Source organism: Cervus elaphus, chromosome 20 (genome assembly GCF_910594005.1).
Source record: "Cervus elaphus chromosome 20, mCerEla1.1, whole genome shotgun sequence".
In the NCBI taxonomy this organism is placed as follows: domain Eukaryota; kingdom Metazoa; phylum Chordata; class Mammalia; order Artiodactyla; family Cervidae; genus Cervus; species Cervus elaphus.
In genome coordinates this window covers 111900854-111971247 of record NC_057834.1, presented here as the reverse complement: position 1 = coordinate 111971247, position 70394 = coordinate 111900854, and the positions used below count along the sequence as shown (strand labels likewise).

Here is a 70394-nt window from a genome sequence, read left to right as displayed (position 1 = left end):
TGCTGGTTTTAATATACCAATCAGTATGTGCGTGGACAGTTTGTCTCTACTTGGGGTCAGAGCTCCTCTGAGGACATACTGAGTTGTCTCTACACAGAGCTCACAGCCTGGCACAGAGAGGGGTTCCTAGTGTGTGCTGAATGAACAAGGAAGGGCAAATTCATGGTGAACTCCCTGACCTCAATTTGCTCCTAACCTCCTGGAGAGGGTACCTCACAGTGGAGGTCACAGCAGACTATGGTAAGAAGTTGTGAAGAAGGGAGAGCAAGATGCTGGGAGGGGAGCACTGCAAGGAGGGGTGGAATCCAGGAGGGCTTCTCGGAGGAGAGGACGTGAAATTAGACTTAAACTATAACTAGGCGTTTTTCAGGTTAAAAAGTAGCAGAGGGTAAATAGGAAGACAGTTCTATTCAGAGGGGCAGCAGATCACTCTGCTGTAAGGGAAAAGGCCTCAAGATAGTTCTGACTGGAGTATAGAGCACTCCCAGGTGTCAGGGAAGCACAACCGGAAAGGCAGTGGGCCCCACTGTGTCAGGGCTTGCTGGAACAGACTGTGAGTTTCTTACCTCTGAGGCTGGTGAAATTGTTTCGTGAAGAATGCCCCCACCAATGTATACACATCTGTTTTGAGGCTTCACCCAAAAAAGCTCCTCCTCTGAGAAAAATACCTGGACATTTTGCATTCCACTTGACAGCATGTATTTGATATAACTTGAAAACAAGAGTAATCATCACTTCAGAAAGATGGCCGCCTCCTCTGCTGAGAGCACTGACCAGTGTGAGAGACAGGCTTGTGGGTAACGGAAGGTTATTATACCACAGAAGAACATGGTCAGTTGTGTTTCTTTGCCTGAGTGAGGTGTGAACCGATATGGGAGGAGAGGGATGGAGAAATAGGCCAGATGGGAGACTCCTGTAATGGCCCAGGCTGATGGGCGGAGAGGAGGAGACAGACTCCAGACAGCCACTGGGCCAGGCCACTTGTTGGACTCCTGAACCCACCCCCTAACCTGTTAGCCCAGCCTGGCCCAGACAGGCTAGACTGGAGGTGGGAAGGTGGCCTTGCCTGGGAATCCTGCCCAGCCAATTCCCAGCTTTGAGATCTTGGGCCCGTTGCTTCCTGGTTTCTTCATCAGTAAAACAGAACACCATGTGAGGCTGTCATGACAGGCCCGTGAGAGATGTAATTGAAAGTATCTGGCTCGTCCTTCAATCATTCCGACTCTCAGGACACTACAGCTGCCCTTGTCACTGTAAGGAGACAGCCATCGTTCTTCTGCCCCCTCTGTTCCCTTCATGCCCCCTCTGACCACTGTGTGGAACACCAATGCCCTTCTGTCTCTAGGCACCTCTTCCTCCTGGGCTCAGAGTGCCCACTTGTTCATTTGCTCAGTGTCCAATCTAGGATGATTAGACACTAGAAGGGAGCTAAAAAAGTGGACCTCTTTTTTTAAACAGAGATTCCTCAGAAATGGAAGTGTGGCACCAATTGCCATCATCATCATCATCGTTGTTCATCATCATCATCATCGTTCAAGGACAGTATTAGACACTTTACACCCGTATGTGATTAAACCCTTACAATAAAACCCCCAGTGGTATGATTATCACTGTTATTTCCATTTTGCAGATGAGACAACGAAGGCTTAGAAAGGTTGGTTGGCTTGTGCATGATCAACACAGCTAGTAACAGGGAGAGAAAGGATTCATCTCCAGGTCTGTCTGATGCACAGCCCGATCTCACCACTCAGAGCCTCCAATGGCAACTTGTTTGTAACAAACATACAGTTAAAGTTGTGGAGCAGTTACCCCAATAGACCTTTTCTGTCTGACTGGATACCCTCTGCTGGAGGCTCACTCTTTGGGGACCATCTCAAATGGTATCCTCTTGAGGAAGCCGCCCTTGAAGCCTCCTCTGGCAGGGCCTCCCCACGTCTCTTTTTTTAAAAAAAATTTTTTTTATTTATTTGACTGCACTGGGTCTTTGTTGTGGCACACAGGATCTTTAGTTGCAGCATTGTGGAATTTAGTTCCCTAAGGATCAAACCCAGCCCCCCTGCACTGGGAGTGCAGAGTCTTAGCCACTGGACCACCATGGAAGTCCCACCTCCCCCTCTCTTGAGATCATTCAGATTTTTTCCTGACTCTCTCCTCTCACCTACTCTCTCTCAGGTGTGTCAGAGCTGAATGTGTATATGTGGTGGGGCAAATAGAGCTGAATGCAAATCCCCGCTTTGTCACCCACTTACAATGTGCCTGGGGGTGAGTTACTAAATGTCCCTGAGGTTCAGATGCCTTCATCCTGAAGACAGTGATGATATCTCCTCCATGGAGTTGTGATAAAGACACAAGGAGTTAGCCCAGGTACAGGGCTTAGCACAGTGCCTGGTGTGTATCAGGGTTCAATAACATTTGCTATTATTACAATTATTCTTTAAAATTTGTATTTATTTATTTATAGCTGTGCTAGGCCTTTGTTGCTGTGCACGGACTACTCTCTAGTTGTGTTACACAGGCTTCTCATTGGAGTGGCTTTTCTTGTTGTGGAGCATGGACTCTAGGGACGCAGGCTTCAGTAGTTACGGCGTGTGGGCTCAGTAGTTTTGATGCATGGGCTTAGTTGCCCCTTGGTATATGGAATCCTCCCAGACCAGGCATCAAACTTGCATCCCCTGCATTGGCAGGTGGATTTTTAACCACTGGGCCAACTCGGAGGTCCTATTATTAGGATTATTTTTAATGATGAAAGTGCCCTGACTGGCACAAGGCCTGGCACACAGTTGGTCATATAGCACATACAAAACACTTGTCTTCTCACCCCCATAGGCTACGAGCTCCCAGAGAGGAGGACCTATTTCTTGTTCATCTATTAGCCCCTCATAGTAAATCTGATTACTATGTAGAAAGGCTTTGTACACAGTAAAACTCAATTTTTCTGCACATTGTAATTCTCAGTACATATTTGTTGAACTAATATCTTTCTGAATGATTCCTTCAGTTCATAAGAAAGTCTTGCTAAAAGTGCAATGAAACAGAATCTCAGCAATAGTTAATCTGTCAGTCAACAAGTCCCTTTTGAGCCCTTGCTTTGCGGTTTACACTACAGAGCATTGGCATAGCCAGAAGGCTGGGACACAGTGTGGATGCCCCAAGACAGAGAGAATGATCACATTTGTGAATTCCGAGGATGACTCCAGCAGTTTACCTGGTCACTTTCATCCAGAAGGATGATGGTAACTGAGTTCCTTCCAACAAGCCTTTGCCAACTCCTAACAAGGAGCTGTTAGGTGTGAATGGACCAGGTGGAGTTTACATGCTCCAAGACTGGTGGCTTAGAGAGAGAGCAAGGCAGTGCCTGGAGGCAGATAGAGCTGGGCTTGCTTTCCAGGGCCAGCATTTACTGGTTGTGTGACCTGGGACAAAGGACTTGACCTTCCTGGGTTTTGGCTGCCTAAAATGGGGTCAGTAACCTCTTCGAAATGCTATGAAGAGCAAACTAACAGCACTGTAAAACAACTATGTAAACAGAAAGCTCTGTCTTAATATTAATAATAGAAATATCTTCAGATCATTCTTTTTTAAGATTAAATGTGTAATGAGATGATAACTTTTAAGTAATTAAATGAGATTATGTATGTAAAGCCCTTGAAGGGTGCATGGTAACTAACGCTCAGTATAGGATGAACTATTGTTAATACTCCGTGTGGCCCTCTGTCTGCTGCTCTACTACCCAGAGGCTCCTCCCCACCACGTCCACATGGCTCACTCCTTCATCTGCTTCAGGTCTTTGCTTAAATGTCACGTTCACAGCCAGGACCTCCTGACACCCTAATTTTCACCACAATTCCCGCCCCTGCTGGCGAGCACTCCTGATACTCTCCCTCTCCCTTTGTTTTTTCTCCATAGCATTTATCATCATTTAACATACTAAATATCTAGTTTTGGGTTCATTGTGTTAGATTTACCCCCCTGCCCTCTGACTCCACCCCAACAGAGTGGAGGAGGCAGTGATTTTTGTTTGTTTTGTTCACTGCAGCAGCCCCAGTGCCTATTCCAAGGGGCACCAAACTTTTTCTGCAAAGGGCCAGACGGTACATACTGCTTACTGTTACTGTTTACTATGTTTTACAGGCCATATGGTCTCTGTCACAACTACTCAACTCTGCTGTTATAACAAGACAGCAGCCATAAACATACGTAAATAAATGAGCACAGCTGTGTTTCGATAAAACTTTATTTACAAAAACAGGCAGTAGGCCTAATTTGGCCTATGGACCATAGTTTACCAACCCCTGGCTTAGATCACTATCTGGCACATTATAAATGCTCAATAAAGATTTTATGAAATAATGAATGATCACTAATTAATGTTGATAAATGAATATTTAAAAATGAATTAAGTTAATGAATGAATGAACACAAGACACCTGGTATAAGGCATAGTACTCAAGAAACACTTATTTCTTCCTATTTTATTTATTTTTAAAAATTTTATTTATTTTTAACTGAAGGATAATTGCTTTACAGAATTTTTTTGGCTTCTGCCAAATATCAACATGAATCAGCCATAGGTATACATATGTCCCTTCCTTCTTGAACCACCTTCCCATCTCCCTCCTCCTTCCTATTTTATACTTAATAAATACTACAAGGTAGGCCATGGTGTATTTAATAGAGGTACAAACAAGGTGCCATGTGAGTACTTGGAGGTGGCAGAGTCTTCCTCTTGGGATGAGGGAGGACTTCAAGGGTATCTAAAGCTTGTCCCCCCTAGAAGCAGATCCTGAGTCAAAGATCTGAGGGCACGCAGGGCTTCCCTGGTAGCTCAGCTGGTAAAGAATCCACCTGCAATGCAGGAGACCCCAGTTTGATTCCTGGGTCGGGAAGCTCCACTGGAGAAGGGATAAGCTACCCACTCCAGTATTCTTGGGCTTCCCTGGTGGCTCAGCTGGTAAAGAATCTGCCTGCAATGTGGGAGACCTGGGTTCAATCCCCGGGTTGGGAAGATCCCCTGGAGGAGGGAAAGGCTACCCACTCCAGTATTCTGGCCTGGAGAATTCCATGAACTGTATGGTCCATGGGGTCGCAAAGAGTTGGACATGACTGAGCGACTTTCACTTGTACTTACTAGTTTATTTGGGAGATGATCTCAGGAAACACTGAGAGAAGAGTAGGGAAGTGAGAAGAAAGAGCTTGAAATGAATACAGGGTGTGATAAAAAATGAACATCTTACTTCTATGGGCCACTGGGCCTTAATCTCACATTCCTCCAAATTATCCTATCCCCCCACCCACCCCGGCTTAGGAGGCTTGAGTATTTATGCAATTTCCACGTCCCATTGTTTGAAAGCTACTCCCAGGGCTGTCAGCTACCCAGTGCTTCCAGACAGGTGGAGAGTGTCAGGAGCTTGCAGTAGGATGACCTTACCGGGTACCTGGTGGGTGAGCAGAGAAGGGACAGTGAGGTGATACATGAGCTAGCCTCACAAGATAAACACACAGTCTTGTTTAAGATATTGTTTTCAGATCTTTGATGCCCACAGTTCAGTTCAGTCCAGTTGCTCAGTCATGTCCTACTCTTTCTGACCCCATGAATTGCAGCACGCCAGGCCTCCCCTGTCCATCACCAACTCCGGAGTTTACTCAAACTCATGTCCATTGAGTCAGTGATGACATCCAACCATCTCATCCTGTCGTTCCCTTCTCCTCCTGCCTTCAATCTCCCAGCATCAGGGTCTTTTCAAATGAGTAATCCTATGGGGGACAGTTGCTAATAGCTGTTCCAGCAGACAGACTGAGAGCATCTTCTGTCCCTTGCACCCAGATGGAAAACTCTCTGGGAAGGACTGTAATTGGCCCAACCTTGGTCACATGTTAACATTTGCAGTCAGGGGTGGGGTATTATGATTGACAGCCCTCTGCCACCACTCCGAGTGGGGAAGGAGTGGTTTAGTAGCCCAGGAAGGAGAGACGCTATTCTCAGCAGGGAGGTGCGCTGGGCAGATGATACAGGCAATCGCTCTCCATCACAGTAGGGGTTCTTCTATTTGTTTCTTTGACTTTGTGGATTACAAATAAAGTTCAGAGAAGAGCTGCAATTTAATGAAACAATTTACATGCTAAAATAGAACAAGTCCCAGCACAGAGCTATTGACTAGTTTGGAAACAAACATGAAAAGTGCATTCAGATTTTTTAAGTGTGCAGTTAATAGAGCAACATATGTGATAGAAGAGAAAAAGTAATCTAAACTCAAAACAGTTAAAAAGCCATTCATTAGTACTCTTTAGCCTCCTGCCTTGAGGGACCTCAGGAAAGTTATTGAACCTCTCTGAACCTCAGTTTCTTCATCTGTAAAATGCAGACAGCGCCAATACATAGCTCCTGGGCTTGGGAAGGTTAAAGTGAGGTGAGGTGTGTGAAACATGAGCCGTGGGGACTGGCCAATGGAGAGTTCTCAGTAAATAATAGTTTTGATGATGACAAGGACAACTTTTAAAAAAATTTTTAAATTAATTTATTTATTATAATTGGAGGCTAATTACTTTACAACAATGTGGTGGTTTTTTGCCATACATTGACATGAATCAGCCACAGGTGACAACTCTTTTTTTAACCTCCCTGTGGGAACCTTCTGTGCTCAAATTGTTCTTCTGTGGCCACCTAGAGGCCAGCCGGAGCTTTTCCACAGCTCCGCAACAGTTTTTACTCAACCACTGGTGGCTCAGATGGTAAAGAATCCTCGGGCAACATAGGAGATGCAGGTTTGATCCCTGAGTCAGGAAGATCCCCTGGAGGAGGGCATGGCTGCCCACCCCAGTGTTCTTGCCTGGAGAATTCTGTGGAGAGAGGAACCTGGTGGACTTCAGTCCATGGGGTCACAGTCGGTCACAACTGAAGCGACTGAGCAAGCTCTCTAAGAACCCGTCCCTCCTACCTCTGCTCCTCCTCATCTCTAAACTAGAGAGGTCACACCCCGGACAGACCTGGTGTATAGGAACAGTGCTCCAGTAGGTGGAACACAGTGACCAGAGACAAGAAGCAGGCATTGGGGGCCAGCACTACCAACAACGTGCAAAGTGCAAGCAGGCATTGGGGGCCAGCACTACCAACAACGTGCAACCTGGAGGAGTTGCCTGTGGGAGGAGCTGGGGCGGGGGGGGGGGGGGAGCAGGCAGTGTCCTTCACCCCACCAGCAAACCTTGCCAGTAACTTCGGCCCCATGGAGCCAGAGCTAGAGCCAGGGAGGGTTTCTTGCTGGAAGCATGCCCACGATGCTGGGGATCTGTTTCCATCTGCTCATTTTACTGCTGAGTTGTAAAGTGCTAAATGTCATTATCCTCCCCTTCCTTAAACAAGAAAAAAAGTTAACAGCCTGAGAAAAGGAGATATTTCACTTCATTTGGCATCCAGCCACCATCATCCACATAGGGTGTTCCCTCGGGGCTTGATTAGGGTTGGGAGAAGCCCTGTTCTATTCTGCTTTCAACTGTTGGCACCGCCGTGTGTCGGCTCCAGGCTGGGCACCGGCGGCTGGAGGACGGTCGGAGCTGTGCCTGGCTGCCGGTAGAGTAGGCAGCCACCCACCCCCTGAACACCTCACACACCTTACAGAGAGAATGGGGGCAAGAGCAAAGTGACTTGTTCAAGGTCACAGACTGCTTTTTAGCGTCTGCTCCCAGTTCGATTCCTGGGTCGGGAAGATCCACTGGAGAAGGGATAGGCTACCCACTCCAGTATTCTTGGGCTTCCCTGTGGCTCAGTTGGTAAAGAATCTGCCTGCAATGCAGGAGACCTGGGTTCGATCCTGGATTGGGAAGATCCCCTGGAGAAGGGATAGGCTACCCACTCCAGTATTCTGGCCTAGAGAATTCCATGGACTGTATAGTCCACGGGGTTGCAAAGAGTTGGACACAGCTGAGCGACTTTCACTTTCACTGTGTGGTGAAGGTGGACTTGAATCAAGACATACAAATTACATAAAAGAAGGTTTCAATGCAATAGAAAGACAAACTCAGAAGACTTAAAAAAATGGACTGAAAAAAAAAATGGACTGATGCCCTCAAGAGGTAGTGATCTGCCTGTCTACCAGAGGCATGCAAGTGGTTTAGATACTCTCTCAGAACACTCACTATTGAGAGGAGTTTTGATTTAGATGGAGAGGCTGGAAGAGGTGATGGCTGAGATGATTTTTAATATTGAGCTTCTAGAAACCTGTAACTGAAAAGTCTCACCTGTTTTCAAGATCTTAAACATGCCTTGCTCATACTGACTAAACAGGAGTTTCTGGCATCTGATGTTGGCTGCTAGACACAGAGGAAGGAATGGGCAGGCGGCACAAGGTGCGATTCATCTTCATTACTCTGATTATGGGGTCATTAAGGCTTTTACTCTGCAGTGCTCCCCTAAGGAGTGCCTGCTGCTTCAGCTATGTGACAGACAGTTGTCCTCCCAGCCGCCCAGTAGGCAGGGGTGTTTCACAGGACTCGAAGCTGTAATTGAATAAAGATCACCCACCCACTAGCCTCCCACTACAAGCCAGAGCCGTGATCCCGGGTGCCTGCCAGGCCTGGCCTCTGCAGTGGCTTGCTGAAGAGGGGTGGCCAAGGCCAGGTCCTGGGCCCCAGGGATAGCCACCCTCTCCTCCCCACTGGGCTGGGGGAAGGTCAGTAACACAGAACGAGCATGACCAGTGTGGAGGGTGGGATAGCCAGCTTGCCACTTTACATCTCCGAGAGTATCACATTGGGTCTTCCACAGTCCCCACTGAGGCCCACGAGGCCCTGTATGACCCACTCTATATGCTCCAGACTGTGAGCTTCCTGAAGGCGTGGGCAGGAGCTAGTCTGCTCTCCACTTAGCCCCAGAGCCTGGAGCTATGCTTGGCGCTTGACAAGTGCTTGATAAATGTTAAGTGAGTGACTCGAAGGCCTATAGTCTTCCTGAACTTGACAGAAGTAAACTTGACTAGGAGGCAGCCCAAAGGGCAGAGATCACTGGCCCGAGAGTCTGGAGGGGGGGTTCAAGTTAGTATCTGTCACTGATTCATTGTTTGACCTTGGGCAACTCCCTGCTCTCTTGCCTCAGTTTCCTTATCTGGGCCTCGGCTTCTTGGCCACAAATTGGGGGATTTCCCCTAAGGCTGGAGAGGAGGTGGAAAGAAAGCCCATGCTTTCTCATGAGCTCTAGCCTGCAAAGGTCCCTAGGGGGCAGTCTTGGTCCCACCCTCAGCCCTTGTGGACCCGGTGATGGAGTCACCTGTTTGGGACTGAGGTAGCCACGTCCCTGCTGTGAGTTTACTCAGTACAACAACCCAAACTGAGCCTATCTTATGTGCCAAGTTCAGTGCAGGGCCATGGGGCTGAATCAGACGTGGTCCTTATTGAAAAGAACCAGCGTAGAATGGGGACAGCAGACATGGTGAGATCATTATGGTGCAAGGATAAAGGAATGTAAGCAATGTAGTGAGACACAATGCCCTGAGGGTGTACACAAAACGGAGTGAGGGATGACAGCTGGAGGATTTGGCAAGAATTCCTGGAAGAGGCAGGTTTGAACTGAGCACTAGGGATAAAAATGATAGGAAGAAAAGTCAGTGGAGGAATAGGATGTACAGAGACGCAGAAGTAAGGCAGTCTGTGAGCAGGGAGACTAGTGCACTGTGGGGAGGGAGCAGGGTAGTGACAGGTTGTGTTGGTGATCACAGGCCCAACTCAAGACCACTCGTGACACATCTCCCAGGAAGGGCTGTGTCCCAGGAGGGAGCATACAATGGGGTAAGTCTGGTTCAAAGCCTGGCTCTTCCCATGCTCATCTGGGGCCTTGTTCAGTGTCTCTGTGTTCTTATCTGTAAAATGATGATTGCAATGCCTACTCTTCAGGACTGGTGAGAGAACTGAATGAGTTTATGTGTATGAAGTGCCTTGCACATAGGAGGCAGTCCTGGAAGTGGGGTTTCTTTTCTCTTTTCGACTTTTGGCTAGTATGCAGATACTCCTGACAAAAACTCTAGTGGGTATTTGTTAGTCATTTATATGATTAATGTGAATGAGATTATCAGAAAGAAAGTTTATTGAAAAGTTTTGGCAGGAGGAGGAGGCAATGGAGGGAGAAATGCATAACCTTGGGGACAGGAAAAGCAAGGAAGAAGACAAACTGGGAAGCCTGGTGGAGGCAACAAACCTCACCAGCTTCCCAGCTTTACCAGCAAACCACCTTGAATTCAGTTTGTTTGTCTGGGAAGTAGGAGAAGAAAGAGATGGGTTCCTGTCTTCCCTGGTGGCTCAGTTGGTAAAGAATATGCCTGCAATGCAGGAGACCCAGGTTTGATCCCTGGGTTGGGAAGATCTCCTGGAGAAGGAAACGGCAATCCACTCCAGTATTCTTGCCTGGAAAATCCCATGGACAGAGGAGCCTGGTGGACTACAATCCATGGGGTTGCAAGAGTCAAACACAACTGAGCGACTAAACCACCACCATCTGTCCTAGGGAAGGTCACAGGTCACAGTCACCGGCAGAAAAGTGATGTGGGAGAAGTGGACAGGCTGTGTGTGCTGCCTGCTGTCCAGTCACCTCCTGGACTCTGCTGCAATGGAGAGGAAGGAAGGAGGGAAAGAAGTCTTCATGAGCCCTGGGATGGAACTCAGAGGCCTCGGGAGGCCTTACTTTCAAGATTTCACAGGCACCTGGAATGACAGCATTATGCCAATGGATATCAGAGTGCCCTGGGTGACAGGTGACACATAAACACTTAATACTTTAGTGTTATCAGTTTATTAGTAGTTTTCCAAACCTGAAAAGTGCTGTAAGTAAGTTGGAGGGAAAGGATGGGGAGGCTAGGGAGTGTGACTCTGAGCAAGCCACTTCCCTCCCAGGGCTTCCAGTCTTCCCAGAATGAGAGATCTCTAGGGACCACACTTCTCGGTCTGTTCTCCACCTATCACTGGGGACAGGAGAAGTAAGGCAGGGGGGCTGGCCTATCCCTGCTACCGTCTGAGTGTCAGAAAAATGAGTAAAGCAGTGAGCATAACTTTTTTTTTTTTTTTAAGAAGGGGAAGGAAATGCAAAATACATCACAAACCATTATGGGCCGGGGAGTTGGGGCAGGGGGTGGGGGGCTCTTGCCATTGCGATTACATACAACCAACACTCTTGCAGTCTGGAAAGAACTCGGTTTTTTTTAGAGTTTTAGGTTAAATTAGCTCTTGTTAGTAGGACCATAAGAATCTAGCTTGGTGATTCCCAGATTTGCTAATAATCAAAGCCGAAGTCTTTGACAATGAAATTCTACATCTATGATTCTATGACTTCGATTTCAAGAGTGTAAAATTCCAAGATTTTCTTCAGTGTCTGGTAGAAGGTTTGAGATTGAGCACAGGCAGCACTTCCTTGGGTGGGGCTCTTACATTCCCTCAAGAATAGAGAAGTCAAGGGAAGGTTCTACCAATGGGCCCTATTTCAGGGAGTTTGAGGGTCTTTCAGACCAAGTTGGCCAAGAATGTGGCCTGCTGGAAGACTGTGAAGAGGGCAGGAAAGAGCGCTGAGCAGCGAGGTGTAGACTGCGTTCCCGCCCTTATCCGTGCGCTGGCAGCTGTGCCCTCTGCTCTAGCCACGACTTCTCCCACTGCCAGACCTGAGACCTACTCCAGTCAACCCAAGTAGAGGGGGCCTTATTATAAGGTTAGAGCCTGGCTCACGAGAATCCAATAACAGGCTCCTGGGTACTAGAGCACCTGCCAAAATGGAGGCAATTATCTTCCGTAGCTCTTGGGAGACACCATGCTATTTTTCTGCGTATTTGCACAATTTGGGCCTTCCCATTGGCAGTTTCCCACTGGCCCCTCGCGTCTGCCGCCAGCCTCCCTTGTGCTCCTGGATCAGGCCCTGTTGCCTCCGTGGACACGTCCAACTGTCCTTGTGTCTCAGGTCCCCATTCCAACTCCCGGAAGAGTCTGATGGGCTCCGCTTACCCGCCAGCCTATGGCACAGCGAGCCGGTTTCCAGCGCCTGGACCAGGTCCAACCATCTCCGAGCGGTGGGGAGGGAAGGGGAGCCGGAGGGACCCTCAGAAGGAGAACGCGCGGCGGTCCCGCAGGGAGCTCGCACCGTCGCCCTTGCGCTCCATGGTCTCGAAGAGCAGCCGCACCAGCGCCGGCCGTCCCTGGGCCACCAAGGCCCGGGCCAGCCCCAGCACCTCGTCCGTGTGCGCGCGCCACACGCGCTGCAGCTCCTGCCGCAGGCGCGCCGCCGGGTACTTGCTCTGGGCGCGCCGCAGCCACACGTCCACCTCGCGGCCCACCTCGCCGTCGCCGAGCTGCGCCTGGCTCCACTGCGCCAGCAGCGCCTCGAGCAGGCAGCCGAAGCCCTCGGCGTGGCTGCAGCCCGCGTCGTCCAGCTCCACGGCGCGCTTGAAGCAAGCCGCCGCGTTGGCCTCCTCGCCCTTGATGCGCAGGCACTTGCCGCGCAGCAGCTGCAGCTCCGGCAGCGTGGCGCCCAGCTCCGACTCGCCGGCCTTGGCCAGGAACACCAGCGCCTGGTTCAGCGCCGCCTCGTCCACCGCCAGCAGCTCCTGCACGGCGTCCACGCCCATGTAGTAGTAGACCTGGGGCGGGGGCGGCGGCATGAGCCTTCCTCCCCGGCTCTCTCACTGCTCCCCCTTCATTCCATTCCCACAACTTGCTGTTTTAAAAATTCCATGCGGTCATTCCCACCCTTCCCTCCTTCGACAATTATTCATCGCAAAGTTTGGTCTCCCTCTCCTGGAGAAGGAGACAGTGCTCTGATTCCAGCTCCAGCCCCACCAATCTTGGCCATATAACCTTGAGCGGGACCCTCTCAGGGCCGCAGTTTTCTCTCACAAAAGATATTGTAACCTCTCGGTAATAATTCCCTCTGCACAGAAGTCACAGAAGGATACAGAATAATGGCCCATGCTCTCTGAGCACTGAGAAAGAACTGGGCCCTGTTCTGAACCCTGTTGGTGCATCACTGTCTATAACCCTCCCTGTAGCTGTAGGAGGCAGGTACCCGTTATCAGGCACAAGGATGCCTCCACATGCCTCCCTGTGTCCTCACTGCCCAGGCCTGGCCTGACACAGAGTTCACAGGTTTTTTTAGTAAGCCATTGACTACCCAAGCCAAGAGGCTGCCTTACCTGGCCGATGTCCAGGTAGGTCTTGAGGCCTGGGCACACCTTGACCACTTCCTCGAGGTCGGCCTTGGCGCAGGCCAGGTGGTTCCTGTCAGGCATGCCCCCAAGCCCCAGCTTGCCTCGCTCCAGGTCGTGCAGGTAGGCTCTGATGTGGATCTGCCCACAAAGAGTCAGCTGAGGGAAGATGCTCCAAGCCAGGACCCCTGCCTTCCTTACTGTCCTCAATAAAGCCTGTATTTTTTTCCTCAACAGCAACTCAGGGAGTATCTGTGGTACAGTTGAAAGCCCCTGAGACTGGGACTCAGAAGTGTTAAGTCTTGGTCCTGTGCCAGCTTGCACCAGCCTCTTTCTGGGTGTTAGTTCCCCTCTCTGTGCAATGAAGGGGGTTGGATGAAGTAAGAGCCATTCATTCATTCTCTCACTCATTCATTCAACAAATATGTCCTGAGTGCCCACCATATGCCAGGCCTGTGCTAGGTACTGGAGTGAGTGCAGTGGTGATAAGATAGATGAGGTCCCTGCCCTGGCAGAACTTAACATTCTAGTAGGGATGATGATCATAAACAAGTAAACGGTACCACTTCAAGTGGTGATGAGTGCAATGAAAAAATAAACAGGTGATGGGATACAGCTGACTAGGGGAGGGAGTTATTTGAGACAGGATGGCAGCACCGATTTTGTGAGGGTCTGTGTAAGCAAGTAGTGTGGGAAGAATGGCAGGTGGCCCCAGCTTACAAGCATCAAATTACAAATGATTTCGGACCCTTGCTTTCATCACCACTTCCTCCCTTTTCCCCCACATCTGTTTGGAGCATTTAGAAAATCTAGAGGTTCAGGAGAGGTAGGGAAGAGGTGGAGAAAGAGGAAGTAAGAAAAAGGGGTTGTTGTCATTGAAGGTATTAATACTTTATAGCTATCAGTAGGCTCTGGTTCTAAGATAGCTTCATAAGGTGGGGGTGGGAATCTTTGGCTTTGGAGCCAGTTGAACTTGGCTGAATTCCAGCCCTTCCTCCTCTTTACTTGCATAACCTCTGTGAGCCTCATTTTCCACATCTGAAAAATCAGTACACTTAAGATCTTCCTTGGAGAGTTACCATGACAATGGAGAGAACATGTTCTAGCCGGGACCTAGCAACTGGTGGGTGCTCAGTTTATTCATTCATTCAACAGATCATCAGGAGCCTGCTATGTGCCAGGTACTGTTCTAGGATATATAGTAGAGAGCAAAATGACAAAATTCCCTGCCCTCGTGGAGCATGTATTTTAGCTGGTGGGGGGAGAGAAATAAACATAAATCATCATATGTTAGGAATAAACATATCATCATAGTATGTTAGGGAATGATAAATGCTAAGAAGAAAAAATAAACCAACACAGGAGGACACAATGTGTTGGTGAGAGGCTGACATTTTCAGGAAGACAGCTGCTAGCAGCTGCCTTTTCAAGCCCACCATAAAGTGAGGGAGGAAGCCAATTGGACATTTGAGAGAAGAGCCTTATAGGCAGAGACCCTAACTAGTAACAGCTGGCAAAATGGTTATGTCAATGGGACCAAGACCCAGGAAGGAGATTCGCCCTCATGTCCCATGAAAGGTAATAGATAAGGCTGTCTAGCCTGGAGCAAAGTAAAGTCAGAGGTCCAGGTCTCTGCCCCCAAGCAGTGCGTTCTGTGGGGACTCCTGAGGGCAGATCTGAGACCAGCGTGGGGAAGCCAGAGGCAGGCAGCTCTTGGTTAAATTAGTAATCTGTGGAGCTGAATGACCATAGTGGACTGCCTTAAGAGCCAGTGAGCCAGTTAAAAATAAACCTAATAGTAGTAATCAACCACTTATGAACTCTTACTATGTGCTCAGTACTGAGTTTTACACACAGAATCTAATTTAAGCCTCATAACAACTTTGTGAGGCAGGTACAATTACCTTCAGCCTGTTTATAGATGAAGAAAGTGGGGCTCTGAATTTAGGCAAGAGTGTAAGTGATGATGTGGGATTTGAACCAAGGCTAGCTGTCTTGAGAGCCAGAGCCCTGCTTTACGACATCAGATTTCCTCCAGTATACCCTCTGCCTTCTACAAGCACCTCCCATGCTCCTGGCACCTGCTTTAGATGTTACCTCACTTAGTCTTCTGACAGCCTGTTAACACAGATGTTATGATCCGTATCTTCCAGATTTGGGAATGGAGGTCTGGAGGGGTAAGTGGCTTGCTTGTCCCAGGTCCCACAGTGATAAATGGAGAGGCCAGAATTCTACCCAGGTCAGTCTGACTGCCTGAGGGGCTAATCAGAGAGGGGGCTGGCAGGTAGCTAGCCAGGTCACTGTAGAAGGGATGAGCAGTGGGTGGTAAGCTCCTTCATTCCCTCACTTGATAATCTTAGAGAACACAAACTGTGAGCCTTGATGTCACCGAAGCTCCCTTCTACCGTGAGGGCTCCCTGACCTCCAGCTCTGGCCACAGGGCCTTGGCCCTTGTTCTCTGATTCCCAACGGCGGGATGAGGCAGAGCTGCAGGCTGACTCACCTTGGCCCTTGTGCAGTATGCCTGCCAGTTGAGCTCTGGATCTCGTAGGACGTCCAGGGCCATGTTGCAGGTGCCAATGGCCATATCCTGCTTTCCGAGGAAGTGGAAGATTTTGGCTAGGCGATTAAGGATGGGAAGTTGGTCCTTGGCAATCTCGATGGCCTGGGTAAGGGACAAGGGTAAGAGCAAACCATCTGTCTGGCTGTTTGCTAGAACTGGGATGTCATCTCTAAGTAGGGCCATATCACCCCAAAGTTTTCATCCCCCACATCCACCTTCCAGCTCTAAGTTCAGTCATATCATGGTGCCCAACACTTTGGGGTACAACTCATTGGCACTCAACTCCCAAGAGCCTGACTCACTGCTATGTTCTCTGCCATTTTCATAGACATGTCCAGTGAATCCCTCCAGACCCCAGGTCAACCCCTCTTGCTCAGACATATCAGTGTGTGCTCCCTCATTTTTCCAGGGCAGGTGGGAAGAGGGGCCAGAATCAGCCTCTACCTCCCCCAAACTCACACAGTGTTTCTACCTGGGCCAAAGCACTCGCCCATTCCCAGTACTGTTACTGACAGCTTCTGCCTTGTGTATGTTGCTGCCTCTGAGACAGTGAACTCCTGCAGGGCAGGGGCCCCATCTTTCCACCTTTGTGCTCGACAAAAGAGTAGGTTCTCAAGGAGGGGCAAAGGCAGTGTGTTAAATCAGACACAACTCTTGAAGCGCACATGAACCAGACTTTATGCTCCACTCTGTTCTGAGATCTCTCACCAAGAAACTGCTCATCACCCACCAGCCAACACTAGGGACCTGCCCAAGGGCATCATGCTGACTGCACAGGGGGATGAGAATCACAGGGTCCCTGTCCTCCAGGAAAATCTTAAAAACCTGAGCTCAGTGTGAAAACCGCCACCGAAACGAGGTGTCAAGAATAAGGCTGGAACAACACTTTAAAATTTACAGTAGACAGTTTCATCCACTACCTTCTTTGAGTCTCTCAATATCCTAGAAGGTGGACAGATCACATAATCAACATATAAGGAGGTTCATGGATGGAAGTGACTTGTTTTAGGGTCACAGGGCCTGTGAGCAGAGCTGGCATCCACACCGTGCCAAGCTCATTTTCTTTCCACTGTGCCATGGGGCTGTGAAGGGGAAAAGCCTGAGGGTTCTGTTCAGTTCAGTCACTCAGTTGTGTCTGACTCTTTGTGACCCCATGGACGACAGCACGCCAGGCTTCCCTGTCCATCACCAACTCCCGAAGCTTGCTCAAACTCATGTCCATCAAGTCGGTGATGCCATCCAACCATCTCATCCTCTGTCATCCCCTTTTCCTCCTGCCTTCAATCTTTCCCAGTATCAGGGTCTTTTCCAATGAGTCAGTTCTTTGCATCAGGAGACCAAAGCATTGGAAAATTGCAACTAGCTTAGAAGACAGGCCTGGAAAATGGGGTAAGCCAGACCAGGCATTGGGAGGGTCTGACTCATTTTGCTTTTGTTTGGGATGGAGAGAAAGGTCTGGAGTAAGGGCACTTCCTGAGTAGGGCGTGGAGGTGGGGAGAAACTCAGAGAAGCAGCGGGTTCCAGGAAGAGGAGGCTGGGGTGTTAGGCTTCGTCCAGGTTTGGAGGGTGAGTGTAACCAGGGGCACATACCTTGCCAAAGCAGTCCAGGGGGTCAGTTCCCGAAAACCCGCAGTCATGGATACCCATGGGCGTGGTGGAGAAGGTGTCCTTCCTCTCCAGCAGCATCCCCAGGTAGCACCAGGCCAGAGCTGGGGGGCGGGGGGAGAGGTATCTCAGGGAGGAGAAGGGGAGGGGAGTGTCAGCCCTGGGAGGACAAGGTGGGGGGCAGGGGCGGAAATCACTGCGGGCCACTCAGGGAGAAGGAGAAGCAAAGGAGGGGACTTGTGAGTGAAGGGAGGAAGATTTCAGGGCTTGTTTTGCATTTTCTACATCCCTTAGGGGCCCTCACGGAAGGTGCCTTCTGCTGTCTGACCCCAGCTCTCCCCCAGCTCTGTAGCTCTGGTCCTGGTGTGACAGGGACCCCACCCGTCTCCAGAAGGGCCTTCATTCCCCCGCCACAAAATGGGGACAAGAGGCTGAAATGGGAAGCTCTCTGTCTCACACTCTGGGTTACAGACAGGCCTGGACACGTGCCCTTGGAGTGATGTGCAGGCGCACGCTCACTGGGTGATGGGTGTGAGCGCCTTGAGGGGGAAGAGGGAGTGGAGGGGACAGGGTGAGGGAGAGAGAAACAGAACTAGAGGTGGGGACCGCGACAAGACTGGCAGGGCTGGCCATGGGTGCAGTGAGAGCACCCTTCCCATTCCCCCCCACCCAACCCCATGAGCCCGACCTCGGGGGTGGGGGTCTGAGGACTTGAGGACCTGCTGCAGCAGGGCCAGCGTGCGGTTGAAGGCCGGCAGCCTCTTCTGCTCCTCGCTGCCCAGCTCCAGGAATATGCCATCTAACCTGTGCCAGAGAAGGGGATGTGGCTGATCAGGACCCTCCCAGTGGTCCCCAGGTTGCCCCGAGTCCTCCCCAGGCTAGTGGCAGGGAGGGGAGCTAGGAGCGCCCTTGCCATGGAGCTGGGCTCAGCCATTTCTGCCCTGGGTTCCAGGCCCCACCTCCCCCCCAACCCCCGTCCCTCCCCACCATCCCATCCCCACCCCCAGCCTGACCTGATGAAGAGCGTTGCCATGGTGAAGTACCAGCACCTTTTCTCCTCCATCGGGATCTAGGGAAGCAGAGAATGGCTTGTGCCGCTGCTATTGAGGCACTGGGGACATTGTTCATAGAGTCCTATGCTTTCCCTGAACCCCAAGAAGCAGCAAGCACACTCTTGATCATAATCCTGCCTGGCTCTGCCATTGGCTGGCTGGGTGACCCTGGGCAAGTCACTTCACTTCTCTGACCACAGAGGATTTGACAAGATGAACTGAGTGAATGCCCCAAGCAAGGGGTCCATCATACAGCAGGTGCGGGATCCATTTCCTCCCCTCCCCTCCCTTGGGCTCCCAGTTCCCCGACCACAAGGCCCACTCTCCACTGGTCACCTTCTCTCTTCCCCGCCATCTACCTGCATCTCCCCTTTGGCCCCATCTCTCGCCTTCCACCTTCCTGAGAAGCCCCTCTGGGCATGTGAGTGAGTTTAGCTGAAGCCCAGGGTCCCCCCCATCAAACTTGTTTCCCATTGTTATTCTTGCCAACTTTGCTGTGCATTTAGACTGACTTGGGCACCAGATAAAATATTTATGCTGTTATTTATGGGAGTAGCTGCTCCAGCCTCTGGAAGGAATTTTAATGAAAACCAATAAAACCCCCAGTGCATATCAGCAGCTCTGCCTCAGGCTCCGGCCCCTCCCTCCACATTCATCTCCCGTGGTTGATTTCCAGGCTGCATTCTGCACTCACCACCCCCTACCCACCGTGGTCTTCTCAGCTTAGGGTCCTGTTATGCCTCCACCCCCAACCCTCAGTAGGAACGAAGTGTTCAGTCAAGCCAGCATTTCTGGGCATCTCTGGTGTGAGGCCCTGTGTTGGGTGCTTATGGGGCTGTGGCACTGAATGGGACCCGCACCCTGGATGGACTCACAACCTGCCTGGAAGACAGACTCAGGCATAAATAACAGGGCTTGAAGGGGCACCTGCCACGTGCCAGGATCTGACACCCATCATCTCAATCTCACAACCTAAGAGGTAGGTGTCATTCCCATTTTACAGAGGGATAGACTGAGGTTCAGAGAGGTAGAATGACTCGCCCAAGGTCACACAGCATGCAAGTATCAGAGCTGGGATTTGAACCCCATTTGTTAGTCTCCAAAGCCCTTGCTCCTCTCATCACACTGGCTCACCCATAGCTATAATATGGAGCAGACTTTGATCAAGACCAAGAGGTGGATGCAGACAAGTGGAGCAGGAAGGGGAGGCCGGTTCCAGCCAGAAGACTAGGAAGGTCTCACAGAGGGTGGACGAAGAATCTGCCCACAATGCAGGAGACCCGGGTTCAATCCCTGGGTTGGGAAGATCCCCTGGAGAAGGGAATGGCAACCCACTCCAGTGTTCTTGCCTGGAGAATTCCACGGACAGAGGAGCCTGGTGGGCTATCGTCCATGGAGTTGCAAAGAGTCAGACACGGCTGAGTGGCTAACACACACACACACTGGGTGGGCCATAAGGTGGGTCTTGAATTGGAGTGGTATTTCAGAGGGTGGGGCACAAGGGCATTCCAGATGGAGGCTCAGCCTGGACATGTGTGGGCAGTTGAGAAGCCTGGAGCATGGTGAGTTAGAATGGAGGCATGGGGGGAGCTAACACTGACAAGTTAGGTGGTGGCTGTTCTGGGGCGACCTGTTCAGAGAAAGAGAGGAAAGGGGACCTGTGATTAGATGCCAGTGAGTGGTGTGATTGCCCATAGGAGAGAGGTGTGAGCCCAGGCCCAAGCCAGGTCTGGCGGGAAAGCCAGACCAAGACACAATGAGCAGAAGAAATACCAGGGACTGTGGGAGGAGGTTTCCTACATGATCCAGGGGGACCCCCAAAGCTTCCAGAGGAGGGCGTGCTGGAGCAGAGTTCTCAGGGACAAGTAGGAACCGCCAAGGTGGATACAGTGAGAGGACATCAGATGGAGAGCACATTTGTGCAAAAACTCAGAGATGAGTGAGCAGGTGTGTCAGGGGCTGCATGCAGCCTGGGGTGACCAGCACCCCAGTTATAAGGGACGAAGGGAGGAGCCAGCAGGGGCACGTCAGGAGGGGCCCCTAAATGCCAGGCTCAGAACCAGGAAGTCATCTGCAAGGCAATGGGGAGCCATAGCAAGGGTTTGAGCTGGGGAGTGCCAGGACCCTGTGTGTTTTTACGTCCACATCACCTTGGAAAGTTACCCTGTTAACTTAGGTGGGAATATGTGTATGGGGGCTTTGGCTGGGAACAGGGCTGTCTAGAAGGGAGACTGGCAGGTCTAAGGATTAAGGGGCATCCATGAGAGCTCAGTGGAGAATACTGACCAAAGCAAAAAGCTGGGATGGGCTGCCGGATAACCTTAACCTGCTGTACCTACACAAGACCTGGGACATGGGAAGGGGACTCAGGTTCATGGCCAAGCTGGCCAAGGACCTTGACACCAGGTCAGCACCTGTCCACACGAAGGACCAAAGCACGTGTGCTTCAGGCCCCCGGGCTGCCTGTGGGTATGATCCCACAGCCTCTGGTTTCATGCCCATTTTGAGGTGGGCCAGGCTGAGTCATGGTGGGGAGACAGAACCCGCCCCCCTTTTCAGGCTCCTGACAAGGAATCACGACCACAGCGAGAGCATTTGTACTAGACAAGGAGAGGCCTGCAGTGCCCAGAGCAGGGGCTCGGTGCCTAACGGGCCTGGCCACAAGAGCAGGGTGGCCCTGGCTGGATGTGTTACCCCTTAGAGGCTATATCCTTATCTGCGAAAGGGCACTGTGAGGCAGTGCCCAGCCTTCCACAAATATCCATAAATATCTGCCCCCTTTCTCCTGGTTTGGGTCAGAGATGTGCAGGGTTAGGAGTGTCTGGGAGGCTGCTTTACCCTATTTCAGTTCTAGATGGGGTGTTGAGGTCTCAGGCTCTGGCATCGAGAGCCATCCTGCCTTACCCCACTTTCTAACAGCCCCCCCACCACTGTGCTTCTAGGGCCTCGGATGCCCCGTAGGGTCCACAGGTCCCCAAGGTTGAAGAGCAATGTGCTATTCTCAGGCTCTCCCTGGGTCATAGCTACCCTCTTGTTTGGTATTCAAGATGCAAGGAATTAAGCCATGTGTCCAAATCACACAGTTAGTACATGACAGAGTTGGGACATAAACTCATGCCCTCATAGTCCTAGCCCCAACCCTTGTCAACAGCATTCGGTTGTTTTGATCAATCCCATTATTATATCCCTGAGAACATTGAGACCACAGGTGAAGCAGCTTGCTCAGGGTGACACGCTGGTTACTATCCAGACTTGAAACCCAGTGGTTTTACCACTGTTCGGATAGTCTTGAATAAGTTAAGCCTGGTAATCGTTTGCACTAAGTAAGCAATACTACCATCTAGTGGCAAAGTGCCTGAATTGCTGGGGCAACTCCTGAATGTTAACTCTCTTCCCTTCTACTTGAAGACTAAAACTGTGATTTTCAGAGAAGTAGCTAGCTGAGTGACATCTCTCTGATAAATTCCAAATGGAGCCCCTCCTCGGATTCCACAGGTACCATTTGCAGGACAGCTTATAGGGTTGCAAATTAGAAGTGGAGTTTATGGTATAAACAGGCCTGGCTTGAGACCTCCTTGTGCTTGGGTTCCAAACCTCCATCCCTAGTAGAGAGACCATTCACTCTGCAGTGCAATTCTGGTCCTAAAATGAGCTGTCTCTTTAAAAATCCTTCTGGTTGTAACTGAAGCAGTAGCTGAAGCTGTTACCAGGGGCAACCTGGCAAGCCATGGTGCGTTAAATTAAATTAAACAGGCCTCTGACTGCCCCCTCCCCTCCTGGAGAAGGGAGGGGCTATTCCTCCTCTCTCCTGGAGAATGAAGTTGCTGTGAAACCTCTGATGGCTGCAAGGAATTCACTTCCAGAGTTGATGGCTCCCAGAGGCAATATATTTGGAGGCAGCCTGGGAGGGGGCTGACAGGGCCTCTGCCGGGAGAAGATGTTGACTGAGGGCCGCCCCGGGTGAGCTGGGGCAGGACACCCCACCCTTTCTGTTGTTCATCCTCATCAGGACCCCTTGAGCTGGGGGCTCCAGGGTCTACGAGGGGGTGCTGGCCAGTGGGAGAATCCGCCCAGGCTTCAAGCTGGACGGGCTCAAGTTCGGTGGCTGCTCCGTGGCAGACCTGTGGGAGGGGACGAGGCAGGGCCCAGGCTCCAGCGCTGCCCTTCAGTAGCTTGGTAGATCCTGGTACTAGCTGAGGGTGAGAGCGAGGCACAGGCAAGGGTTCTCAGGACATTTCGCAGCTCCTCTGAGGCCCTCACCAATATTTCCCTCATTTTAGAGATGGGCTCACAGAGGCAGATTCTTCTGACATTTCATGCTAGGTCCCCTTCTTCAAGTTCATGTTGTTACCCCCAACACCTCGCTGCAACTCTTTGTGCGGTGCTTACCATTTACAAAGTGCACTCATTGCAGATACCACGTGATCCTCAGAAAGCCCTGTGTGGAATGTAAAGTGGGTCATCATCACCCTGTTAGTACAGATGGGAACACTGAGGTGAGATGATGTCCTCAAAGACACACGACCAGTGTGACAGCCTGGACTGAAACCTGGAAATGCTGGGTTTTTTGCTATATGAATAAAAGTGCATTTTATTGAGCACTTACTATAAACGAGGCACAAAATTTACATGGGTTATCAAGAAGGTAAGGACTACAATTATCCCAATTTTACAGAAGAGGCACCTGTGGCCCTAAGTGGCCCTGCTAGATGGTAGCAGAGCTGGGAACCCAGCAGCTTAGCCCCAGAGTCCCTGCATCTAACTACCCCAGATGAGTGGTTCTCAAAGCGGGGTCTCGTGACAGTAGCATCAGCATTACCTGAGAACTTGATAGAAACACTACACTAGACTCTCACACCGTGGAGAGCCGAGTGAAAATGGCTGGCCAGTGTATCTCTTTTTAACAGAGCAAAAGGATCAGCGGTTGTGATCTGCAGGGAAGCCTGAAGATCCACGCTGCCACAGCTGGGTGGGTAATCGACAAAGGTGGGTGATCTGGCAGAACCTGTAGTGAATATCAGGGTTAGGATGAGACCCTACAGAGCAGGTGTGTGCTAACTTGGCAGATATAAGGATGGGTCTCAGATGGCTAGTCCATTTACTTCAAAAGGTGACCCCCAAAGAAGGAAATGTAGGGCTCAGCTGGTAAAGAATCCGCCTGCAATGTGGAAGACCTGGGTTCGATCCCTGGGTTGGGAAAATCTCCTGGAGAAGGGAAAGGCTACCCACTTCAGTATTCTGGCCTGGAGAATTCTGTGGACTGTATAGTCCATGGGGTTGCAAAGAGTCAGACAGGACTGCGTGACTTTCACTTTAGCTATTTTAGGGGATTTCAATAGAAGCTGTCTTAATGTACCAATGGCTTATTAATCTATATGTGCTTGCACAGGCTGTGTGTGTGTGTGTGTGTGTGTGTGCTCAGTTGTGCTCAGTTCTTTGTGACCCCATTGATTCTGAAGGAAAATGTCTGCCTTGCAGTTCAAACTTTGCCCCTGAGGACTTTGTAATCTGTGTTTCAGAGTCAGTTCCTGAGAGCTGACTAATTCTCTTTCAGGGGAGGGGCAATGGGAAGGAGGAAAGAGAATGAACATTTCTCGACCATCGACTGTCCCCTGGGCACATCCGTGCACCGTGGCTCTGAACCTGTGCAGCAGACTGAGAAGGGGGAACACATCCTCCTCCTTTTACTGGTGAGGAGAAGAGCTGCCCAGCCAGCCCCACAGGTCGGGGGGGAAAGTACCAGGATTCAAGCTCAGACCTGCCTCCCTCCAGGGCCCCTGTTCTTTCCACCTCATCACACCGCCCCTGTGGAGGCTGATGCTGCAGAAATAAAAGCCATCAGGTGGCAGGCCTCAGAAATAAGCTCTTCCTGCTCAACTGGAATGTCCTCGGTGGCGACACAGAGCAAGCCTCTGGGCTCTGCACACAGGCCCCGCCCCCACCCCACGTGGCTCCCAGGCAGCCTGCCCCAGAAAGGTAGGGCAGGTGAGGTCCCTCCTCACCCAGCTCCTGCCTCAGTGGGGTAGACAGAGGGGATAGGAGTCGGCCCCCCACTGCCTCTACCTCCCCCAGGGTTCCGGGAAAGCCCACCGGCCCCGCCTGGGCCTCAGTTTCCACATCTACAAGCGCGGATGATCCACTGGTCTTGCCTCTCACAGGTGTGTGGGTGAGAGTGGTCCGGCGTGACTGGGCAGAGGGGGTAGGGGGGATGGGTGCTGAGCCATGGAGGTGAGTTACCTGTTCAGCCCTGACTGGGTTCCCTGCATGGTTTTCATGGATTTTAAGATCAGGGCAGATGGACAGTAGCTCCCCATCATCACCCCTTTTCTGGTCCTAGATCCAGAGCCATTTCTCTCGTCCATGGTCCCTAGAGAAAAGGGGCTCTGTCTAGTCCTGGGTCCAAACCCAACTCTGGCACTGGGTGGATCTGACGAAGGCTCCTGACCTCTGTGGTAATAACAGTGATGTCTGCATTTTCTCAACTCCTCCCATGGGTCTGGGCTGTGTGCGCCCTTAACACACACTGTCTTTCCTCCTGTAAAGAAGGCAGTTGGGTCAGATGATGCTAAAGTGAGCTTTGGCTCTGGGGTCCTGTATCAATGAGGGGAGAATCAGTTCTCCAGACTGCCAGAAATAGAGGGAATGAAGCCAGCAGCAAACTCAGACAGTGCTGTTACAGCACCGAGGCCATCAGAAGGCTGGGGCCAGAGCCTCAGGAAAGCCGTCCCTTAGTCAGGGGTTTATGTCGGAGAGACCTGAGTCCATTTCCAGCCAGCCACTCGTGACTGTGTGCCCATGAGCAAGTCGCTACACATCTTGGAGCCTCAGTTTGCTCATCTGTAGAATGGGGTTAATAACAGTTCTGATTCCCCAGCATTTCTAGGAGGTTCAAGTGAGATAATCTGTGAAAAGCACATGAGTGCACAGTCTCTAGCTCATTGTCTAGTGTCAGTCATCCAGCTCCTTTTCTACCGGAACCAAATCAAATCACTCAGATTTGTGGAGCCATGAATGTAGGCATACGTGTGTGTGTGTGCATGTGTGTTTGCAAGCACCATGGGAGGAGAAACCCTGCCCGTGATCTCAAAAGTTGGAGATCAACTCTAAAGTCCTCAAAACACACACCATTCTTGACATTCCCCAGGCTGTGGTTTCCTTCCCCCTCTGTGTGTTTATGTGTTTTCTTCTGCCAGGAGGTTTGTTTCTGCCCCCACCTCCTCCTCTCAAAGCCCTTCCTGTCCCTGAAATCAGCCCGGCCACCACTTCAGTCCAGTGATGGAGGAGGGCTTTCCCACCTCGCATAGCCAGTCAGGCAGGGCTAAGCCAGGAACCCAAATCCTGACCCCTGGCTCTTAGTGGGGTCTTCTGCCAATTTCATTGTTCTTTTCCCAAAGCTGGCTCTGGGCAGAGCTGAGGGCGAGCTCAGGGACAGGAGGAAGCCTGAGGAGGCAGAGAGGAGGGCGGGTGCCCACTTAGAAGGAGTCTTGGCTGCCCCATCAGGGGTTGAGTATGAGCAGGCCACATCCATCCAGGCTTGCTGGGGCTGGCCTTCCCTGTGACCCCGTTACCTCCTCCCACACCCCCCGTCAGGTTGGTACCACTGTGCCCATTTCACAGAGGGAGACACGGACACCCAGAGCGGTTGCACAGCCGGCCCAGGTCACTCGGGGGGTCCTGCGGCTCGCAGACTCCCACAGCACTGCTCTGACGGCAGCTACCAGCAGGGCTGTGTGCGGCAGTGGGCCCCGCCACCAGGGTCTCGGGCAGCTGCATTGCTGGGGGGGATGACTGGGAGAGTGGGAAGGGAGGCTGGGGGAGGCAGGGCTGTGGGGGGCAGAAACCTATGGGAAGGGCAGCTCCTTGAGGAGTTCCCTGGTCCTGGGCCTGGCCTCCCTGATGGTGGCAGAGGGGTGTGTGTGTGTGTGTGTGTGCGCCTCCCTGATGGTGGCAGAGGGGTGTGTGTGTGTGTGTGTGTGCGTGTGTGTGCCTGCTGGTGGCAGAGGGGTGTGTGTGTGTGTGTGTGTGTGTGTGTGCGCCTCCCTGCTGGTGGCAGAGGGGTGTGTGTGTGTGTGCATGTGTGTGCCTCCCTGATGGTGGCAGAGGGGTTTGTGTGTGTGCGTGTGTGTGTTTGCCTCCCTGATGGTGGCAGAGGGGGGTGTGTGCCTCCCTGATGGTGGCAGAAGGGTTTGTGTGTGTGTGTGTCTCCCTGATGGTGGCAGAGAGAGGTGTGTGTGTGTGTGTGTGCGTGTGTGTGCCTCCCTGATGGTGGCAGAGGGTTGTGTGTGTGTGCGTGTGTGTGTTTGCCTCCCTGATGGTGGCAGAGGGGGGTGTGTGCCTCCCTGCTGGTGGCAGAGGGGTGTGTGTGTGTGTGTGTCTGTGTGTGCCTCCCTGCTGGTGGCAGAGGGGTGTGTGTGTGTGTGTGTGTGTGTGTGTCTCCCTGCTGGTGGCAGAGGGGTTTGTGTGTGTGTGTGTGTGTGTCTCCCTGATGGTGGCAGAGGGGTGTGTGTGTGTGTGTGTGTGCGCCTCCCTGCTGGTGGCAGAGGGGTGTGTGTGTGTGTGTGTGTGTGTGCGCGCCTCCCTGCTGGTGGCAGAGGGGTGTGTGTGTGTGTGCGTGTGTGTGCCTCCCTGATGGTGGCAGAGGGGTGTGTGTGTGTGTGTGTGTGCGCCTCCCTGCTGGTGGCAGAGGGGTGTGTGTGTGTGTGCGTGTGTGTGCCTCCCTGATGGTGGCAGAAGGGTTTGTGTGTGTGTGTGTGTCTCCCTGATGGTGGCAGAGGGGTGTGTGTGTGTGTGTGTGCCTCCCTGATGGTGGCAGAGGGGTATGTGTGTGTGTGTGTGTGTGTGTGTGTGTGTGTGCGTGTGTGCCTCCCTGCTGGTGGCAGACGTGTGGGTGTGTGTATGGGTGTGTGGCTGTGTGCACGCCAGGGACCCTGGATGCTGACCAGCAGTGACCTCTCGGCCCTTCCTGCTAGGTCCCAACCCGCTGGGTGCGGCGACAGTGTGGAATGCCCACACCTTTGTTTGTGAGGCTGGCTACTGGGCCTCCCGGCACTGGCTCCGTCCTGTCCGCCGCAGCTGGCCCGGTGAAATCTGGATGGCCTGTGTGTCACCTCGAGCCTGTTCTGTCCTCTGCGTGACAGAGTCCCAGCACCCAGCGGCAGTGTCTGTGAGGCCGGATGCACTAAAATGAAACTGCTGATGAATGTAAAGCTCAGCTCCATGCTGGTGCACAGGTTGGGTGGCCGGCACCCACTGCCGTGCTGGTTCCTATTACCACCCGGAGCCAGCACGGGTCCAGAAGCAGGGATGAAAGATCTGCATGAGTGTGTATGTGCATGTGGGTGAGTGTGTGAAGCCGCCAATATTCTAGGAAAAGGGGGAGGAATTCACATAACTGAGTCAGCTTGGGACAGAGATTTTGTTTTCAGAGAAAAATAAGTTTGTTACCTTATTTTAGAAAAACAATAGGAATTTTAAGACTAAAAAACCAAATTAAATTTGGCAACAGTCACAAATTCCTCTTAGGTCCAACCCTGTGCCAGACGCTGGGAGGCAGATAGAGACAGAGGGCTCACCCTCTTGGGGGCAAGAGAGAAACTGCCCGGTGATGAGTCAGAGGCTGAGAACAGCTCTCCTGTGGAGCAAAGCCCGGGGCCACGGGGACCCGGGGTGGGGCAGCAGGCGAGGGGCTGGGCCCAACCATGACCTGCACTCTGCCTGGAGTCCTGCGTACTCTCTCTTACTCCTCACAGCAACCCTATGAGATGACGTTAGAATCCCAGCTTGCAGATAAGGAAACTGAGGCTCAGAAAAGTGAAGTGACTTGCCCGTAACCATCGGGTAAAGGAGGAAGAATTTAAACTGTATCTGTCTAACTCCAAAGGGTTTGCTCTTAACACCCTTCAGCCTCAAGACTCCACCAAGAATCCATCGAGGATTGCGTGTGGAGGGCGGATGGGGGAGGAATGACGGATAAAACAATTTGCCTCGTCATATTTTTGTAACTGGAGGATGAGGAAAGAGAGAGCACGAAGGGCTGAGAGCGAAGTCACAGACACCCACTTGCACACAGATACGCTGCTTGTTTTTGGATTATGGGCTGAATTACTAACTTTGATAACATTTTCTCTTGTAATTTTAGTTACAAGTTTTTTAGTTTTTTAGTCTTAAAATTCCTATTATTTTTCTAAAATAAGGTAGCAATTTTAGACGAGCAGCTGTCATTGGTTCTTTGGCTGATCTTTATTCTTTGAGGTCCGGGGGGCTCCTCCCTGCCTGGGATAGTGAGGAATCTCTCAGAGCCGCCGTACCTGGCAGGTTGGAGCCCCAGTCACGGCTCCTATGGGTGGCAGCCCTCTCAATGATGGGTTCCTCAGCTGCTGCTCCATGGTCCCCACTTCTTCGCCAGCCCAGTGCTGACGACACCTCTGCCCTCGTCCTTCCTATCCCCCACCTGCATACAGGGCAACCCTCTCTTCAGTTCTGCACATTCCCACCCTAGATTTCCAGGAGGCAGCCCTTGCAGGGGGGCTCCCCTCCCCACCCCACTGGCCATCTGCACTATCCTTCTTGCACCCCACTTCTCTGACCTCTCCAGAAACAGCAAAGGCTCTGGAATCAGACAGAGCGGCATGAGCCCAACTGCCACTTACTAGCTCTGTAGTCTCGGGCAGGTTACTTAGCCTTGCTATGCCTCAGTTCCCACACCTGTAGAATGGGATCAGAGGGATCTTGTGAGGACTAAGATAAAATCTGCAAGGCACCAGGAGGAGAATATTCTTCTTCTGCAAGCTGAATATGCTGAATATTCAAGCAGAATATTCATGAATATTAATTACTGTGTGAAAGTGTGCGTCGTACAAAGGAAGGTTTCAACACGGAGGTGAAATTTGAGCTGGGTTTTGATGAATGGAGCTTGCTTTCTAGGCAAAGGGAATAGTTCCTGCACTGGGAGATGTGAAATAGCACAGCATGTTTGGAGAAATATGAGTAGTTTAGAGTCCCTGGGAAGTAAGAGTAGGGATTCCCTGGCGGTCCAGTGGTTAGGACTTGGTGCTTTTTCTGCAGTGGCTCTGGGTTCAATCTCTGGTCTGGGAACTAACCTCCCACAGGCACAGCAGCCAAGGAGGGGCGGGGAAAGAGGAAATGCAGCTGAGGAGGGCAGGAATCAGATTTCAGAGTCCACATCAGCAGGGCCACCGTGTCCTCCCCCTGGGAAGCTTCCGGCCACCCTCTTTCCAGGCCTCACCCCCTGCTCCAGCTCAGCTGTCACCAAAGGACCTTTGCACGCACCACGCCCCTGCCAGGAGTGCCCTCGCCCCATTCCTGCTAGAACACTCCTGCTTCTTCCAGAAGCCTCCCCAGTCACTTGTACGGAAAGGAAGTGCGCCCTCTCTGAAGCTCAGTTATTGTCACTCTATGCCCAGGACCTCAACTCGCCAGGTCCTGGTTGATTCCAACACGGGTCTTGATGTCCCCAAAGTGTACTTCCTTTGCCAGCCTCGGGCGGGGGCGGGGGGGGGGGCGGTGTCCTGTTTTTGGTCCAGAAACTATGGTCTCTGGTGTACAGAGATGGGATTACCAGATCACCTGACCTGCCTCTTGAGAAATCTGTATGCAGGTCAGGAAGCAACAGTTAGAACTGGACATGGAACAACAGACTGGTTCCAAATAGGAAAAGGAGTACATCAAGGCTGCATATTGTCACCCTGCTTATTTAACTTATATGCAGAGTACATCATGAGAAATGCTGGGCTGGAGGAAGCACAAACTGGAATCAAGATTGCCAGGAGAAATATCAATAACCTCAGATATGCAGATGACACCACCCTTACGACATAAAGCTAAGAACTAAAGAGCCTCCTGATGAAAGTGAAAGAGGAGAGTGAAAAAGTTGGCTTAAAACTCAACATTCAGAAAACTAAGATCATGGCATCTGGTCCCATCACTTCATGGAAAATACATGGGGAAACAATGGAAACAGTGAGAGACTTTACTTTCTTGGGCTCCAAAATCACTGCAGATGGTGACTGCAGCCATGAAATTAAAAGACGCTTGCTCCCGGAAAGAAAAGTTATGACCAAACTAGACAGCATATTAAAAAGCAGAGATATTACTTTGCCAACAAAGGCCCATCTAGTCAAAGCTATGGTTTTTCCAGTAGTCATGTATGGACATGAGAGTTGGACTATAAAAAAAGCTGAGTGGTGAAAAATTGATGCTTTTGAACTGTGGTGTTGGAGAAGACTCTTGAGAGTCCCTTGGACTGCAAGGAGATCCAACCAGTCCATCCTAAAGGAAATCAGTCCTGAGTATTCATTGGAAGGACTGATGTTGAAGCTGAAACTCCAATATTTTGGCCACCTGATGCAAAGAACTGACTCATTTGAGAAGACCCTGATGCTGGGAAAGATTGAGGGCAGGGGGAGAAGGGGACGACAGAGGATGAGATGGTTGGATGGCATCACCGACTCAACGGACATGAGTTTGAATAAACTCTGGGAGTTGGTGATGGACAGGGAGGCCTGGCGTGCTGCAGTCCATGGGGTCGCAAAGAGTCGGACACGACTGAGCAACTGAACTGAACTGAACTGGTGTACAGACCTGAGAGACGACCGTCACCTGGCACAGGCTAGGCAGTCAATGCCTGTGACCTCAGCCAGTCACAGGCACATCTGACTCATCCCTTTGCACCACTCCCCCAGAGACGGGGCTCCAAGAGGGCTAGTTAATGAAGGAACAAATGTTTGCTCCTCCCTTTGTCCATGAGCTTCTGAAAGGCAGGAGTTCTTAAAGATAGGGCCTGGCACACAGTAGGTGCTCAATAAATGTTAAGAGGCTGAACATGTGCGTCTCAGACTTGCCCATTATTTACCAGTTTATGGGCACTTTTACCCCATGATTTGATTGGATAATCACAGTAAACTATTGTTTAACGTTTATAAAGCAGACACGAGGCCAGAGATGAAAAGCGACTTGTCCAGAGTCACACAGCAAAATAATAAGAGCTGGGTGCTTTAACTCAAGCCTTCTGCTCTAACTATACAGAATCATCATTGTCTCCCAGATTGTGACTATTTCTTGAGCATCTGCTCTGTGTGGGTAGTTTATAAGCACATGCATGCGTGCATGGTAAGTTGCTTCATTTGTGTCCGACTCTTTGGACTGTAGCCCACCAGACTCCTCTGTCTATGGGATTCTCCAGGCAAGAATATTGGAGTGGGTTAAGATTGGAGTGGGTTACCATGCCCTCCCTCCAGGGGATCTTCCTGACCCAGGGATGGAACTGGTGTCTCTTATGTCTCCTGCATTGGAAGGTGGGTTCTTTACCACTAGCGCCACTTGGAAAGCCCATTTATAAGCATGATCTCTCCTAATCCTCAGATGATGAAATGGAGGGAGGGCTCCAAATCCCCAACTGTCTCCTGGGATTGATGGGGCTGACCACAGCCACTCTGTGCAGACCTGGGGAGCTGCCACTGGGCCAGGCACAAGGATACGGCACAGGGCCTGGCGGCCACCTCCCACCTGAAGACATTAGTTCCCTCCCTGAAGCATTGGGCAGGGCCCTGATTGCCACTCTCTCTGGTGGTCCCTAAAGAGGAGGGTGTGACCACACCATGGTGGGGCAGACCAGCAGCAGGAGGGAGGAGGCAGCCTTTATTCCACTCCTATGCCCAAAACCTCCACCTCCCTCCCCACCTCCTCCAGGAAGCCTTCCTCCAGTGAGCCCCCTCCTGAGAGCAGGAAGGAAACTTGGAGACCATCCAGTGCCCCCTTCCCACTCCCCTTTCGCAGTCTGCAGCCCAGACAGGAGAAGGCCCCAAGGTGGGTGGCTGCAGCTGAGATGAGAACCCAGGCCTCCTGGCCCCAGCCCAGGGCTCTTCAGGCCCCACTCTGAGACCCTGACCACAGTCAACAATATACCAAGCTGGCCAAGTCTTCCCTGGAGAGCAGCTGGCATTCAGGGCCTCAGACTCAGGCTTTAAAACAGGAGATCTGGGGTTGTCTGTGATCCTGCTGTCCCTGTGCAGGCTCTATTCTAGGCGCTTTCCAAACATCAGCTCTTACTTATGACATCTACCAAATGATGATGTCCCCGTTTTACAGATGAGGAATCCTAGGATACAAGTACCATTATTATCTGCAGTTCATAGAATGGGAAGCTCAGTGATGCTAAAGACCAATTAGAGGTGAGAGCATGAAGGACTGGGATTGGGACCTGGATTGTCTGACTCAGCGTCTACCGTCTTAACCTCCACCCTGCGCTACTCCCCTTAAGTCAAGCCCGTGCTTCCCACATAGCACTCCCTGAGGTCTTGACTCCACATTTCCTCTTAAGCTTTGGTGGAAAAGGTTTCAAGAGAGTGTGAAGAGGCTTTGTGAATGTAGCCATCCTACTCATGTGTGAAAGCTTGTTGTCATTTAACTGTCACAAACCTAAACCACGGTTTTAAAAAAGTCATCATTACCAACTCAATCCTGCCTATGCTATGCCTTCAAGGAAAAGTCATGGTACCTCTCTGAACTGTGGTTTCCTCTTCTGTAACAGAAAGATAAGTCCCTCTCCATCACTGTCAGCCATCTAATGCAAGCAGCCTTTGGGATGGCCCCCAGTGATCCTCATCACCTGGTATTCATGTCCCTGTGTAACCCCCTCTCTTTGCATGGGGGCTGATGAAGAGAAAAATGATGGGATATCCATGAGGCAAGGACCTGTGGGAGGTCTCTGACCAACAGCCAGTGAGGAATTGAATTCTTCCAACAGCCAAGTGTGTGAACTTGGAAGGAGATCCCCTCATCCCCAGGCTGAGCGAGCCTTCAGATGAGACCGCAGCCTAGAGGCACCTAGCTGAACCATGCCTAGGTTCTTGAGCACACACACTCTGAGACCGTCAGTGCTTATTGTTTTCAAGCTGCTAAATTTCAGAGGGTGTTTGTTATACAACAATGGGTAACTAATATACCCAGTATTTGTCTGTTTAGTGCCAGGCCTATGCCACACAGACATTCACTTAAGAGAGTGCTGCTGTGTCCAGATACCATGCCAGGTATTGAGTTTACAGACAGATATCCCTACTCTCAAAACCTCAAGGTTGAGCTGGGGAGACAGACTTGTAAATGGACAGTGTGAGCAACACTATAGGAGCCCCAAGGGGATCCTAACCCAGCCTGGTGAAGTCAGTGGAGGGGCTGTCTGAGAGCAAGGAGAACCTTCCAGGCAAGGGTGGAGCAAAGGGCACTTCAGAAAGAGGCTGAAGACGTGCCAAGGTGGGCTGTAAGGAGACCTGGCCCATAGGAAGCAAGGGCAAAAGCTTGGCTGGAAGGGGGAACTTGGAAGAGGGAAGACAGAGAGCAAGATCACAGAGGGTCTCCAGTGCCCACCAGAGAGCCTGGGACTTATCTGCTAGGCAGTGGGGAGTCACTGGGGGTTGTAAGCAGCTGAGGGATGTGACCAGAAAGATTGAGCAACATGAACACAGGCAGCAGGGTGGAGGCAGAAAGGTCAAGTCAGAGGGCAGAAACCCAGGCAGGGTGATGGCGACCATACTAGTACAGGCAGGGAATGATGGAGGCTGGGCTGGCCGAGGGAGGCATTAGAGGAGTGGATAGGCCACAGAGAAATGAGGAGGTGGCTGGAATCTGGGGTCTGAGTGCATGGGGATGGTGAGTGAGGAGGAGAAAGGAGTCAAGAATGCTGCCAGTTTCCGGCGGGATGCAGAGCTGTGCCTTATAGCGAGGTGGGTCCACACAGGTGCTGGGATAGGTACTTGGAGGGACAAGATGACAGGGGTGAGTTGGTGTGCTGAGTTTGCGGTACTGCCAGCAAAGAAACCTAGGTAGGCTAACCGGCTGGGATGTGGGTCCACTCCCTAGCCCAGCAGAGAAAAGCTACAAGCCCAGTCTGGGACTCAAGCGGAGAGAGGCACACTGGTATGGTATTCCGGAAGCCAAAGGGCCGGGGCCAGGGGAGAGTGTGGGGGCCATGGGCGTCCCTGTGGACGCTAGGGGCCGCGACCCCAGCTCTCCCAGCCTGGAGACGTCACCCACCTGCTGCGCGTAGCCCAGCGCCTTGTCGTAGAGCGCGATGCCAGCCTCCAGCACGCGCGCTCGCTCTTCTGGGCTGGCGCAGCCCACGTCGAAGCCGTGCGCGTAGCCCTGCTCCGCCAGGCAGCGCGCGGCGCGGAGCTTGGGGTCCTCGGCTGCCCCGCGGTCCCCCGCCAGGCCCATGAGGCCGGCCAGCTGCCCGGCGCACGCCTCCTCCTCTTCCTCCTGCCCCAGCCGCCCGTACACGTGCGCCAGATTGGCCCAGGCGTTGAGGTTACCCGGGTCCTCGCGGGCCACCTCGAGGAAGCTCTGGCGGGCCTCGTCCAGCTCCTCCAGGTAGAAGGCGAAGGCTCCCAGGAGGTGGCGCACGGCGGGGCGCTGCGGAGCGGCTGCCAGCTCCAGCTCCTGCAGCAGTCCCTCCCGCTGCAGCTTCAGGTCCCGGGCGCGGAGCGAGGCCGGCGAGCGCGGCTCGAAGTTCAGCTGCATCTCCAGGTGGAAGTGGCCCGGGAGGTAGTCCAGGTCGTCGATGAGGGCGTCCAGGTCCTCGGCCGCGGCCACGGGCTCCGCCATGGCTGCCCGGTGGCTCCCCGGGCCTGGCCCCCAAGGCTGCACTGGATGGGGGCGCCCCTCCAGCGAGACCGGCGCGGGAGGCGAGGGTCAGCACTCAGAAGCCTGGGGCGCAGCCACCTCCCATCCGCGGCGCCGCCCGCCGGTGGGTGGGTCAGAGCGCCCTTTGGGTGTTACCGCTTTCGCTGCTCAGCGGCTTTTAGACGCCTGCATTGCATAATCAGGTGTGCCTGATACACAGGTGTAGTGCCAAATGCGGGGCGTGTAACGCCCAGTACTTGGCAAAAGGTGTGCTTTTACTCTTTCTGCTCAGCAGATGAGAAAAAGTGAAGCTCAGACGAGAAAAGTACTTGCCCAGGTCACTGAACTGGGTGTGCCCAAGCAGGCCTGGAACCCAGTCTGCTGAACCCCAAGCCAGGCCCTTCCTGCGTGAGCACTCCTCCACCCAGCGTGAGCTCACCGAGTCAGGCCTGGCCCTTCCAGTCCTCACCGAAGCTGCCCTCCCTCCTGCTGCTGTCCCAGCTCCTCCACAGCTCCAGTGTTTGCCTTGCCTAACCCCTTCTGCAGATCTTCCTTAGCCGTCATTCATCAGGCCTCCCCACTTGGGATTTCTCTGCCTCCTCTCTGCCCTGCAGTGGGCCCCAGTGGAAAGACAGGGTTTCCTGTGCTGCTTTTAATCACTGATACTGTGTGAATGGGACTTCCCTGGTGGCTCAGGATAAAGAATCCGCCTGCGATGCAGGAGTTGGAGGAGATGCAGGTTCGATCCCTAGGTCGGGAAGATCCCCTGGAGGAGGGCATGGCAACTCACTCCAATATACTTGCTTGGAGAATTCCATGGACAGAGGAGCCTGGTGGGCTATAGTCCATAGGGACGCAAAGAGTTGGACACAACTGAAGTGATTTAGCACAGTGTGTGAATGAGTCTCTAGATTGTTTCACACTTTATTCTTCCCTCATCTGTGACATGAGGGTGATACTCCCTCCCCCAGGACCAGGGTAGATGTCTGGGTAAACTTGGTAAAAGTCACTCTGGATAGCTACCAGCTTCCACTCATTCTCCACTCTGAGTTTTCTTGCTCTTGCCAGTGTTCCCCCAGGCCTGGCATCAGCCCCTGTCCTCTAAAAGAAGGGCTGTGCTCCCTGCCTCAAAGCTGCTAGTCCTCCAGGACTTGGATTTTTCAGGTCTGAACTTCTGAGTTTCTCCCACCCTTCGTTTCATCTGGGGCTGGGCTTCTAAGACCCTGTTACTTTATCTTCATGAGAAAAAGCGATCAGCATTTTCAGAAAAGGAAATAGAACAATTTGTAAACTTGGAGAAAAATATTTGACTTGAGCAATAAAATAGCAAATTAAAACAGCATTCTGGAGATATTTTTCACCCATAACTTAAAATGTAAAATTTAATGATCTTAATGAAAAGTTGTTACTATAAATTGCTGGTGATCATGAGATCATCTTCTGCTTGAGAAGATCAGAGATGGATTCCTGGGGTATTTGACTTTTTCCCCCTCTTTTTATTGTTATAAAACTACTATTTTAACCATTACATAAAATTTACCATTTTAACCTTTTTTAACTGTACAGTCGGTAGCACTAAGTATAGTCACATTGTGCAACCATCACTACCATCCGCCTCCAGAACTTTTTCATCTTCCCAAACTGAAACATTGATTCTGTTAAACAACTCACTATACCCGCTTCCCCCAGCCTAGCAACCATCACTCTAGTTTCTATGAATTTGACTACTTTATGTAAACCTCATTTGAGTGGAATAATAATAAAATATTTACCCTTTTTTGTCTGGCTTATTTTACTGAGCATAATTCAGGGTTCATCCACTTTGTAACTGTGTCAAAATTACCTTCCTTTTTAAGGCTGAATCATATTCCTTTGTATGTATATATTACATTTTGTTTATCCACTTGTCCATCAATGGCTATTTGGGTGGTTTCCACATTTTAGCTCTTGGGAATAATGCTGCTATGAACATGAGTGTACAAATACCTTTTTGAGTCCCTGCTTTCACTTCTTTTGGGTGTATGCCCAGAAGTGAAATTGCTGGGTCATGTGGTAATTCTATGTTTATTTTTCAGAAAATAAACTTTTTTCCCCCATGGAGCTTCACCATTTTATATTCTCACCAACAATGCACAAAGGTTTCCATTTCTTTATATCCTCACCAACATTTGTACTTTGTTTCTGTTTTTGCTTGTTTGTTTTATAATGGCCATTCTAATCGGTGGCTTTGGCATTTGATCTGACTCTGAGAAGGTGAACAGGAGGTGAATGGGGAAGGTAGGTTGCTAGTGCATTTCAGCAGCAGAAAAGGCACATGTAAAGGCTAGAGCTTTGCCAGGGCCGGGTATGCCTAGGAACAGAGCAGCCCCATATGGCTGAGACTTAGAGAGCATGGGAAAGAGATGGCAGCAGATGAGGACTGAAGGCAGCAGCCACTGTCCCATCTCAGAGGCCTGAATCCTGGCTCAGAAGCTTAACTTACTTTGCTGACATAACAGATGGCACCAGAGGATGGGTTAGAAACTCTAGCACACTTTACTTATGAGTATCGTACCTACTGTGTGATGCTCACTAGATGTGAACAGGACAAGTTACTCTTTCTGGCTGATCCTCAGTTTCCTCTTCTGTTTCATAAGGGTTGGAGAGGATTGCGATAGTACCTACAGGAGAGACTTAATTGCTGTGATCAGGAAAGGGCTATGATGGGGAGGCTTTGGACTGACTGGAGCCAGCTGCCCTGCTGCATAGCTGACTCACCCCAGCCTGCTCCGGCTTGCCTGGAAGCCAGAACTCCCAGCTCAATGGACCTTGCCTTATATCCTGTGGCTTCTTCTCCGTGAGTCCCAGAGCCAAGGTGCTTATGCTGGGAGAGAAAGAAAGTAACCCCAGGAAGGCCGGGCCCAAGAATACCTGAGCAGCCCTGGGCCTTGTGGCAAGGCCTCTCCAGCTCAGAGAATGTGGTATGGACATAGCCACTTGTCACTCACTCCTCAGAACAGCTCCTCCAGAATGTCGCAGTCAGATGTCACAGACAAGGAAATTGAAGCCAGGGTAACTTGTCCGAGGCCACCAGCTAGGAAGCAGCAGGGCTAGGATTTGAATGTGATTCTCTGAGGATTTATGCATTCCTGGGACGTTGGATTAGATTCATTTATTTGTTCACTAGTCATTCAAAAAATATTTGCTGATTTTTTTGGCTGATATTCTATGACATATTCTATGATAGTATTGCAGCAAAAATATTTGCGGATATTCTATGTGCCACATACTGCACCAGCAGTGAATGACACACAGTCTCTGCCCCTGGGCCTTCTATAAGGTCCCTTTCCAAGGGCTAGGAATGACCTCTTATTGTGCTTCTGCTATGGAGCGTACCTAAATGGCTCATTTAATCTTTATAGCAGTCTGGAGACACAGAGATTACTGGCTTTATTTTAAAGGTAAGAAAGGTGAGAATCAGAGGAGGAAGGGATTTGCTCAAGATTGCACCTTGGGAAGGGGCAAAGTCAATGTTTAGATGACCTGGGGTGGCTGTCCTGTGTGTGTTCCCGAGTACTGATGCCTCCAACCTTCAGCTCAGCAGGGCAGCATGGATGCTCCAAGTGCTGTGATCATGTGCCTGCCCAGGGTGGGGCCCGTGAGTCCAGCTCAAGGCTTAAATGCTATATTGGGATGGCAAAAGGGTGTTGGGTGGGGCCTGGAAGGAGACCCACTGATCTGGTAATCCACTTTCACCACAGACTGGATGCAGGACCCCTAGGAAAGTTCTGTTTCTGGTTTTAGTCTTGTCTTCATCAAATGGTGTATGACTCTTTGCCCTGCCTTAGCCTAAAACCCTTGAAGGAGGATCAAAGGCGATCACAGAAGATGATATCAGACAGTCTGTAGCATGACCCTGGAGAAGGCAATGGCACCCCACTCCAGTACTTTTGCCTGGAAAATCCCATGGACGGAGGAGCCTGGTAGGCTGCAGTCCATGGGGTCACGAAGAGTCGGACACGACTGAACGACTTCACTTTCACTTTTCACTTTCATGCATTGGAGGAGGAAATGGCAACCCACTCCAGTGTTCTTGCCTGGAGAATCCCAGGGACGGGGGAGCCTGGTGGGCTGCCGTCTATGGGGTCGCACAGAGTTGGACACGACTGAAGCGACTTAGCAGCAGCAGCAGCATGACCCCAGGTCCTAGTGGAAGGTAAGGGAGGTTGAGAGGAGAGAGCTGATCCTGCCCTATGGGGGGCACATAACCTCAGTTCTTTTCTTTACCAAGCAAGATATACACACTCCTTAATGTTGAGTTTGAAATTCTTCTCCTCCTTCCCAGACCTACCCACCACCCACAGTCTGGGTCAGAGACTTTCCTATCTCCTACACCTGCTGACACTGTGTAGTCATTGTTTGCCTCCACTAGACTGTCTGAGAAGGGGCCACATCTGGGTCCCAGACCCGGTGCACAGTGTCTGCCCAGAGTGTCATGGCGGAGGTGGGGGGTGGGGGGTGGGTGGGTAGGCTGGGGTGTGGGTAACTGCGGGAGGAACAGAGTCCTGACTCCATCCCTGCAACACCTCCCCCACCACCGATCTCATTACTACCTTCCACGCTCTGACTCCCCTTGCCTGTTCCCTCTTTCTCCTCTCCACAGAGTGTAGAAGGAATGGGATGCCCTTTGCTTAGTGAGACCTCCGTGTGGGTCTCACTGGTCCCACCAGCATAAGGTGAACATTAAGAGGCCTTTGCTCTCCACCAGGCCCCGTGCAGGGTGCTGGCATAAAGCAAGAAATCTGAATCAGTTCCTCAATTTACGGGGCTTCCCTGGTGGCTCAGATGGTAAAGCGTCTGCCTGCAATGCAGGAAACCAAGGTTCGATCCTTGGGTCAGGAAGATTCCCCTGGAGAAGGAAATGGTAACCCACTCCAATATTCTTGCCTGGAAAATTCCATGGATGGAGGAGCCTGGTAGGCTATAGTCCATGGGCTCGCAAAGAGCCGGACACGACTGAGCGGTTTTACTTTCTTTCTTTCCTCAACAAATGACTCTCAAACCCTAACAAATGGCATCCATATTAACCACCATGTGAAGTCGCTCAGTCGTGTCCGACTCTTTGTGACCCCACGGACTGTAGCCTACCAGGTTCCTCCATCCATGGGATTTTCCAGGCAAGAATACTGGAGTGGGTTGCCATTTCCTTCTCCAGGAGATCTTCCCAACCCAGGGATTGAACCCCGGTCTCCCGCATTGTAGGCGGACGCTTTGCCGTCTGAGCCACCAGGGGGCCACCATATGGGGCCATTAAATTGGTCTGGCTTGATTGGGGGAAGGATATCTGGCAAGGCAGCAGTGAAAATGTGCAGAGCCCAGGGCAAAAGTCGGGAACCTCGCGGGCGTGCCTGCCGGGGGCGCTGCGCGGCCAAAGACGCAACACACACAGCACACGGGTTCTGGTGGATCACAAATCACAAGGCCTGGGTTGCCGTGGCAGCGGTGGCTGCAGTCTGCGGCCAGCTCGGGAGGCTGGCGGAGGAGTCCCACGGTCCGAGTCCTGCGAGGACTTCGCCGCGAGGGGGCAGGCTAGCATCATGGCCACCAAGTGGTTCACCGGCGCGCCCTTCGGGGTGCAGAGCCACAGGTGGGGCGGGATGGGGGTGGGGGAAAGAGGGCCTGTGACTGGAGGGCCCATGAAAGAGGGCTGGAGCCTGCGGACAGGGAGCGAAAAGCGGGGAGGGCTGGCAGTCAGGGGTGAACGGGCAGGACTTTATATCCGCCTCCCGGCTCTGCGTTTCCCTGCCCAGAGTCCTTTAATTATCCCATTAAGTTGTTTAAAATCATTTCTGAAGGACCTCTATGTGCTGCTCAGAGAGGCCAAGTGGCCTGGCCCATAGTAGGTCACTCAACCCAAAGGTCCTGGGTAGAATTTCAGCCCAGGTGTCTTTCTTCATTCATATGTATGATATGTAGTGTGTTGGGTATCAGTTCAGTGGCTCAGTCATGTCGAACTCTTTGTGACCCCATGGACTGCAGCATGCCAGGCTTCCCTGTTCATCAACAACTCCTGGAGCTTACTCAAACTCATGTCCATGGAGTCACTGATACCATCCAACCATCTCATCCTCTGTTGTCTCCTTCTCCTCTTGCCTTCAGTCTTTCCCAGCACCAGGGTCTTTTCCAACGAGTCAGTTCTTCCCATCAGGTGGCCAAAGTATTGGAGCTTCAGCTTCAGCATCAGTCCTTCCAATGAATATCCAGGACTGATTTCCTTTAGGATGGACTGGCTTGATCTCCTTGCAGTCCAAGGGACTCTCAAGAGTCTTCTCCAACACCACAGTTCAAAAGCATCAATTTTTCGGTGCTTAGCTTTTTTTATAGTCCAACTCTCACGTCCATACAAGACTATTGGAAAAACCATAGCTTTGACTAGACGGACTTTTGTTGGCAAAGTAATATCTCTGCTTTTTAATATGCTGTCTAGTTTGGTCATAACTTTTCTTTCCGGGAGCAAGCGTCTTTTAATTTCATGGCTGCAGTCACCATCTGCAGTGATTTTGGAGCACCAAAAAATAAAGTCAGCCACTGTTTCCCCATGTATTTTCCATGAAGTGATGGGACCAGATGCCATGATCTTAGTTTTCTGAATGTTGAGTTTTAAGCCAAATTTTTCAGTCTCCTCTTTCACTTTCATCAGGAGGCTCTTTAGTTCTTCTTAGCTTTCTGCCATAAGGGTGGTGTCATCTGCATATCTGAGGTTATTGATATTTCTCCCGGCAATCTTGATTCCAGCTTGTGCTTCATCCAGCCCAGCATTTCGCATGATGTACTCTTCATATAAGTTAAATGAGCAGGGTGACAATATGCAGCCTTGACACTCTCCTTGCCCGATTTGTCACTAGTCTGTTGTTCCATGTCCAGTTCTAACTTGCTTCCTGGCCTGCACACAGGTCTCAGGAGCATCTTGGTGTACATGTCTCGGGTGCACCACATACATATACACACCGTGCTGCGCTCAGTGGCTCCGTGGTGTCCAACTCTTCGCGACCCCATGGACAGTAACCCCCAAGGCTTCCCTGTCCAGGGGATTGCCCAGGCAAGAACACTGGAGTGGGTTGCCATTTTCTTCTCCAGTGGATCTTCCCGACCCAGGGATGGAACATGCATCTCCTGCATTGGCAGGTGGATTCTTTACTACTGCAGCACTTGGGAAGCCCCATCTATATCTATGTTTATATCTATATCTCTATATAAATGTCACCTACTATGTGCCAGGCTCAGTTCTAGCATCTGGGAATGAAACAATGAACAAAACAGCAAAACCCTTGCTCATGAGCTTGCCTTCTTATAAGAGAGGTGGCTGGAGTGGATAATAAGCAAAAAAAAAAGAAAAATATATAAAGTGTTAGATAGTGATAAGGGCTATGGAAAAACAGACAGTGGGGGGGGAGGAGCTGGCAGGTTCTGGGGTGGGGTTGCACTGAGAAGGTGACTTTTGAGTAAAGGTCCTCAGCAGGGGGTAGGTGACCAGTCTAGGGTGGAGTCTAGGGAGAGTGAACAGAAGTACAAAGGCCGTGAGGAGGCAGCAGCCCTGTTCATCTCATCTTTCATGGGCCAGCTCCAAAGTCACCTCCCCTGGGACGCCAGTTCCCCTGCCCCCTAGAACTTCCCTCATCAGGGCTGGGTGCCTTTCACTGGGTGTCTGTCCTCCCAGGTTTGACGTCTCCGCTGTTTATCCCAGCCAGAAGAAGTTAAGCACCTTCACGGAAGCTCCATACTCCAGGGTTTACTCTGTGGACGTGGTGAGTTTGCACAGCTTCCTGACTCTCCCATGTGGTCTGGCCACTGTCCCTCTGAGTCCCCCACCATGGCAGATGAGCTCAGCTGTGAAAGGGGCATGCCTCACACCCCTCTGTGCGCTCAACCCACAGCTCAGGGCTTGGCTCAGAGCTGGGCTTTCGATGTGTTTGATAAACACAGGACTGTGGTGAAAAGAGTGGGTTGGAACCACAGAGACAGTGGGTTCCACTGGCAGCTCTCGCACAGACTGGCCGTGGGCCCTCTCTGAAGGGTAAGGGGGCTAGCAACAGAGGTTGTCATGGTTATACCTTGAGTGCCAGGCTCGGGGCTGGAGGAGGGGGCTCCACAGGCATTGTCTGTCCTTTCTCAGGTCAGGATGACAGCATGCTAAGGGCTTGCTCTGCAGATGGACTGGCGGGTGCGGCTGGCCCCGCTCTGATTCCACTCTGACTCAGTCCCACATAGGACCCGGGACCTATGGCTTCAAGGAGACCTGCTTCAGCAACAAGAAACTGAAGAAAGAGGTGGGCACAGGCTGGGCCAAGGCCCAGGAAGCCACCCGGCTGACCCAGCTGCCCCACTTCCAGTACCAGGCCATCATGAAAGAGAAGCGGCAGCAGGTGAGGCCCCCGGGGCCCCATCCCGCCCCATCACAGGCACCAGCTCCTCCTGTCCAGCTCTAGGGTGGCCTGCAGTGTCCTTCCATGCCCAGGTAGAGCTCATCCTTTAAGGAAGACACCATCCCCTGGGCTCCTGCCCACATAGACACGGGTGTAAAGTTCTTACCTCATCTCTGTTCTCCTGGGGCAGAAGGAAAAGCTGGGGCCTGGCTCCTACAACTTCAAAGACTTCCTAGAAGAGCTGCAGTCAAAACCAGGCAGCACTCGTGGGCTGCTCAGCTCTGGGGAGATTCGCTTCCGAGGACTCATTGGGGTAGGTGTTCTCATACCTGGAGTGGGAGCCTTCCCACTCTCTCCTCTGGAGCATGCCCCTGGGTGGGGCTGGAAGCACCCTGTCACCTATGGTCTCCTCGCCAGGCTCGGCTAGGCTCTTCTCTGAGACACAGGCCATCTGCTTCCAGGGCCACCTCTTTGAGCCCACTGGCTGTCGTAGGTTCCTATTGTCTCCCCCACCAGACCAGGAGCTCCCTGATGGCAAGAAAGGGTCTGGTTCATCTTTGAGTCACCAACACAAAGCCCAGGCACATAGTAGGCGCTCAGCAAACTCATCCATCTCTATAGCCATCTATCCAGCAAATAATGATGGAGCACCCTCTAGTGCCACATACTGTTCTAGGCCCTGGGGTTCCAGCAGTGACAATGACAAGGTCTCTGCCCTCATGGAGCTGTGGTCCTAGTGGTAGAAACAACAGCACAAAGAAGCAAATCACATAAAATCTTAGCCATGAGGAAAAATGAGACAGGGAGGGATGCAAGTGATGGAGGTGCCATTTATAGGGTAGTCAGGGAAGACCTCTGGAAGGAGGTGGCATTTGAGCAAAGTCTGTGTAGGTGAGCAATGGAGACTCACGGAATCTGTGAGTTAGGGTCGGGGAGGCGAGAGCAGAGGGGCGAGGACCCAGACATGAGGACCTTTGACAAGGTGGAGGCCTCAGGTTTGATTCCAGGTGCTGTTGGAGGACAGTGGAGAAGGGTTTTGATGTTGGGGGGGTGGTGGAGCTGATGACATACTTATGGGGATGGGGGTTGGAGGCATTCAGATAGGAGGTGATGGTGGTGAGAGGTGGGGGTGACAGGAGGGCTACAGTGGTATCGTGTGGGTAGGGATGGTCTTCTCATGCGGGGAGAGCTCTGAGTGGGGCTCAGCCTCTATAAGGCAGCAAGGGCAAAGATAGGGGTCACACCCACACTGCCAGCACTGATCCTCCTCCCCAGCCCACCCACTCTCTGTGCTGGACACCCCATCCTCCTCACTCCTCAGGTGTGCTGTGAGCTTTCAACACGAGGGCTTTGCTCCTGCTCTTCCTTTATCAGAAATGCTGTTCCTCCTCCAGCGGCACCTTCCCCTAAGGACTCCCTCCACGCCCCTCAGCTCCGAGGCCTGACCTGATCCTGCGAGATGCCACCCTGTCCCCGGAGCCCCGATTGTGGCTGTGTTCAGTGTCTCTCTCCCCCAGGGCACAGCAGCCCCTGAGGGTGGACACATCTGCCCGGTTGATTCGTTGCAGAATTCCCCGGTCCTCGCAGCACCTGGTACATAGTAGGCACGTGGTAGGTCTTTGTGGACTAAGGGCACACCTGCCTGCTAAGCACCCATCCTCCAAAACACTGTTGATTTTTTTTATAACCACTCCAGACCAGCCCTTGGAGGCTCAGAGAGGATAAACACCTTGCCCCAGTGGGCCAAGCAGGCAAGGAGGGGGGATGTCCAGCAACAAAACCAGGGCCTTTCCTCCACAGCTCTCCACCGTGAAAACTCCTATGGAGCCTAGAGATTATTCATTTCCCCGTTCAGGGGATGTACACATGTCCTCAAGTGCAGAAGCTGTAACTGCCCTGTAGGGAGAGGGGCTGTCTGGAGGCATTGAAAAATGAGTCTTTACCTTCAAGTCTAAAGTAATAATAGCTGACACTTAACGCAGCACTCGCCACATGCCAGGCACCGTTGTAGCACTTGAATGTACTAATTAATGTAATCCTCACAACAGCCTGTGAAGCAGGCGCTATCATCTCCACTTTACAGACAGAGAATGAGCACAGAGAGGTTAAGCGACTGCCCTCGGTCACAGAGCTACTCAGCGGCAGAGGCAGGATTGAATCCACGGTGTCCATGCATAACCACCACCCTTGACTCACTTGTGTTGTCCCTTGACGATATGTGAAGGACAAGGTCTAATGTCAGAGCCCAGCCCCGCTGAAGGCAGAGGATTTGGGGGAACGAATCAGATGCAGGCTGTTTCCTCCTGTGCTCTGGTCCTCAACACTGGGGCATCTGGGAGGGCTGGCTGAGCAGGTGAAGGTCCCATGGCCTGTCCCTCCCTTCCGGCTGTCTCTCCTCCCCTCTGGTCCCCATATCTGCTGCTGCGGTAACTCACTAGGCCCTGCGGGATTTCTCTGAGCTGCCCTCCTGGGCTCAGGGCCAGACAGTGAGTCAGTGAGTCTCACATCCAAGGCCTGCTTTTCTCGCTGTCATCTGCTGTAAGTCCTGGACTGGGGACCTGATGGCCTCCTCTGGCCTCTGGCCCCTGCAGTCATCCCCCCACTGCTGGTCGGACAGGCCTACAGATGCCACCTGTGCAGGCTGCTGACTTCCCCTTGGGGGCCTCCCCAGTGCCAAGGTCAAAGCTCTGGCTGCCCGCTTGAGGGCCCATGAGTCCTTCCCCAGAGAGGATGGGGCTGATGAACCCTGCAAAGCCAGTGCTGTCTCTGCTAGCCTGGGATCTGCCTCCATCCCCCTTCCCTTGGCTGTGGGGACACCAGGATTCCCAGCTTTGGAGTCCCTTCATTAGTTTCTCTCCTCGGCTCCTCTTTCCCAGGCTCCACCCTCCCACCACCCTCTTCTTCTTCTTTTTTTTTTCTCCCTTGAGACAGCATCATACTTCTTTTTATTTATTTATTTTTGCTGTGCACCTTCTTAAGCACCCGCATGCCTCAGAATCAAGGCTGGACACCCTGCTCGGCTTTCAGGGCCATCCCACTCTCTCCTAGCGTACCTCTCCCATTGTCTCAAAGGTGCTCTTCCTGCCCCCTCTACCTGGGGGGCCAGTCCCTCGCCCTTCATCTTCTGGGATCCTTCTCCTTCTTCAAGGTCCAGCTGAAAAAAATGACAAGTGACAATTTCTCCATTCCCACACACCTCTCCCCCCAGAATTAATCACTCCTGGTTGGGTCCCCAAAGGCCTGAAACAACATTCTAGCTAAAATCAGGGGCGTTTACACCAGCCCACACGTGTTACTGCGCCTCTGATCCTGAAGGGTCGAGGGGGGAGGGGAGGCTGTGTTGACGGGGTGCCAGCACTGGGCTCCTCTTGGCCTCTGAGCTCCCTGAGCATCTGCGCTTGCTCCTTTGTTATGACCCTCACGTCTAAGTTCTCCCCAGGGGTCATGATGCTCATTGTCTGGGAAACAGCAGAGGACCAGAAAGATCACACATGGATTTAGAAGTTAAAACCCTTGCACTGGTGCTAGTGGTAAAGAACTCGCCTGCCAATGCTGGAGATGTAAGAGACCTGGGCTTGATCCCCGGGTCGGGATGATCCCCTGGAGAAAGAAATGGCAACCCACTCCAGTATTCTTGCCTTAGACGGGAAGTGTGGCAGTAACGGCACTCCCCACTCCCAGTGAGGGCAGGATAAGGCTCTTGGTGCTAGATGGGGAGACTGAGGCTAGCCACGTGCTGGAAGAGGCAGAGCTGGGGTTTGAACCCTGGAACGCTGTCTGGCTTCACCACTAATCCTGCCTGTCTGCACCAAGGGACTGGTAGTCTGGCGGGCTACAGTCCATGGGGTCGTTCAGAGGTCAGAAACGGCTGCAGCAACTTGGCACGCATACACGCCCCTTTCCAGCGGGGGGACCTTGGACACAGGTTTCCCTCTCTGAGGCTCAGTTTCCCCATCTGTTGATTGCAGTGGCACTGATTTGATCTCATCAGGTTGCCTCTAGGGCCAAGATGTTAAGGCTTGTAAAGCACCTAATACTTGATGCCAGGACCCACCTTCCTACTTTGGGGCTTCTCTCCTGAACACACCTGGAAACCTTGGGCCCTGGAAGAAGGCAAAGTGCAGTCTTGCTCCTCTGAGGGTGAACAAATCTGATGCCTGCTGTGGCCCGACTCTCCCAGCAAAGCTCCCTGTCCTCTCTGCCTGGCCTGGTTCTGGGCTGCTTTCCAGGAGGTTCCAGGGGCTGGAGGGAGGCAGGGCTGAGCCATCTGTGGAGCGGCAGCGACTCCATGTGGCTAAAAGATGCAATGCAGCAGCAAACATCCTGCCAGATCTTTACCCAAAGATGGCCACTCTGCCACCCACCCACCCACCCGTCTACCCACCTACCCTGCAGGGTGGCTCTCCTCATTACACCTAGAAAGGCCATACCTCTGACCCTGGCAATCGTTGCAGCCAGGGTCATTCTGACCCACATGGTCATTCCAGCCACAGTTCTCAACCTCTCTTACCTCTTTCTCCACCCACTTCCCACTCTCCCAACCCCCTCGGTCAAGGTAGCCACCCTACTCTGACTACGAGATGTTTGCACATGCTATGGGCTGAGAATGTGCAGGAGGCTTTAAAGACATTATTTCATTTCATTTTCATTACCCTGGAAGAAAGTACTACTGTCCCTGTGCTTAAAATATGGACCATGAGGCTAAGGAGGATCTTTAAGTGGCATGCCCAAGATCACTCAGCTAGGAAGCAGTGGAGCCTGGATTCTAACCTGGGACTCCAGATACCTCCAGGTCACAGCACTGTTCACAGACCAGTGGAAAACCCATTCGTGTAAATGCAGGGCTATGACACAGGGGTGTGTATAATGGATGGGATTTCTGAGATCACCAAAGCAAGCAGCTATCTGGGGAATCGGGGAAGGATGGCTTCATTCTCAGGAGAGATGACATTTGAGCTGGCTTTGCAGGACTAGAATCTTCCAAGGTCAAGAAGATAGGAGGGGTAGCAGTAACGGCACAAGCAAGCAAAGGCAGGGAATTTGCCAGAATGCGTATGTTTGGGGACCAGCAAGAACCTCACTTTAGCTAAAGTGTCAGACCTGGGAAGGGAGCTGTGAGGGATAAGTCGGACAGACTAGTGGGGCCCCAGGGAAGCATGTGAACTTTTTGATTTCTTATTTCTTTTTGGCTGTGCTGAGTCTTGGCTGTGTGCAGGCTCTCTCTAGTTGCGGTTTGCAGGCCTCTCTGCAGTGGCTTCTCCTGCTGTGGAGAACAGGCTCTAGGAGCACAGGCTTCAGTAGTTGCAGCCCAAGGACTCAGCAGTTGTGGTGCACAGACTTAGTTGCTCCACAGCATGTGGGATCTTCTGGGACCAGGGATGGAACCCGTGTGCCTGCATTGGCAGGTGAATTCCCATCCACTCTACCACCAGGGAAGTCTCGAGAATCTGAATTTTGGAACTGAAGTTCTGAGCGGTGGCAGAGGCTAGCAGGCCCGCAGTGCTGTGTGTTTTTGGAGGGCAGTTAACATGCAGGGTCTCTGAAAATCCTGTTCCCCTCTGGGGGGCATCTCTTCTTCAGGTGCACACAGTTGCACAAGGAGTGGGACTAATGGCCTTTGTATCCGTCCCCCACCCGCAGAACTACTATCCAGGGCCTGGAAATTATGGGGAGAAGGGCAACCCATTCACGAAGCTGGAGGAGAGTGCCTGGAACCGGTCTCACTCCGAGGGCCTCATGTGCAGAATGGCCAACCAGCGGCGCCCCTTGGCTCACCAGGTATCCCCCTCACCTGGCCAGGCCTCACCCAGCTTCCTGTGCAGCCCTGGGTGGGAGGAGTCCCAGGGCAGATGGGGAACCTGAGGCCCCAAGAGGGTGATGTACCAGTAGGGATTGTCCTCTGTGTTCTGTTCCAGGGGAGTGGTCTGGCACCGGGCACTTACACCTTCAAAAGTGGCATCGAAGTGTGCCTGGCAAAAGTCACGGGCACCCGTGGTCCCTACGACATCTTCTCTGGTGACCGAAGCAAGCCCCAGCCTTACGGACATTACTCTGTGCAGGTGAGTGCGCAGACCGGCTGTGCCTTCCCCGGCGGGAAGACCAGCCTCACTCATCTACAGCACCTTGTGTGCCAGGCTCTGCAGGGGGAGGTGGGGGAACAGGGGGCCCTTCCCACATCCTCCCCACTCCCCACTCCCAGCAAGGGAGGGATAAGGCTCTTCGTGCGAGATGGGGAGACTGAGGCTAGCCACGTAGCTGGAAGAGGCAGAGCCGGATTTGAACCCCAGGACGCTGTCTGGCTTCACCACCAGTCCCTTCTTGTCTGCACCAGCGTGAACTACAGAGGAGGTGCAAGTGGTCACAGTACCAGGCCTGGAAGGGACACGGGCCACCAGGCCTGCTGAGACCTGGATGGTGCAGCCTGGGTGTCCTGCTATTTTGGAAACACTTCCGGCCACTGCAGACCGAGCTAAGCTGTCTGGGTTAGTGGCAGAGAACTGGAGGGCCAAGAGGAGAAACTGAGGTAGAATTTTAGCTTGGTGCAACCATTTCCTGCACCCACTGAGATCCTGTTATGTGATTCCTTAGCACCCTGGGCTTTGCTTTCATAGCAACTGGAAGAATCTGCCTACGCTGCAGGAGACATGGCTTCTATCCCTGGGTTGGGAAGATCCTCTAGAGAAGGGAATGGCAACTCACTCCAGTATTCTTGCCTGGAGAATTCCATGGAAAGAGGAGCCTGGCGGGTTACAGTCCATGGGATCACAAAGAGCTGGACACGATTAAGCGACTAACACTTTCACTTTAACTAACTCCCTGTTACACATGTAACTCATGTGTACCTTGGGCCAGGTAATTGTCTGGCTGCAGGGGAACCTCCCTCTGTGGTACTTACATTTTAACACAAAAAGAAACACAATCACAAGTGAAAACTAGGTAGACTGTTAGCAGGAGGTGGACCCTGTGATCAAGGCATCAGGAGTGCTAGGACATGAGGGGTGGTGGTAAAATCCTGAAATACTTTTGGCCCCGCCCTGCAACCTGGCTTCTCCCTGTGACCTTCCAGTCCTGCTCATGACCAGCTGCTAAGGTGTCCCTCACAGCATAGTAGGGTCCTTGGACCCTCCTCAGGCCCTGCAGCCAATGCCCAGTCCACAGGATAAGATTTTGTGATATCGAAAAAACAGGCGTTTTCAAGAGCAGTTTTAGGTTCACAGCAAGACTGAGCTGAAAGTACAGGTCATCATATGTCCTCTGTACCCCCTACATGCACAGCCCCCTACTATCAGTAATCCACACCAGAGGGGAACATTTGTTACAGTCAATGAATCTACATGGACACATTATCACCCGAAGTCCATAGTTTATATTAGGGTTCACTTTTGGTGTTGCATGTTCTATGGGTTCAGACAAATGTATAATAACATGTATCCACCATTATAGTGTCATACAGAGTAGTTTCATTGCCCTAAGAATCCTGAGTGTTCCCCCATCACACTGGTTTTTATGTATTTGGACTATCACTCCTACTTAGAATAAATGTCAGGAAATGTCCACGAAACAAGTGGAAGAAGAAGTAGATGAAGGCAAGCTGGGCTGCAGGGTGTAGCACATAGGAGGGGCTGTTAGAGACCCCCACACCTCTGCCCTGCCACTGGGGGACCCCCTGCTTGGCTCTGTGGGGAGGGTCTGGAAACACAGACCTTGCTTTTCTTGGCATAACAGATCTCTTTTATCCCCCTCTGTTTCTCAGAAAAAAAGACCCAGGGAACTGACAAATTTCCAGAGCTTCGTGGAGGAACTTAACCTGCATCACAATAAGAAGCGTGGAGTTTTTTCAAAAGTTCCTCGCAATCTGAAAACCCCTACAGAAAGAATCTATTGGGCCACCCTTAGCCAGTGCCCCCGAAAACTAGTCAGTGTCCCCTCTGTGGCCTTCCTTCCCTCTTTTCTTGGAAGGGGATCCCCTATGCAGAGGCAGGGTGGGATGGAGGTGGCTATTTCGGGGAAAGCCCAGATTTGGGTACCAGACTCACCTAGTTCCCAATCCTGGTCTGGCACTCACTGGTCTCAGTGGGTCAGTCTCTCTCACTCTCTGAGCCTTGGTTTACACACTTGTCCCGTGAGTGTGACCAGGTGGCTGTGAGAATTCAATGAGGTTAGTACTAGAGTCTCTAGCATGGAGCCTGGCACCTGGGAAGTGCTCAGTGGGCATTTCTGCCCCTCTCTCCCCTGCAGAGAGGACGAGGGGAAGACTGGAGGTGGGCTGAGTGTAAGAGGCACACACCTGTTCCATTCAGAGGAGTGGTGGGTTCCTCTCTGAGGGCTCAGCAGCCAGTGATCTGAGTAGCTTCTGGACTTTAGTCCTCCCCCAAGCATGGTCTGCCCCACATAGGTCGCTGAGGGCTTGGGAAGGTGAGGGCGTGTAGAGGAATGATCAAGGGTACCAGCACTTCCTGAATACCTGCTCTGGGCCAGGCACCTTTCAGCCTCCTTCAGGAAGGGATTGTTTTTTGCATTTCATGAAAGGAAACCGAGGCTCAGAGATCAGAAGGGATTTGCCCAGGCTCTCAGCAAAGGGGAAAAGGAGCCGGGAGTGGAGCCCAGCTCAACTAGCTCCAAAGTCTGAGTGGCTTCTGCTCCCCAGGCTGGGCTCTGGAACACCTCTCTGGACCCTGCCAGACCTGGAGGGCCCCCACCCCAACCCCCGGGAACCTGGAAAGAGGTGTCAGGCTGATGGGCGGGGACAGAGCGGTTAGCAGGGGTCATGAGGGCACCTCAGGGCCCCTTCACCCCTAGAGGATGGGCTCCGGTGAGTTGGGGGTAGCTGGGTGCCTCTCAGTATTCTTGGCTCCAGGCCCAGGGCTGCCAGGTAGGTGAGGTCACCTGCCCTGGCCCCAGGCTGACCACCACTAGCCCTTTCCAGCTTCTGGCCTTCATTCCTCACTCCTAGGCTACATCTGGTCCTGGTATGTGGCTTCCTCCAGAGAAGGAGTGCAAACACACCAACCAGCCTCCCTTCCTGCTGTCCTCCAAGCGGTCAGGCATGAAGGCCTACCAGCTGATCCTGGGAAACTGGGTGAGTGGGTCTTTGTGGGGGACACACGGTAAGGGGCAGGGAACCCTCTCTAGGCAGCCCTGGAAACTGATGCTCCGCGGGAGTGGATCTCACCTGCTTTTCCCACCAGGGACTGACACCTACCCCCGCTGTCTCATTGCTCTAAGGCAGTGGTTTTTCAAACTTGGGTGGGCATCAGCATCACCTGGAGGGCTTCCTAAAACACAGATGGCTGGGCCGCACACCAGAGCTTCTGATTCAGTAAGCCTGGAGCGGGGCCTGGGAACATGCCTTTCTAATGAGTTCTCAGGCCATGCTGATAATGCTTGTTCCAGGGACCAGTTTGAGAACCACTGTGCTGATGGACATCACCCAGAACCATCACACTCTTATTTTCCAGGGGAGTGCTCCTTCCATTCTCTTTGTGATTGTCTTGGGACCTCAGGGATACCTGAGGGAGTTGGCCCATTTCTCGTCTCTGGTTAAGCAAGGACCCTTCTGACCCTTCTCCCCTCCCCACCAGTGGAAGCCATCCCCGCATGTAAGATGTCATCTTCGGTTTGTTGGTATTCTTGTAAGACAGCTAAGCTCTTGAGTTCGTGTGCCTGCCTTCTTCATTTGCTAGATGGCATTGGGTATTCTGTTTCTCATTCCTGCCCTTCAGTGTTCAAGCCCACCTTTTACTGCAGTCTGATAACCATAAAGAAATGAGCACAAGTCCTAAGTGGGTAGCTCCATGACATGTCACAAAATGGACTCATTGTGTGACGCCCCCCCCCGGGGGGTTGAAGAACGTTTTCAGCACCCCAGGGCCACCCTCTCAACCTCTGTCCCCCTCAGGTGGTTCCTGTCCTGACTTCCATTAGCACAGGTTAGTTTTGCCTGATTTCAAATAGCTGTGTATTTTTTTTTTGAATCAGTCAAGATCTTTTAATAGTGCAAACTATAATTTCCTCTGAATATAAATGTATTCATATGTTTCCAATAAATTGCCTATCACTTATCACAAACAGCAACAAGAACCTTAGAGCCATGTTAGAAAAATGTCTAGCGGGAATTTAACAATCTCATGTGCTCTCAAGAGAACACAGTCCATTTCAGATTAGTGTCACAAACTCCAGAAAGACTAGGGGAGTGGGAGTGAGGAGTGGGCCAGAGTGGGAAACACAGGGGCCAGTACACAGGTGATGGACAGAAATATAGCTCCCCAGGAAACCAAAATCAGATGCATTATTACAGTTTAAGACAAGGAAAAGCCTATGGTTTTAGAAAAAAAAAACAACCACCCAGGGCTTCTCTGGCCCAGAACAGCTTCCTAAAACTGACATGGTTGCTGCTTCGCCTTGGCTGGCACCCTGCCCTGCCCCTTTGCTCTCTGCAGCTGTGTATTTTTAAGCTGTGTATTTCTCCAGGTTTCCCTGGGAACATCTTGCTTGGAATCTGCCTTCCCACTAAGCTCCCCCTGCCCCATCTTGCATCCCCAGACCCCAACTCTCCCTTCCACTCCACCTTTTCATCTCCCAGTGATACCTTGGCCCCCCATGTACCCGTACCCCCTGCTCTATTCTGTTCTTGTGAGGTCCGGCCAGTCAAGCCTGCACCTCCTACAAGGGAGAGGGTCTTCACTTGGAGACCCAGTCTGACCTTGGGACAGATTCTGTACAGATGGCGGGTTCCTGTCCTGCCTTCCTCCTACTCTCACTAGTCACAATGGACAGGCGACGTCTCCCCTCTGAACCTCTCCATGAGGGCTTCTTATACCTACAACCCAGGTTTCTGGGTGGGATGGGCTATTAACTTCCTACATAACGTAGCAAAGCTGCCATAACAAAGTATCACAAACCACATGGCTTGAAACAACAGAAATTTACCCTCTCACAGTTCTGGGAGCCAGAAGTCTGAAATCCAGGTATCGACAGAACCACATTTCCTCTGAAACCTGTAGGGGAGATCCTTCCTGCCCTCTCTTTAGCTGCTGGTGGTGGCTGGTGATTCTTGGAACTGCTTGGCTTGTAAATACCTCACTGCAGCCCCCGCCTCCATGTTGAATGGCCATCTCCCCACTGTGTGTCTCTGCTTATGAGGACACTGGTCACACTGGAGGAAGGACCCTCCCTACTCCAGTCTGAGCTCATCTTAACTGGTAACACCTGTAGCTATTTCTAGATAAGCTCACACTCTGAGGTCCTGGGGGGTTAGGACTCCACCTATCTCTTTGGGGAACATAATTCAACCTGTAACAGATGGAATAGGGAGATGACGGGGAGACCGGAGATCGAGTCTCCAGGCCAGGCATCCAGCTTGCTAACGTCCTGCCTCCTCTCTCTGGTGCAGAACCCCGTAGGGGTGGGTCGCTACCTCAACACCCAGCTGTTGGAGACAAAGGACCACCGGCAGCGATACCGGTCCCTGTTCATGGGTGGATCCAAGCGCTACCCCTCGGACCCAGTCCGGGAGAGGATCATGCAGTGAGTGTCGCTGGAGCTCCAGCAGAGGGGCCAGGGCGTGGAGGGGCTTACTCTGGGCTGGGTGGGGGTGTTCGCATGCTTGGTTCCCATGGGAACACAGCTGCCGTCCCTAGGGCCAGCCAAACAGCTGTGGCAATGGAAAGAGTTCAGATCCCGGCTCTGATGTGTACTGGCTGTGGGAGGTAGGGCGCCTCAATCAACCTCTATGAGCCTCATTTCCCTCAGCTGTCAAATGAGTGGAGGACTGTGAGATACTCTGTCCATAGCTGGTGGTAAGGAGAAAAGGAACTCGATGGACACTGGCTCCCTCACCCACAACCCACACAGTCTGGGATTGCCTTGAGTGCCTCACCATGGGGCATCTATTTCTTGGTGCTGAAAACAGGGTTGGTAAAACTCATCTCAGGAAGTTGGGAAACCTAAGAGAAAATATGCATGGAATACCATGGCTAACTGTAAAACTCTCTGTGAATGTTAGCGGCCTCCATGTTTTACTGACCTAAGAACCCATGCCATCAGTTGGCATATAATCTCAATTTGAGAAATGTTAAAAGGTGAATAAATGTGAACTTTAGAATTGGAAATTCCATTGCTGGAAATTCTGGTGAGGGCATGAAGACCATATTCTGTGGGACCAGATCTCTCAGGGGAAACCAGCTTTTGTGTATAGATATATATGTGTCTTTAATCAAAGTGGACCTATGTCTTCCTTCTTGATTGACACCCATGCTTTTATGGCTTCCTTAGAAAGGATAATGGGAGGTGACATTGTTGATAGACTGCATGCCTGAAAAGGATTCTTTTTCCTCCCTGCACAGCTGATCAGTAGTTTGGTTGGAAATAATATTTTAGTTGGAAAATAATTTTTCCTGAGAATCTTGAAGGCTTCGCTCCATTGCCTTTGACCTTCAGGCATGGTTGTTAAGAATTTTGATGCCATCTTGGTTTTCCTGTCCTTTGTAGGCAAGCTGCACCTTCCTATCTGGAAGTCTGTAGGATCTTCTTTCTGTCCCTCTGTCCCTTGTGTACTGAAATTTCATGATAACAGGTCTGAAAAAAGTGTGAAAGTGCCAGTTATTCAGTCGTGTCCAACTCTTTGTGATCCCATAGACTGTAGCCCACCAGGCTCCTCTATCCATGGAATTCTCTAGGCAAGAATACTGGAGAGGATAGTCATTCCCTTCTCCGGAGGACCTTCCCAACCCAGGGACTGAACCCAGGACTCCTGCATTGCAGGCAGATTCTTTACCTTTTGAGCCACCAGGGAAGTCTTAGATGATGGGTCTAGTGTGAGTTTATTTTTATCCATTGCTTTGGGTCCTTGATGCATTCCTTCCTTCTGGAAACTTAGGACCTTCTATTCTGGGAAAATTTTTTGTGTTTTTTTCTTTGGTGATTTCCTGTCTTCTGTGTTCTCTCCTCTCTTTTTTAGATAAATGGTAGACATTCTGGCTTAATGCTCTATTCTTCTTTTTTTCCTTGTTTCTTATTTCTGTCTTTTTTGTTCTACCTTTTTTTTTTTTTTTAACATTTCAGACCCTGCTACTGCCTTTTAAAAATTTGAATTTCATCTTTTTAAGTTTTCAAGGGTTCTTTTACAGTGTAGATTGCATTTTTATCTTCTACTAGCCCCTGGTTCTGTAGGCAGGGTGTTCTTTCATCTAAGGATGACAAAGACAGTCTTCTTCCCTTTTCTTTTTGCTCCCTGCATTGTCTCCACTTCTTCCCAGTTCCCCTTTTTTCTTTCACTTGTTCATATTTGAGAAGAAAGCACTAAGAAATGCTATAGGTCTGGGTAGGGCTTCACTGGGAGTGAAGATGGGGATCTGGTCATTTCATTGGGAGACCTTAAAATCTGTATTTCTAGGCATTTTCAGTGGCACCTTTCAGCTTCTCTAGATAAGAATCCTATATCCTGGGGGGTAGGGATGGTGGTGAATGTGATTGCTGGTGTTTAGGGGAAGGAGGGTTGAGGAGTCTAAGTCAGTATATGGACTTCACCTACTCCCTCTGTTCTTATTATAGTGCCTGTCTGCCCACCATCCACTGAGCTTCCCCACTGCCACCCTGACTCTCTCTCAGTACTAACCCTCCGGCCTCCTGCTGGGTGGGTGAAGTGTGTGTGGTGCAGAGGGTCTGACTTTCCTCTTGTTTTCAGCAGTTTTGTGCCTGCGTTTTGAGATACTGGTGGCTGTAATTTCCGGGCCTCTCTGGGGTTTCTGGCAGGAGCTGGCAAGCTTCTCATTGGCTCCCCTGCTACAGGCAGCTTGCTCTTAGGCCCTCTCAGCTCTGCCGATGATTCCCTGCACTTTGCATTTCCTTGAAATGTGTAAACACCCTTGTCCTGATACCTCTTCTCACTTTCTTGTTCGTCTATTTTAAAACAATTCCTTTATAGTTCATTCAGTGAATTGCAGGAAGGAATAGAGGTAAATGCATGGATTCATCTTCCTTGTTTAACTGAATGCCCACGCGGACCACTTTTGTGTGCAAAAGTGTGTTCTTGCCCTTTCTAAACAAGGTGGCTAGCCTTCTTCTACAGGTGTTCAACCAGAACCCAGAGTGCAGCACCTTGCCCAAGGTCACACAGCTGATGGTGATGGAACTGGGGCTAGACTCCAGTCCTTTCCTCCTAGATCAGGGCCCTTTCCACACACCAGTGCCCATGTAAGGGTTTGGGGGATGGCGAGCTGGGAAGAGGGCAATGCTCTGATTCTGGCAAGGTCACCCCTCCCCTGCCACCTGTCAGCAAAGCCCCATCCTACATACTGTTTGCTCAGCAAAGGGCTCTAGAGGAGAGGAGGATGGCCCACTCCCACTGGACCCTCAGTTTTCTCCCCCTGCACATCTGCCTCCCTTCTGGTATAAATTTTTCCCTTTGCCACTGTTAAAACACCCAACGTCCAGGCCTGTGAGAGTTATAGGATTTCCCTTGTAATCTGGCTTAGAATTATATGTCTACTACTTAGCTGTGTGGCATGGGACATGTTACTTGGAGACAGGCTTTCATCTGAAAAGTGAGAGTAAACAAAATAACTACCTTGTAGAGTCTGCTTCAAGTATTAAAGGAGATCATGCATGTAAATGTGCTCTGCCCTATGGATGACATTCTGTAGGTATATTGTAAGTGCTGCCTTCCCTTGCCCTTAGCTTCTGCTGTGCCTTTACAGAATTCTGTCTTGTTAATACAAGGGTTAAGTTTTTTACAGAGGCTGGAAATGCACATGATCCAGGAAAAGAAACTAGAACGGCTTAAACCACCCTCTGTTGTCAAAGACCCATGGAAAAGCTTCTACTAAGACAGAGATTTGATACAGACTGTAGAGAAATAGGGAGATATTTGAATCCTGAGGGAGGGTGGGAGCTTTGAAAAAGGAGGTCAAAAACATTAAATGTGAGAGTAAAATACTAAAGATTTCTCATGAAGTCAACAACAAAACAGAGATGCTTATATCACTGGGATTAGTCAACATTGTTCTGGAGGTTCTAGCAAACATAGTAAGACAAGGAATAAAAATATTAGTAAAGAAAAGCACAGTCATCACAATTTATAATGATATGTGTATTTACCTAAAGAAATCCGAGAGAGTTCATTTTAAAACTGTAACACCAAGAAAGCTAGTGCAGTAATGTGTATAAATAGTTTCCTCTGATACCACAACAAATAGAAAACTTAATTGAGAAAAAGAACACGATTCCATTCCTATTAGGCACACAAACAATAAGGTACACTGGGATAAACTTAATAAAGTATATTTAAGGCTCAAATGAAAAAAACCATAAACCTTTACTAAAAGATGTTTAAAAAAAAAAAAGGGCCTGAATAACTGGAGAGAATACCATGTTCATGGATGGGAAGATGATATTGGAAAAATAGTAGTTCTTCCTATTGATGTACACATTTAGTGCCATTTTTATCAAATTGTAAGGGGATTGGTAGGGTGAATTGAATACATCTATTATAAACTTTGTTTGAAAGAGTAAGTACATGTGAATATTAAAAAATAGGAGAATAACAATCCCATTAAAGATGCATTGCCAAAGTGAGAACTTACAAAAACCAGCATGTTTTTAAAGTAGTGTCTTTAAAAGTAATGGCTCCTTTATTTAGAAATGCTTTGTTTATTAGACTTTAAGAAATCCTAACATTGTGAGTGCACTAAATGTGGTTAATTTTATGATATAATGATTGTACTATAATAGAAAATTCTCCCCCACTCCAAGCAAAGCATTTTTTTATACCTTGGAGATTCTGACTAGCTTGATATAACACCAATTCCTTTTTGTGGTTATTGTTTAACATTCAATTATAGTGACATATTAAATGTATAAAGGAAAGAGAGGAATTTCACCTTATTTTTTTTTAAATGCACTGCCATATGCATAGATGACACTATGGAGGACTAGGCCCCAAACTGTTGACCACAGTTAAACCTGGAGGGTCTTTGGCATTCTGCCTTGTTTTATTTATGAAATGTTTGACTTTTTCCAAATAAACATGACTTTTATCATTAGAATAAAAAACAAAAAACAAAAAAAAGGACAGGAACTCTTGAGGCTGACCACACAAATTATGGGTTCTCCTTTTAGACCCATCTCCAGCCAAGAGTCACCCTTGTCTTTTAGACCTCAGTTTTTTCATCTGTAAAAGGGGAATACTTTATACCCTATAGGATATGGCCAGGTATAATTAAGGCTTATGAATGTTACTGAATGGAAGCTAACCAGCCAGATGCCTGTGGGAGTCTGATGGTCAGACTGGTATATCATTCTCCCTGGGGCTCAAGTTCATTGTTCATGAAGTCCTGACTCAGTTGGGCTCTTGGGTATGGAGGACTGTGCCATGAGGCACAGAAGGTAGGTCATAAATTGGGAATAAGGATTTCTTTCTCTTTCATTTATTGGTTCATTTGAAAGGCCTAGTTTGTGCTTGGTTCTGCCCTGGATACGACTGAGCTGTTTTCAGGTGACGAGAAATATTCTCTCATTCATTCACTGAGGTTTTCATTTCTGAGTTCATATTTGAATTTCTAAGAGTTATGTTTGTCTTCTGAGTGTTCCTTTTAGTAACAGCATGCTTTTATTTCATGGATACAATGCTTTCTCATCTTTTGAAGATATTATTAAGACAAGTTTTCCTGTCATTGTCTCTCTCTCTCTTCCCCATGTGTTTGTTTTGGCCTCAGTCTCCCATATGAAAAAATGTTCTCAAATATCTGGTAATCACTTTTCTAATTTATTTATGTATTGGCTGCACTGGGTCTTCATTGCTGCACATGCACTTTCTCTAGTTGCGGAGAGTGGGGTCTAGTCTTCAGTTGCAGAGCAGTATTCTCATTGCAGTGGCTTCTCTTGTTACAGAGCACGGGCTCTAGGGTGCGCAGACTTCAGCAGTTGTGGCTCAGGGGCTCTAGAGTGTGGGCTCAGTAGTCATGGCACACAGGCTTAGTTGCCTCAAGTCGTGTGGAATCTTTCAGAACCAGAGATTGAACCGGCATCCACTGCATTGCAAGGTGGATTCTTAATCACTGGACCAGGGAAGCCCCTCTGGTAATCTTTAACTGTGCACTCATGTCCAGCTGGAAACCCTGCTGAAGACTCTGAGGCACTTTTTGTTCTCCCCCGGAGCACTTGTTGTTCATGGGTTTAACCATAACATGACCAAGCTGGGTATTTTCACTGGGGAAATTTCAATGTCAGTGATGTTAGATGTTTTCCTCTTGGCTTTGGCCAGAGAAAGTTCTGCGAGATGTAAACCTGGGTGCCAGAGCTTTATGTGGAGGAGAAGAACCTAGAGATCTCAATATTTAGTGACCGAACTCCCATTTGATTCCCTGTTTTATTAATAAATAGGATACTCATAACATCGACTCCGCCTGGTGTCATCCTGTACAGAAAACTTCTCTGTCTCCAGAGAATCAATTTTGCAGTCTTCATTTATTAAGAGCACTCCTCTGGCTGCAGAGAGTGGAGCGGGAAGCTGATATTACACCGAGTTTCAATCAGTAGCCCTGGTTTGGTTCTGCCTTCACTCCCACTACCAGAGGTACCTGGCTCTGACAGTACCTGGATATTTGGAGTGAGGGAACTCTTAGCTTTAACTTCTGCTGCCTTGGGATTTAGCTTTCTTGAGTATGCTAACTTAGTTACTGTTCTTCCATCTGCTTTTCAACTTCCAAAATATTCTTACTGCTGCTTCTATCCTTTTTGTCCTTGTGGGTATATGATTTCAAATTTGTATTCCTTTACGCCTGTTTTAGTGAGATTTCAGGAGGGATGGGGGTTAGTATATGCATTCAATCCACTAAAAATGTAGTGAAATTTCTGAGTTTCAAAGGTAACATAAAAATCTTACAAATATGAGACCTAAGAAGACAACCTACAACCTCAATAAAAGGCAATCAGACATATTTTGGGCCTCTCCTCTGAAACATGAATGATAGAAAACACTGTTTATACAATGTGAAAAAGACTTGAGACTATAGAATTCTGTATGTAGCCAAACTATCATTCATGTACAAATAGAGATGCACAGGGATTTGGGATGTATACCAAATATATCTTTTCTGAAAATATTACTGGGGATATACTCCAACCAAGTGAAAAATGAATTAGCATAAGAGCTCAAGAACGGAGAAGATGACACGAAATATAAGAATATATCTAGCTGTGATTTACCAGGATGGAGGAAATTCTCCTTCTCAAACAGCAAAAAGAAAAAGTGGTGATACAAATACCAAGCAAAATAGAATTTAAGGCAAAATACTAAATGGGACAAAGATGAATATTTTATCAAGATAAATAATAAAATCCACAAAGCAGTTATAAACACCATGAACCTTCACACACCCAAAATACCAGTGACAAACCTCCACAATCATAATGGGAATTCTTAATAGACCTGTCTGAGAGTTTGACAGATAAGGACATAAATATTTATTTGGAGGATTTGAATAGGTATGTTTTACTCCACATTATTTTCAGATGCTCATGGAACATTTATAAAAGTTGATCTTCTAAGAAGATCTCATTAAAAATATCTAAATTAAAAATACCCTACATAGAAAATTTTAGGTTACTCTTTCTAAACAGAGTACAATAAATCAAGACTTAACAATAAAAGGATAACACTGAAAACCCAGTACTTGGAAAATAGTAAGAATTCTTCTTCAAAGCTCTTGAATCTAAGAGAAAATCTAGTTTGACATTACAATTCATTTAGAAGTTAATTGCAATGAAATCTCTGTATCAAAACCTATATAATATTGTCAAAATTCATAGTTTTAGAATTCATAGTTTTAATTGCTTTTAATATTAAATAAGAAAGATTGAAACCAACAGAAGCAATCATTTGATTCTAGAAGTTTAAAAAAATCAGAGTAAATTTAAAACTAAGGCAGAAGTAAAGAATTAAAGAGAACAAATGGGATCTGGAAGGATGCAGGCTTTCTCATTGGACCCTCACAACTCCTCCGTGTTGATGTGCTATTGTTAATCCCTGCCTTTGGCTCCAGCGTGGTGACCACAATCCAGTGTGTGCGGGTGGAAAAGTGCAGAGTCCACAGACTGTGGGGATTGTCAGGGCTGTCTCTGCGTGTGTGTGCATGCGTGCTCAGTTGCTGCAGTCAGGTACAACTCTTAACACCCCCATGCCCTCCTCCTATCTTCCCATATAGGGAGAAAATGAGGTGCAGAGGGGTAGAGGTGATGGAAATGGCTCAGAGGCCCGCAGCCAAATAGCAGGCAGGGTGGGGACCAGGGCTCTGAGTCAGACCCTGAACTTCAGCCTTTCCTCCTTGGCAGGTTTCGAGAGGCCATGGGTGTGGCAACCCACTCCAGTATCCTTGCTAGAGAATCCCATGGACAGGGGAGCCTGGCAAGCTGTAATCCACAGGGTCACAAAGAGTTGGACACAACTGAGCGACTTAAGACTGGGTAGGAACACAACATGGCCTTGAACAGTTTGCTGTCTTCAGTCCAGGCAAGGGAGGGTGTATATGTATGAAAGAGTTGTAAAATCTCCTTCTGGAATGTGGAGTGACAGCCAGTCTTTCTCACCTGTCACTCCCAAGCCTCACCTGCTTCTTCCTGCCAAACCGCAGGTTCTGGGCTTCCAGCTAGGCAGCCTGGGATTTGACTCCTGTGTGGGAAAGGCAGCCTTTTGTGTTTCTTTTTTTTAGACCTGTGCACACCATAGGTGCTTCTAAAATGTGGTTGGCCAACCAATGGACCAAGTTCCCCCCCACCCCCAGTCACCTTCCTGGCATTTACAACCTCATCCCCTTACTCCATCTGGCCACCCTCTGGCTGTATAGATGTGCCCACTTTGCACTCCAACCAAGCCACGCTGTGTACCACCCTGTGCTTTCACCACACTGTAATCTGTTCTTGAAACACTCTTCTCTTAGTTTCTGTCTGGAAAATCTTCTACAACTTCACTTAAATATGAAGCCTTCCCTGATTTTTCCAGATGACATCTCTTTATTTTCAGCCTCTCGAGCCTTCCCAGATCAGAGCATTTTCCCATCATATTTTAATTATTTATTCATATTCCTGTGGTCCCTACTAAACAGAACTTCTCTATTCTCCATCTCCAGTGTCTAGCTGGCATGCATAGAAGGAGCTCAATGCATATTTGTTAAAGGACAAGTCAGTGTATTAACTGATGAAATAGTTCAGAGTCTGGATGACTGTATGCAGGGAAACATACAGTTCAATCTATCAGAAGCTTATTTTTCCTAAGTTTTTCAGTTGATGTTCTATTATGAAAACTTTTAAACATATACCAAAATAGAAAGGATTTTACAGTGTACCCCTGTACATGCATCACTTAGATTCTAGTCATTAATGTTTCACTCTTCTTGGTTTCTGACATATCTTTCTATCTACCCATCTATTAATCACCTGTCTATTATCTATCATCCTGCTACCCATCTCTAATTATCTTCAGTTCAGTTCAGTCGATCTGTCTGCAGCATGCCAGGTCTCCCTGTCCATCACCAACTCCCGGAGTTTACTCAAACTCATGCCCATTGAGTTGGTAATGCCATCCATCTCATCCTCTGTTGTTCCCTTCTCCTGCCTTCAATCTTTCCCAGCATCAGGGTCTTTTCCAAGGAGTCAGTTCTTTGCATCAGGTGGACAAAGTATTGGAGTTTCAGCTTCAACATCAGTCCTTCCAGTGAATATTCAAGGATGGACTGGTTGGATCTTCTTGCAGTCCAAGGGACTCTCAAGAGTATTCTCCAACACCACAGTTCAAAAGCATCAATTTTTCGACACTCAGCTTTCTTCACAGTCCAACTCTCATATCCATACATGACCGCTGGAAAAACCATAGCTTTGACTAGACTGACCTTTGTTGGTAAAGTAATGTCTCTGCTTTTTAATATGCTGTCTAGGTCGATCATAGCTTTTCTTCCGGGGAGCAAGTGTCTTTTAATTTCATGGCTGCACTCACCATCTGCTGTGATTTTGGAGCCCCAAAAAAAAAGTCTGTCACTGTTTCCATTGTTTCCCCATCTATTTGCCATGAAGTGATGGGACCGGATGCCATGATATTAGTTTTCTGAATGTTGAGCTTTAAGCCAACTTTTTCACTCTCCTCTTTTACTTTCATCAAGAGGCTCTTTAGTTCTTCTTAGCTTTCTGCCATAAGGGTGGTGTCATCTGCATATCTGAGGTCATTGATACTTCTCCCAGCAATCTCGATTCCAGCTTGTGCTTCATCCAGCCCAGCATTTCACATGATGTACTTTGCATATAAGTTAAATAAGCAGGGTGACAATATACAGCCTTGACATACTCCTTGTCCGATTTGGAACCAATCTGTTGTTCTGTGTCCAGTTCTAACTGTTGCTTCCTGACCTGCATACAGATTTCTCAAGAGGCAGGTAAGGTGGTCTGGTATTCCCATCTCTTGAAGAATTTTCGAAAGTTTGTTGTAATCCACACAGTCAAAGGCTTTGGTGTAGTCAGTAAAGCAGAAATAGATGTTTTTCTATAACTCTCTTGCTTTTCCGATGATCCAACAGATGTTGCCAACTTGGTCTCTGGTTCCTCTGCCTTTTCTAAATCCAGCTTGAACATCTGAAAGTTCACGGTTCACATACTGTTGAAGCTTGGCTTGGAGAATTTTGAGCATCGCTTTGCTAGTGTGTGGGATGAGTGCAATTGTGCAGAAGTTTGAACATTCTTTGGCATTGCCTTTCTTTGGGATTGGAATGAAAACTGACCTTTTCCAGTCCCGTGGGCACTGCTGAGTTTCCAAATTTGCTGGCATTTTGAGTGCAGCACTTTCACAGCATCATCTTTTAGGATTGGAAATAGCTCAACTGGAATTCCATCACCTCCACTAGCTTTGTTTGTAGTGATGCTTCCTAAGGCCCACTTGACTTCGCACTTCAGGATGTCTGGCTCAAGGTGAGTGATCACACCATCATGGTTATCTGGGTCATGAAGATCTTTTTTGTATAGTTCTTCTGTGTATTCTTGCCACCTCTTCTTAATATCTTTTCATCCTGTTAGGTCCATACCATTTCTGTCCTTTATTGTGCTCATCTTTACATAAAATGTTCCCTTGGTATCTCTAATTTTCTTCAAGAGATTTCTAGTCTTGCCCATTCTGTTATCTTCCTCTATTTCTTTGCACTGATCACTGAGGAAGGCTTTCTCATTTCTCCTTGCTATTCTTTGGAACTCTGCATTCATATGGGTATATCTTCCTTTTCTCCTTTGCCTTTAGCTTCTCTTTTTTTCTCAGCTATTTGTAAGCCCTTGTCAGACAACCATTTTGCCTTTTTGCATTTCTTTTTCTTGGGGATGGTCTTGATGACTGCCTCCTGTACAATGTCACGAACCTCCGTCCATAGTTCTTCAGGCACTCTGTCTATCATATCTAATCCCTTGAATCTATTTGTCACTTCCATTATATAATTGTAAGGGGTTTGATTTAGGTCATACCTGAATGGTTTAGTGGTTTTCCTTTCTTTCTTCAATTTAAGTCTGAATTTGTCAATAAGGAGTTCATGAGCTGAGTCACAGTCAGCTCCCAGTTTTGTTTTTGCTGACTGTATAGAGCTTCTCCTTCTTTGGCTGCAAAGAATATAATCAATATGATTTCAGTATTGACCATCTGGTGATGTCCATGTGTAGAGTCACCTCTTGCGTTGTTGGAAGAGGGTGTTTGTTATTACCAGTGTGTTCTCTTGGCAAAACTCCGTTAGTCTTTGACCTGTTTTGTTTTGCACTCCAGGGCCAAATTTGCATGTTCCTCCCCATAATTATCTTACAGTTTGATAAAATTTGAAGAGAATGGCAGACATCAATACACCCTCCTAATTACCTGAGTAGGCACACTGACTTTTTAACAGTTCAAACTGAAGTCCCATTCCTTGTCCAGGAATCTGAAATTGAAATCATAAAAATCCATTTTTATAATAATAATAATAATAATAATAATAAATTCTTATATTACTGGAGTTTATAATATTCAAGGTGATTTTATATGCATTTACTGTACACAGTAGCTTTAAATACTTTTTCATTACTTCTGTGTCTGTATCAGGTCTTAGTTGCAGCATGATGATCTTTTGTTCAGTCATGTGGATTCTTTCATTGTGCACGGACTCTGTAGCTGTGGTGCTTGGGCTTAGTTCCTCCTTGGCATGTGGGATCTTAGGTCCCCGGCCAGGGATAAAACCCATGTCCCCTGCATTGCAAGGCAGATTCTTAATCACTGGACCAGGGAAGTCCATTCAGTAACTTTAAAAGGTAGGAATTACTCTCAATATTTTTCGATTGGGACCACTGAAATTCAGAGAGAGAGAATGGGATTTCCTAAAGTTGCTGCTGGGCAATAGCATTCGTGTATGCAGTCTTCAAAAGTTAATCGAGCACTTACTAAATGCCAGGTGTATCCTGGCTACTAGGACATTGCAGAATAAAATCAGCCAGACAGCAGTTCTGTTCCAGAGAGGCTCCCAGCTTTCTGGGGGAGGACACTCAACCCCTTCTCTAGAGTTATAGGGCAGCATGAGGAGGAGGAGGAGGCAGGAGGGCCCAGGATTTTTCTACATCCAGGCAGTAGGGGAAGTCTGTTAAGCCTACAGGCTTCTGGAGGATGAGACCAGGAGGGAGGACCCTTTGGGCCTAGGAAGGCTAAGGCAACAAATAGCCTTCACCATGATCCACATTCTCTTCCTCATCCCACCTGTCCATACCCGGTCACTCCCTTTCACCTCCTAGGCCTCTGTGCATGCTGTTTTGGTGGGAGATTTGGAAGTTTGGACAGGGGACTCAGGAAGTTCAGTGCAGAGTCCCCTTTCCCCAGGGCTCCTAGGTATGTTCTTTGCACGAGGGTTCACTTCTTTCAGGGAGGAGGAAAAAAATTAGAGTGGAGGGAAGTGCATGAGCAAAGGAAAGGAAGCAAAAAATCTCAGGGCATGTCTGGAAAACACTAGACAGTTCATTTTGGATGATGTATGCAGTGTGTAAAGGGCAATCGCAGAGAATAAGGCAGGTGGGGTTGGCTAGGTCAGTTCTTAAAGGCCTTGATTCTGAAGCTAAGCTGCTCTGACTTTATTTGACCTGTGAGAAGCCACAGAAGGACTTCTGTAAAAGATTTATAATAGTACGACCTACAGCCAGTAAAATTCATCCTTTTTAGGTATATAGCTGTATAAGTTTTTTCCTGTTCTGTGAGTTTTGACAAATGCATATAGTCATATCAAAATAAGCGAGATATAGACTATTACCATCACCCTCAAAAGTTTCCTTGTGCCTTTCCCAACTCTGAGCAACTACTGATGTGATTACCAACACTATAGTTCTGCCTTTTCCAGAATGTCATATAAATGGAATCATGCTGTATATAGAATTTTGTATCTTTCATTTTGCATTGTTCTTGAGATTCATCCATGTTGTTGCTTGTATCAGCAGTTTGTTCCTTTCTAATGCTGACTTATGGTCCATTGAATGGATGTACCACAGCTTATACACTTTCAAGGAGAGGGGCATTTGGGTTGTTCTCAGTTTGGGCAATTTTGGATAAAGTTCTACAAGCAGTCCCATATAGGTCTTCATATAGACATGTACTTTCATTCTTCTTTGATGAATATCTGGTGTAGACTATCTAGCTCACTTGGTAAATATATCTAAAACTTAATAAAAAGCTGCCAGACTATTTTCTGAAATGGTTATACGAGTTTGTATTTTCACCAAAAATATATTTAGGATCTAATTGTCCTACATTTGGTATTATAAGGCCTTTCTATTTTCCAGACAACCTAATAGGGGTATTTCCTTGTGGCTTGAATTTGCATTTCTTTAATGACAAGATGTTGGCCATCTTTTCATGTACTTCATCCATATCTCTTACACATTTTAAAAAATGGTTGCTTATTTTGTTCTATTAAGTTTTGAAAGTCCTTTATATATTCTAGGCATACATCCTTTATCAGGTATGTGTTTTGCAAATATTTTCTTTTGGACATTCAAAAGGGGCTTAACAGGAAGTAGCTCTTGTGTCTTAAAGAGGTACTCTGTGGCATTGTGGGTGGAGGAGCAAGATGGGGCTGGACGGAGACAAGGAGGCTTAGTGTCAGGTGAGAGCTGAGGCTCTGAACAGGCCAGGGGCAGTAGGCTGGGGAGGAGTGAAAAGCAGAAGGCATGGAGACCCACCAGATGGGTGTAAAGGCTTCTTTGACCCTCTGAGCCCTCCCTCCCGCCTTCCTTCTTTTGACAGATATTTGTGGACACACCTGAAACAGTGTAGGCAATACAATACAGAAGAAATATTAATAAAGAAATCGAAGTCTTGCCTTCATCAAGTTTACGTCTTGGTGGGGAAGACAGACAACGAGCAAACACACGTGTATGCCATAATGGTCGGCAGACACTGTTAGACACACAAAGCAAGGAGTTCTTATGAAATGCCTTCTTCCAGATGGTTACGAGAGTGAACCAGATAGTCTTCACGTGTTCCACTCTTAGGAAAGAATCCGAGCAATGGAAGGAATGCTAGACTGTGGTCAGGGGCTCTGGGCTGGAATTCTGGGCATCAGGGTAACCTTAGGCAAATTCTGTCATTTTTCTGACCCTCACTGCCCTTATTGGAATGATCTTTTAGGCACTAGGATTTTGTGTTTGAAGTTCTTACAAACCAGTTTGGAGGGTCTGATGAGCCAAACTAGGTGCATGGCAGAGGGCTGTCCTTAGAACTAGGCTGTTTTGTTGGGAAGACTCTAGAGGTCATCAGTTTTGGCCCCTCACCCAGTGTAGATTCCCCTGGGAAGTACAACCAATAGGTACCTGTTTCTCCCCTGAGGGTGCCTCTCCATGGATGGGGGGGCTCACATCCTTCCAAGGGACCAGTTTCATTTTCTCTTTCTCTGTGTCTTTTTAAAGGGAAAGAATCACACCTTTTACTAAGGGGAAGTGTGTGCCAACTGTGGATCATAATTCAGATCCTTAAAGCCGCCCATGAAGGACAACCTGCAGTGACCGGAGGACCTGAAACCTGAAGACAAATCTAGGGGTGGGAGGGTAGGAGTGGGAATGGGGGGGCCTTGGAGAAAGGACACATGGGAATGCCTGGGAGAGGGGGGAGAGGTGTGGTGGGATCACTTTTGCTGGAGACACCTACCAGAAGGTCATGGTTTTTCTGGGACAGCAAGGCCAGATATCTTTTGATACCAGAGATCAATTATCCTGAGAATTCAAATCGGCCAGTGACATGAACATGGGAGCCAGACAGCAGATGGACTAAAGGGGTGGGATGTGGTTGACCCTCTTGGAACCCTTCCTATTCTAAAGCCAAAATGCTTGACTCCCTGTTCAGTAAAATCCAAAGGGAGTTGGGAGAGTGTAGCATATGTCCTAAAGCGGCTGTATGCCCTCTCCGGGGAATACTCCATCTCCATCCCAGGATGCTTCTGGAAGCTTGGCAGGGCCAAATGCCATGAGGAAGTTGCTGACCTCCTGGCAACGTGCAGCCATTGGGAACAATCAGATACACCCCTCAAGTCAGACCTCATGGGTATGCCAATCTCGCCCAGTGGTAGGTCTGCACAAGTTGGTCACAGTATCCTGAGCTTCTGCCCTCACTGTTTTCAAACAGAGAGAGATTGTGTGGAATGGCAGGAGTGTGCTGTTCTTAGGGAAAAGGAGACAGGCTCATGGCTTCAGTCACAAAACCCACATAATGATAAAAATACTTCAGATACCCGTAGGAGCACGGGTGCTTTATAGAAAAGCAGTTACTTCCTCACTCATGTCAAAATGACTGTTTTGGAAGAAGTAAAGCTGTTGTTACTCACAGGTCTACTGAAAAAAAATCCTGTTTAATCCTCGAAAAGGCTGGTAGTGTGATAGGTTCATACTAGGTTTAATAAGTCAGCAGTGTTTTGGGAAATAAGATCAATATACTCAAATCAACAATTTCTGTACACTA

At 49.7% G+C, this 70394-nt stretch overlaps 2 protein-coding genes across 2 annotated transcripts; one reads left to right on the top strand and one right to left on the bottom strand.

Moving 5' to 3' along the window:
* Positions 1–10360: 10360 nt before the first annotated feature.
* On the bottom strand, positions 10361–35162 carry TTC22 (tetratricopeptide repeat domain 22). The gene is made up of 7 exons (XM_043878251.1): positions 34431–35162; positions 18345–18400; positions 18020–18135; positions 17317–17435; positions 15667–15828; positions 13152–13304; positions 10361–12599 (listed from the first exon to the last, which is right to left on the bottom strand). The coding sequence occupies exons 1-7, from the start codon at positions 34995–34997 to the stop codon at positions 12063–12065; spliced, it is 1710 nt and encodes a 569-aa protein (XP_043734186.1). The 5' UTR covers positions 34998–35162; the 3' UTR covers positions 10361–12062.
* Positions 35163–40591: 5429 nt separating this feature from the next.
* On the top strand, positions 40592–69464 carry LEXM (lymphocyte expansion molecule). Its single transcript, XM_043876371.1, has 10 exons — positions 40592–40641; positions 42712–42799; positions 43253–43417; positions 43608–43730; positions 49058–49195; positions 49333–49476; positions 51171–51332; positions 52371–52496; positions 54810–54943; positions 69350–69464. Exons 1-10 carry the CDS (start codon positions 40592–40594, stop codon positions 69414–69416), a joined length of 1197 nt encoding a protein of 398 aa, XP_043732306.1. The 3' UTR covers positions 69417–69464.
* Positions 69465–70394: the final 930 nt, after the last annotated feature.

Excerpts from the sequence above, each read along its gene's own strand:
- LEXM (XM_043876371.1), top strand. The coding sequence starts at position 40,592 with ATGGCCACCAAGTGGTTCACCGGCGCGCCCTTCGGGGTGCAGAGCCAC. Across the intron at positions 49,196-49,332 it reads GGCGCCCCTTGGCTCACCAG|GGGAGTGGTCTGGCACCGGG; the intron begins GTATCCCCCTCA and ends GTTCTGTTCCAG. Across the intron at positions 51,333-52,370 it reads GCCAGTGCCCCCGAAAACTA|GCTACATCTGGTCCTGGTAT; the intron begins GTCAGTGTCCCC and ends CCTCACTCCTAG.
- TTC22 (XM_043878251.1), bottom strand. The coding sequence starts at position 34,997 with ATGGCGGAGCCCGTGGCCGCGGCCGAGGACCTGGACGCCCTCATCGAC. Across the intron at positions 18,401-34,430 it reads CGCTGGGCTACGCGCAGCAG|ATCCCGATGGAGGAGAAAAG; the intron begins GTGGGTGACGTC and ends CTGCTTCCCTAG. Across the intron at positions 15,829-17,316 it reads CCCTGGACTGCTTTGGCAAG|GCCATCGAGATTGCCAAGGA; the intron begins GTATGTGCCCCT and ends TCCCTTACCCAG.